General features: G+C 37.5%; 3 protein-coding genes and 1 pseudogene across 4 annotated transcripts in view; 3 read left to right on the forward strand and 1 right to left on the reverse strand.

Moving 5' to 3' along the window:
* Window positions 1-17, forward strand: part of LOC101607586 (olfactory receptor 5M10-like) — a 936-nt gene extending 919 nt beyond the window's left edge. The window contains exon 1 of the mRNA XM_004667615.2: window positions 1-17. This exon is cut by the window's left edge and continues 919 nt beyond it. Within this exon, the coding sequence (XP_004667672.2) occupies window positions 1-17 (17 nt within the window).
* An 18236-nt stretch (window positions 18-18253) lies between these two features.
* LOC105944709 lies at window positions 18254-19235 on the reverse strand (annotated as a pseudogene).
* Window positions 19236-34158: 14923 nt separating this feature from the next.
* Window positions 34159-36388, forward strand: LOC101607862 (olfactory receptor 1030-like). Of its 2 annotated transcripts, XM_012950965.2 has the most exons (2): window positions 34159-34170; window positions 35462-36388. In XM_012950965.2, exons 1-2 carry the CDS (start codon window positions 34159-34161, stop codon window positions 36386-36388), a joined length of 939 nt encoding a protein of 312 aa, XP_012806419.2. The 2 variants fall into 2 exon arrangements, with proteins under 2 accessions (XP_012806419.2, XP_004667673.2); XM_004667616.2 differs by lacking the exon at window positions 34159-34170 and having other exon boundaries at window positions 35453-36388.
* A 14394-nt stretch (window positions 36389-50782) lies between these two features.
* Window positions 50783-60011, forward strand: LOC105944710 (olfactory receptor 1030-like). The gene is made up of 2 exons (XM_012950956.2): window positions 50783-51730; window positions 59838-60011. The coding sequence occupies exons 1-2, from the start codon at window positions 50783-50785 to the stop codon at window positions 60009-60011; spliced, it is 1122 nt and encodes a 373-aa protein (XP_012806410.2).
* Window positions 60012-60948: the final 937 nt, after the last annotated feature.

The following is a 60948-nucleotide window of genomic DNA, read 5'->3' on the forward strand; positions in this document are numbered from 1 at the left end:
GGAATTTCTTCCGGTAAATTTAGTTTTAGGATGTGCTTATTTCCATAAACTCACAGTCAGGGATAATTTAGAATTTTCTTTAAAGGGAAAAACTTACTGCTTTTAATTTTTTTTTAACCAACCTGAACTCTTACTGGCTACTTTTGCTGATTTCTCCTTGAAATTAAAATGAATATATGTATTATTTTTTGAGGTAGGGTCTCACTCTAGCTCAGGCTGACCTGAAATTCACTATGTAGTATCAGGATGGCCTTGAATTCATGACAATCTGCCTACCTCTGCCTCCCGAGTACTGGGATTAAAGGAGTGCTCTACCACGCCCGGCTAAAATCAATACATATTTTAAAGTAAGAACTATGATGTAGAAATTGACAAACACTTAACACTTGCCAACAAATTCTAATTGTGTTTTATCTAGTGCCCTAGGATTCCACACAGTGAGTCAATGTTTTACCTGCATGGTAATCTATTTTACTGCTGGCTCCCTTTGATGGACAGACTGGCACTCTACCCCTCATTATTCAAACACATATTCTAGAGCTGCTTATTAGTACTGACATAATTTCTCACATGTTTTGTATCAGCACTTGCTTAGATACTGAAATGATCACCTTGCAGACAATTTAATGATTTGGATCCCATTTCCATTTAGGATTTTATATTTTGTAAAATTTTCCCAAACCTAGATGGCTGCTTTCTTATCCCTTAATCTATTCAGTAGCTTTGGTTGTTCTTCCTTTTTTAAAGTTGATAATATTTTATGATTGTGTTTCAAATCTATCACCACTACAACCTGAATGATTGTAGCATGAGCACACTGACTATGAACACAGCCATACAGAGTCAACGTAGTCTGTCCTGTCACTTGTGTCACCCAAGTTCACCCTGGGAAAATATCTATGACTGAACGTGGGCACATTCTTGTGGTGAAATCTCAGTGTCCATCTTGGGTCTTTACTCTGCCAGAAAAACATTATTTTAGGTTAAATGTATTTTATTAGTTACCAGAAATTCTAGGGATAAATCAATAGCACAGAATTCTGTGTAAACAGGCACATGTTATCTGCATTAAATTCCCTTAAATCTTTGGTATTTCAATATTTTCCATTTAAATTTCAATGACATCTATATAGGAAAATTTGAAGTGAGTTATCTTTTCCTTACTGTAAATTGTTTTTTCATTTTTTGAAGAAGATTTTCAGATCTGTAGTTTTGATAAATTGCACCATTCTGAATTCTTGGTTTAATAAATACGTCTAAGGCTCAAACCATGTTTCAGAAATAATGTTTGAAAAACAGTGGGTGCTACGTCTTGGTTATTACAATATACTGCTTAAAATTCAGAGACATGTGTTTGTTTTTTTTAATATAATGGCTAGTACTTTGGGAGACCTTGGGAAAATATGATATCTGGAAAAATTACTGAAGAACAAGAACTTAGGAGTGAATGACAGTGGATCTTCTTTTCCCTAATTGAAAGTTTTATTTACTTATTTTGATGAGAGAGGAAAAGAAGGGGAGAGAGAGAAAGAGAGAGAAATAGAGAGAGATAATGGGTGTGGCAAGGCCTCTCAGCACTGCAAATGAACACCAGATGCACGTACCTTCTTGTGCACCTTGCTTTACATGGGTACTAGGAATTGAACTTGGATTCCTCAGGCTGCACATGTAAGTACCATGACTAATGAGCCATCTCTCCAGGCAGTAGTGGGTATTCTTATAGCAGGGCCCCTTGTTCTGCTTCCTTTTCATGCCCCATGTATTCTGGGAAGCATTTCTTCATAACAAAATTTCCACTTATTTTCAAAGAGTTGTTTAGGAACAAATACAAAAATGGAGGGCGAGGAAAAGAACATAGAGTTGATTTTATGGCAACTAATTTTATTTGGCACCTAGATTATAATCCTTTTGGAAAAGCGTATTTGCTAGTCTTTGCAAACAATTCTAAATTTTTTGAATAATTGTCTTCTAGTGTCTACACATATTCTTTATGCACTTGAATGTGCGATTTCTTTGCTTTATTGTGTAGAGTAACTCTTGTAAAAGTCACTTCATTCATCCTTAGAAAGTAGTATAGATAATAAAACACCTGGCATAAAATTATCCCAACATTTCATCATAAGCTTATGCTTCTATATGACTAATTTATTTATAAAAAATAAAATAGAGCTGGGCATGGTGGTCCATACCTTTAATCCCAGGACTTGGGAGGCAGAGGTAGGTGGATCACCATGAGTTTGAGGCCACCCTGAGACTCCAAAGTGAATTCCAGGTCAGCATGAGCTAGAGTGAGACCCTACCTTGAAAAACAAATAAAAAAAAATTAATTAAAATAAAAATAAAATAGTGAAAGTGTTTCTGTTCACAGCATTTGAATTATTAGGAACAGAGATTAAATACTTTGCCCAGAGTTACTCCTGTGAAAGGTCACAAAGGCAAATTCTTCAGTACCAACTCTATCTTTGGAATATATACTCTACTTCTTGAATACAGTGAATATGTGGAAAAAACTAATAAAGTTTATTGCTACATGTGAAGTTGCAGTAAATACATGATAGTTGTATCCTAATAAAAGAGGATATCTGTTTATCATGACATTCCAAATTAGCATGATAAGTTATATGTTACAAACAGAATGGCTCTATTGTTCTGTGCAAAGAAAAGTTTTTGATATTTTAATTATCCATGTAGATTACATTTCATCAATATATTTTCAAAATTACAACAGTGTCTACATTCATAGTAAGGAACTAGACATAAAGATGCATATAGAGGGACACATTTATAAGAAATTGTCTAAAGCAATGATATCTAGAATTTAGTATTTATTTATGCATTTTTACCTCTGTTTTTTTTTTTTTATTTTTTGCTCTTTCGAGGTAGGATCTTGCTCTAGCAAAGACTGACTTGGAATTCACTATGTAGGCTAGCCTCAAACTCACAGAACTCCTTCTACCTCAATGTTCCAAGGGCTAGGATTAAAAGTATGTGCCACCATGCCTGGCTAGTATTTATTCTCGCAATATTTATATGTGTATGTGCTGTAAAAGAATTTAGAACATGTATATATTTTAACAGGACTTTTACTTTACAGTACACATTTTCTTTTTTTAAAATATATTTTTATTTATTTACTTGAGAGCAACAGATAGAGAAAGAGTCAGAGAGAGAGAGAGAGAATGGGTGCGCCAGGGCCTCCAGCCATTGCAGACGAATTCCAGATGTGTGCGCCCCCTTGTGCATCTGGCTAAAGTGGGTCGTGGGGAATTGAGCCTTGAACCGGGGTCCTTAGGCTTCACAGGAAAGTGCTTAACTGCTAAGCCATCTCTCCAGCCCCAGTACATATTTTCATTAGTACTCCAGGGATGGTGGTTCATGCCTGTAATTACAGGACTTGGGAAATTGAGACAGGAAAATTGCTCTGAGTTTAAGACCAGTTGAAGAAGAAAAATTGATCCAAGTTTGAGCTATATAGAGAGTTCTGGTCTAGCCTTGGCTACAAACTGAGACTCTGTTTAAAAAAATCATGCCAACCAAGCTTTTTAGAAGGAATTTTAATGTAGTTTAATACTTCATAATATACTCACTTATTTTTTAAATATAGTTAATATTGATTATAGAGAAATAATGACAATATAGAAAAATATTATTACTAAGAATGAAATTGTGTCATCATCATTTATGACCTGCAGAATTACTCTCAGGATTCTGGAGTACTTGATACAATTTTGTTTTATCATGAGCACTATTATACTCTCACATCAAGTACCTGATTATTTTATTATTGAGTCATATCTTTTTGTTCATGTCAGTCTGATTTTTCCATGGAATATTAATTCTTAAGAGCAGAATAGCTGAGGTAAATATTTTGAATCTTTTTAAACATGTGCTAAGTTTTTCTCTGGAGAAGTTATCTCTAGAAAGGTGTAATATTCTATATTTATGATTAATGTTTTGATGGAAAGTGTTTTAATGTATACTATGTCAATGTAAGGATATGCAATGTAAGATTGTATGCTACTTTTGTATCTTACCTTAAATTCATAGGGAATGATTATATTTGAACTAAAGAAAAATTAAAACATTGAATAAATAATATACACCAATTTTATTATTGTTTTACATTTTATTTCTGGTTACTCCTCATGTTAGTTGTATTTATATTATATTTGCAAAAGTATCAATTTTGTATGTTGGGACTCATAAATAATTAAATAAATTTTAAAAAGTTATATAGAAAGATATCTTTACCATATATTTGAATGCTGAATATAGCCATTTATTTCATAACTTCAACCAATTTCTAGCTGTCAGGTAGGAAGTAACCTTTGCTTTTCCACTGATTCATTATGTCATCTTTATTGTATATCAATTGAATCAATTTATGGGCCATGTCTTCTGTTTCTATGTCCTCATTATAATTATTTTGTCATTTATATAAGCTATCCAATATTATTTGCCTAGTTACAGAATTAATTATTTTACTATAAACACTTGATTTCAGATGTGGCATATGCAATGCATATATTATATTGTAAATTATCTGGGAATTTAAAAAGTAATAGTTGTACTATTTTTTACATTTATTTTGAGGTAAGGTCTCGCTCTAGCCCAGGCTGCCATGGGATTCAATATGCAGTCTCAGTCTTGCCTGGAACTTACAGCGATCCTCCTACCTCTGCCTCCCAAATGCTGAGGCTAAAGGAGTACACAACCACGCCTGATTTATTTTTATATTTTATTAAGTAGAAACTTCATATGAACACATCATGCTTTGATACAATCATTTTCTTCCTCCCTGCTCCCATCGCACTGAGGGCCCTCCTCAGGGGGATTGCTGGAGTTCCCCGTGGGGTTGTGGGTTACGTAAGTGAGAGCAACAGTAGGCACTGCGGGGAGGTAGCAGTGCCTCTGGATATTCCCGTCCACCCTGTGGTGCTTGCATCCCTTCTGCCCCTTCCACAGGAGTTCTGGGGCCTTGGAGGAGGGTGCGCAGCTCGCAGAAGCTTCTGGCTTTATGCTTTGGTGCATCTTGAGTGTCTGCCACCCTCACCCAAGTGCAGGTTGTTAGGTTCACCATGGAAGCAGAACTTCTGTTCATCTCATCGATGCCTCTATGATTTCCCCTGAGCACTAGCTGAGGTGCCAAGGGTGTTCATCTCCTGACAGATAGTCAGCTATCTTTCTATCTTTTTGTCTCATTGATAGATTCTTAGTTGTTTCCAGTTATTGCTGCCTTCTGAAAAAGTAAAACATACTCTCCAGCAGATAGTGCGGTTAGCATAGGTTAAAGTGGATAACCATTCTTAATTTAGAGAAATTCTGATGGGTGTAACATCTCTTTTGGCTGAGTGCCACTATTGCAAAGGTGTGTACATCTTGTCAGACTGGTTGCTTTCACATATCAAGGTATCCTGCTTGTTCACAACGTTGTTGGCCATTTTCCCCCAGCAGCTTATGTAGTATTTTACAGCACTATATGGGCTGACCATCTGGGAACTGACTTCCTTCCACATTTCAGCCAAATCACTTTATCATCGGTGTTGGCAGCATGTGATGCCTTCAACAATAGGGTCTTACCTTTGTTCTCAGGCAGGTAATTAAGTGCTTTGACACTCTTTCTAACCCACCTTCTGTAAAATGTGACAAGCCTGTCTTGTTTTGGGGACTGTAATTGTCTCTCCAATCAACAGCTCAATGTGGGTTATGACCAGGCTTTTGTATTGGCAGTTAGAAGCCATAGCCAAATGTTTTAGGGTCAGGCTTCAATTCACCATCTCTAGGACCCTTCTTACCAGACAGTCCAGGCATACTTCTATTAATGGTTACATGTTCTAGCCTGCTATCCAGGAGGAAGTTTTCTACCATATCAATTCATTTTGAATTTAGTTTTGTGTATACCTTCACCATCTTCCCATTCCGCTCCTCTCAAACCCCTCCATCCTCATTATCTGTTTCCTGTCAGGTTTGCCTGAAACTCAGCTACTCCAAGTTAGGAACCACATATGAAGGAGAGTATGTTGTGTTTATCTTTCTGTACTTGTGTGAATTCACTTAGTATAATCTGTTCCAAGTCCATCGATTTTCTACAAAATTCATTATATCATTTTCTCTTACTGCTAAGTAGAACTCCATTGTGTATATGTTCCACATATTCATTATACAGTCATCAAACAATGGGCATCTGGGTTTATTCTGATTCTTAGCTATTGTGTATTGAGCAACTATAAACATGGCTGAAGAAATATCTCTGCAGGGAAGTGTGGAACCTTTAGGGTAGATGCCGAGTAAGGAATAACTGGGTCAGTTGGTAGCTCTATTTTCATCTGTTTCAGGGTCTCCATACTGATTTCCATAGTGGTTTGTACAAGTTTGCACTCCCACTACCAATAAATGAGGGTTCTTCGTTTCTTACATCATCAACATTTATTGTTGTTGTTTCTTTTAATGATTAGCATCCTGACTGGAATATGGTCAAATCTCATGGTAGTTTTAATTCTCATTTCTCTGATGGTTAAGGATACTGAACATTTTCTTGGGTTAGTATTCATCATTTATATTTCTTCCTTTGAGAATTTCCTGTTAAGTTATGCCCCAATTTTTGAGTAGATTGTTTGATTTTTTTAAATTGCTTAGCTCTTTACAGATTCTAGATATTAGATCTCTGTCAGTGTTATAGTTGGTGAAGATTTTCTACTAATCTGTGGCTTTATTTATGGTATGTTTGTAAGTACAAAAGATTTTTAGCTTCATGAGATCCCACTGATAATATGATTACTTAATTTTCTGGTCCACTGGGATATTGCTCAGGAACTCTTTCCCCACTCCATTATCATGGAGAGTTCCCCTATTACTTCTTCTAATCATTTAGTAGTTTCAGGTCTTATATAATTGAGGTCTTTAATCCATTCAGAGGTGATATTTTGTGCATGGTGGGAGGAATGGGTCTAGTTTCATTTATCTACATGTGGTTATTCTATTTCTTCAGCATCACTTGTTGAAGATGTTGTCTCCAGTGTACATTGTTGGCTCATTTGTCAAAGATTAAGTAGCTAAAAACTGCATGGTACTTGCACAAAACCAGATATATAGGCCAGTTTGAACAGAATTGAAAACTCAGGCCTTAGTATCCATTTTAATGCAAGTACCATGCAGTTTTTGTTACTGTGCTATAGCTTTGTAGGATAGCTTTAAGTTGGGAATAGGGCTTTAGGTACTTTGTACATAGCCTTTACTAGCCTTCATGACTAGTCTTTATGCATTTTGATCATGAGGTGATGTTGTATTTTGTTAAAGGCCTTCTCTGCATCTGCATCTATTGAAAGAATCATGTGATTCTAGTCTTTATTTATTTTATATATTCTGTGTTTTATGTTTATGGAACCATCCCTGCATCTCTGAGATAAAGTCTGCTTGACTGAGGTGGATAATTATTTTGTTGTGTGGTTGAATTCAGTTTGCAAGGGTTTTGTTCAGGAGTTTTGCATCTAAGTTCATCAGGAATATATAGCTATACTTTTCTTGTATCTCTGTCTGAGTTTGGTTTTAGGGTGATGATAGTTTCATAGAAGGAACTGGAGAACATTCCTTATTCTCTGATTATGTGAAAGAAAAAAATAAACTTGAGAAAAAGTGGTTGTAGTTCTTTGATGAATTTTGGTACAATTTGGCTGAGAATCCATCAAGTCCTGCACTTTTCCATTTGGGTCGGTTTTTGATTCAATTGTCAATTTTTTAAAATTTTTTTTTGTTCATTTTTATTTATTTGAGAGTAACAGAGAAAGAGGTAGAGAGATAGAGAGAATGGGCGCGCCAGGGCTTCCAGCCACTGCAAACGAACTCCAGACGCATATGCCCCCTTGTGCATCTGGCTAATGTGGGTCCTGGAGAATTGATCCTCAAACCGGGGTCCTTAGGCTTCACAGGCAAGTGCTTAACCGCTCAGCCATCTCTTAAGCCCTCAATTGTCAATTTTGATGGACATAATATGTTTGTTTAGGAGATTTATCTGCTCTGGATTTAGTTTTGGTAAGTGGTTTGTGTTTAGAAATTCATCCAGTTTTTTCAGGTTATCCAATTTTATGAATTAGAGAATTTGGAAATATGTAATGATGATTCTTCAAATTACATTGAAGCCTTTTGTGACCTCTCCCTTTCCATTTCTTTTCTTTTTTTTTTTTTTTTTAATATGAGACTTACTGTTTGGCAAGGGGTTTAACAATGATTATTTGTTCAAAGAACCAGATCTCCATTTCATCACTTTTCTTAGTTCCTAATTCATTAATTTCTGATCTGATCTTTACTTTGTTCCTTTTGGAACTCTTGAGGTTGGATTGTTCTTCATTTTCCAATGCTTTTAGCTAGATGGTCATGTTATTAATTTGAGATCTCTCTGTCTTTGTTATGAAGGTATTTAGTGCTATAAAATCGCCTTCATTGTGTCCCATAAGTTTTGGTATGTTGTGTTTTCATTATAATTTAGTTCTAGAAATATTATAATTTCCTTTCATCCATGATCAATTCATTGTGTTGTTTAGACTCTCATAGCTGGTATAATTTCTGCTATTTCTCTTGCTGTTAATTTCTAGCTTTAAAGCATTGTGGTCAGATATGATGCAGAAAGTGACATTAGTTTTTCTGAATTTGTGGAGGCATGCTTTATGCCCTAATATTTGATCGATTTTAGAGTAGGTTCTGTGGGATGCTGATAAACATGTGTATTCTGTAGAACTAGGGTGGCTTACTATGTAGATATATGTCAGGTCTAATTGATCTATGCTGTTGTTAAGAGCTGTTATTTCCCTATTGATTTTATGTTTGGATAATCTGTCAATTGATGATAGTTGGGTATTGAAGTCCCCTACTGTCAATGTATTGGGATTTATTTCTTGTTTGTTGTCAAACAGGTTTTGCTTTATACAATGTGGTCTACTTGTGTTTGGTGTATATAGATTTATGATTGTTGGATCATTCCCTTGATGAGTAACAAGTGGCCTTGTTTGTCCCTTTTGATTATTTTTTTTATTTGAAGTATATTTTGTTAGATATTAGTATAACCACATCCACCTATTTCTTTTTTCCATTTGTTTGGAAAATCATTTTCTATCCTTTCACCCTGAGGAGGTGTCTGTCCTTAATGATAGGATGGGTTTCTTGAACACAGAAGATGTAAGGGTCCATATTTGTGATTTACCCTGTTAACTTGTGTCTTTTGATGGGTTAGTTAACACCATTAATATTTAAAGTTATAACTGCAATGTTGGATTTGATCCCTGACATGTTGAATGCCTGATGGGGTTTGTTTTATTCTTGGGCTTTGTACTTTTTCATGCCTGCTTTAATCTCAATTACCTTATTCTTCCTCTTTTAGGCACTTGGGGTTGCTTGTTTCACTCTTCTCCGTGAAGTATTCATTAAAGTAATCTCTGTATGTTTGGATTTGTGTTCATATAATATTAGATCTGGATTTTATCATGGCAAACTTTCCTTTCACCAGATGTTATAGGGTTACTTTCACTGAGTACAGTTGTTTGGGCTTGGAATCCACAGTTTTATAAACTTTGAAGTACTCCATTCCAAGCCCTTATGGCTTTCAAAAACTCTCTGATGCTCTTTCCTTTGTGTGTAATGAGCTGCTTCTCTCTTGCTTCTCTTAATACTCTCTATTTTTGTTATCTAGAGTTTTCACTATGTTATGCTTTAGAGTGTTTATTTTGTGATCCTACCTGGTGTTCTGTGAGCTTCTTGTACCTGGATTGGCTTTCTGTTCGCAAGAGTGGGAAACTTTTTTCAGTAATTTCATTGAACAGGTTATCCATACCTTCAGCCTGAATTTCTTCACCTTCTGGTATATTCTTTGTTTTAGCACATACCATAATACCTTATATTATATTTGCATGACTTTTCATCTTTTTCAAAGGTTTTGGCCTCCCAATAAATTTCTTCTGTCTTGGCTTCCAGATGTGAGGCTCTGTTAACTCTGTTAGTGAAGGATTTTTTTATAGAGGTTTTCACAAATTCTATTGATTTTGTTTTTTGATGCATTTTCTGTATCATATCCATCCCTTTGTTGAGTTCTAATTTCAGGTTGTGCTCTGGTTGTCTTCATGCTTCTTGAAATTTATTCCTACATTTAATCATGTCTTCCTTAAGTTCCTCTATTTTTTGACACACCTTCAATTCATTTATTGCTATTTTTGTGGTCTCTTTTATTTTTCTTCACTGAATTAAGCCAAGTGACAAAACTTTTGTGCTGTTGTAAGACATGATTTCTTTGCATTTCATTTATGTAATTGTTGGCTTTTGCTTTCAGATCAATGATATTTTTTTTCCAGATCAGTAATTTTCCTCTCCATGGTCTCATTAAATAAATAAACTAAATAAGCTTGTAATTTAATTCTGTTGTCTACTGTAGGTTTTCACTGCAAACTTTTATTATGAGACTAGGCAATCTTGGTAGAGATATCTCAGTTTGTTGTCTTGTGGGCTTTATGTGTGTGTGTGTGTGTGTGTGTGTGTGTGTGTGTGTGTGTGTGTGTGGTGTGTATTGTGGTTTACCCATCTCAGGGTAAAGATCTTTTTTATTAAGGAGGAAAAAAGCATTTTTCCTTGAAGGATCTTCAGTGAGTTTCTGTAGTGGTTTTGAACTGGGTTTTAGTGTGATGGCGAAGTATCCACAGACTCACAGGTTGTGGAGATAATAAGTTTTCCAGCAACTCTAGTCTGGTGGCTGATATGAGAGCTACAGCTGGAGGTCTGAGCCTGCTGTTTGGCAGGTGTGAGGCTTAGTGTGCAAAGGAAGCCGATGCATGACTTGGTGTGATCAGAAAGCTGGCCTAGGCCAGATTGAACTGCTCTGGCTGGTACCATGGGGTGGGCAACCCATTGAAATGGACATTGTGAGATGGGATGAGGGACCTGCTTGTGCCAGTGGTGCAGGGTGGGGAAGAAGTATGGGCCCTAGCTCCCATACTGTGTGTAGATGCTCAGTGGATGAATCTCCTACCTGAGTCAAGGAGGTTTGGGAAAGGCCAATCACCAGCCTACCTGACCTGCATGAAAGACAGTTGGTTAAACACCAGACTGCACCAGTATGAGAGGCTATTCAGGCGCCTGTGGTTGTTCCCTAGGTATGCTGGAAATTTTAAGAATTGGCAGATTCCCAAATGTACACCCACATGCCCACCCAGTGGAGGTGGGCTAGCATATATTAATAACAGCACCACAATTTTTGCCTAATTTTATCCCCAGGGCACTAGCATGGTTACTACTCTGCCATCTTGACCAGACTGCAATGATGAGTGCATGAAATAGGGGCAAAGAACATTGTACAGTGGAGGAAAACTAAATGAGTTCAATATTTTTCAAGGAAGAAAAAGGTAATATTGACCAAATATAGGATAAAATGGGGACATAGTAATTCTGAGCATTTTTTCACAGTATTGCAAAAATTATTTTTGCCCACCATAGTATCCATGATATAACACTTTAGTTATCCAGATTTAAAGGATAAGATCTTATAGCTTGATAAGATCCATATAGTGTATAATAATTATATCAGAGGAGTTGATATGTCAATTTCCTTAAACATTAAAAAATTGATTAATATAAATATATTTTCTTTTGCTTTGTGATAGTCTGAGTGGAACTCCAGACACTTACATACTAGACAAGTTGTTACTCTACTGAGCTACATACCCAGCCATTATTACTGGCTAGATGATTCTCTTTGCCAGCAACTGTTCCCAAGAAAAAAATAAAAGAAATATGAACATAAATTCCAAAACAGTAAATATACTAAGAAATATGCTGCATTAATAAGTATCAAAAAATAGAAGGGTTGGGAAAGAGGTGCCAATGCAGATACAGGAAGCCTTTAGAACCCCAGCCAGACAAAACCTGGAAAGAACCTCTCCTTGTCATATAATCAAACTACCAAACACACAAACCGAGAAAAAAATATTGAAAGCAGTTAGAGAGAAAAATCAAGTTACCTACAAAGGCAAGCCCATCAGGATTACAGCAGATTATTCAACACAAACTTTAAAAGCCAGAAGGGCTTGGAGTGATGTATTCCAAGTTCTGAAAGATAACAACTGTCAACCAAGGTTACTTTACCCTGTAAAGCTATCCATTCAAATAGATGGAGAAATAAGGACATTCCATGACAAAAGCAGGTTAAAGGAGTATTTGAAGACAAAACCAGCTCTACAGAAAATACTTGATAGGATCCTCTATGCTGAAGAAAAGGAAAAGCACACATATAAGGAACCTGGAAAAAACAAGCAATACTCAAATACTAGTTAACACAAGAAAGCAAAGGTAGAACCGGAACCACACACACAAAAAAATGGCAAACATAAATACACACCTTTCAATAATATCTCTTAATATCAATGGCCACAATGCCCCAACCAAAAAATAGAAGAGAATTATTCTGAGTTTAAATGGATATAAGAGAAATTCAGTCTTGAAGAGTCACTTGGCTATGAAAAAATAACTATGTAAAATTAAGAGGCATCCCTAAATTCGTTAGAGAATTTATCAGACACAGATGAAATGGAGTGAAAAATTCCTGAAAAATATCTGAAGCTCCTGAACAGCAGCAACACATAAATATATATAGCTGGATATAAGTAGAAGCATGAGAGAATGCTAAATTTTAAAGATATAACATTAGTAATAAAAATATAAGAAAACATACATATGACAATACATCTATAAACAAGAAAGTTCAAAATGATGGGTGCTTTTACACATTGACATTGCCAAGAAAAATTAATATAAAAGTTAAGAATGTCATTGGACATGTTGTAAGGGGCTCTTCCAATATTTAGACTCTTTATTCAGCTATCTTAATTAGATGAACCTACTGAGTGCTATATAGGAGGCTTTTATGAATATTTTCATAAAAATATGTTTCATATTTGATTTTAAAAAATACTTTATTCATTTTTTTTGCAAGGAATGAAAGACAGACAGAAAGGGACTGGATGTACCCCAGCCTCTTTCTACTGAAAACGAATTCCAGATGAATGTGCCACTTTGTACATCTGCATGTGCCACTTTGTACATCTGCCTTTATGTGGGTATTTGTGAATCAAACTCAGGCTTCTAGGCTTTGCAAGCAAGTATCTTAACAGCTGAACCATCTCTTTATTCCCCATAATTCAATTTTTAAAAGTACATAATATGTAGGTTAAAGGAAGCCCTTACTCTATAGGGTACTTTGTTACCTGAAATCTGTGTATCCTGGAAATGTTCTTCTTTCTCTGGTTCTCAGTTACTAGAAAATTACACAAGGTGAAGGGTGCTGGCATTTAATAACTGATCAGGCATAGGGGTTGTTGCAGTCAGGCTTGCATTGTTGGCAGAAATCACCCGACCAGGAGAAGCTTTGGAATAAAAGGGGGAGTTATTTTGGCTTATTGACACAAGGGGAAGCTCCATGATGGCAGGGGAAAATGATGGCATGAGCATGAGCAAAGGATGGACATCATCCCCTGGCCAACATAAGGTGGACAACAGGAACAGGAGAGTGTGCCAAACACTGGTGTGGGAAACTGGCTATAACACCCATAAGCCTGCCCCCAACAATACATTCTCTCCAGGAGGTTTTAATTTCCAATTGTCATCAGCTGGGGAACCTAACATTCTACACATCTGAGTTTATGGGGACACCTGAATCAAGCTACCACATTCTGTCCATGTTCCCCATAAACTGATAACCATGCATTATATAAAATGCAATGCATTCAGTCCAACTTTAAAGGTCCTCATAGTTTTTATCAATCCCAGTGATGTTCAAACATTCTCACAATCCAAGAGTCACACAACTGAGCCATTCAACAACAAAAAAAAAAAAAATAGTACCCATAATGGCACAAAATAAACATTCATACTGCAAAAGATGGCATTGAGCTGGTGTGATGGCTCATTCCTTTAACCCTAGCACTTGGGAGCAGAGGTAAGGACGATCACCAGGAGTTCAACACCACCCTGACACTACATAGTGAATTCCAGATCAGCCTGGGCTACAGGGAGACCCTACCTCAGAAAAAAAAAAAAAAAAAAAAGATGGCATTGAGTATAGCAAAGAAATATTCAACCAATACACAATTTAAAACAACCAGGGCAAGCATCAAACACTGTATCTCCAACTCCAACAACTCTAGTCAATGACAAGTCTAAAGTCTGATGGTTCTAACCATCAACAAGTCACTGGAGTTCCAATTCTGCCTCTCCAGCTAGGCTACAGACAGTCCTAGAAAACTTCTCCCAGAGCTAGCAGCTTTACTTAGCAGCCATCTCATGGTCCCAGCATCTCCACTGGGTCACCACTACAACCTATGGTTTAACCTCACAGCTCCAGCAGGTTTCTATGAAGGTATTCAACAAAACTGCTTCATTGCCCATAGCTATTTCTAAAACACAAGACCACATTGCAAATTCAATGACCCTCTCTTTCCTGTATTTCTTTTTAAATTATTTATTTATTTATTTATTTGAGAGCAACAGACACAGAGAGAAAGACAGGTAGAGGGAGAGAGAGAGAATGGGCACGCCAGGGCTTCCAGCCTCTGCAAACGAACTCCAGATGCGTGCGCCCCCTTGTGCATCTGGCTAACATGGGACCTGGGGAACTGAGCCTCGAACCAGGGTCCTTAGGCTTCACAGGCAAGCGCTTAACCGCTAAGCCATCTCTCCAGCCCTCTTTCCTGTATTTCTTCTACACCACAATACCAGGTAGAGTGCTAATTTATTAATCCAGCAGGGAGTAAAGCAGACTTTGAAGAACAGGACAGTCTCTGAGCACTCAGGCCCTTTCAAAAGAGTCTACATTTTTCTTGTTCCTCCAGTGCAGGTCAGATGGCCCAATCTCAAAGGTTGTAATCTCTTATATAATTGCAGAATAATGGTCACAAGTTTCAGCCCAAAGATTTCATTTCTGTGCTATATCCTTCTGCTCACACAAGTCTGTTTCTATGCAAAGCAACCCTGTACATGTTCTCAGGACACAAGCTGTATAACAGCAAGCCTCTCACACAAACTGCTTCAAGCCCAGTCCAGGCACAGCTCTTTCTCACCCTCATAAACCAAACCTCACAGTCCGTAGTTCTTACTACATTCAGGTCTTTCAGCTCTGACCAGAATAGTCCATCAAGCTGTACTTACAGCACTGCAAGGCATCTCTTAGGCCAAGGTTTCAAATCCTCCCACATTCCTCTTGAAAATCAGTTCCAAAAGGCCAGAGCCACACAGTCAGGTGTCTAACAACAATCCCACTCCTCAGTACCACTTTACTTTTGCAGTCAGGTTTGCATTGCTGGCAGAAATCACATGACTAAGAGCAGCTTTTGGGAAAAAAAGGTTTATTTTGACTTACAGACTCAAGGGGAAGCTCCATGATGGCAGGGGAAAACGATGGCATGAGCAGAGGGTGGAAATCACCCTCTGGCCAACATAAGGTGGATAATAGCAATAGGAGAGTATGCCAAACACTGGCTGTAACACCAATAAGCCCATACCCAACAATAAACTGCATCCAGTAGGCTTTAATTTTCAATTGCTATCAGCTGGAGAACCTAGCATTCTGATCACCTAAGTTTACAGGGGACACCTGAATCAAACAACCCCAGAGGTTATATCAGATAGCTGCAGGTTCACTGAGATGAACTCCCAGACCAGGAACAGTTATGTAGGAAGGGATACTTATTGAAGCCTACAGATCCAGAGGAAGATCCATAAATGGCAGAAGAAGCTGGCCTGCCTTCCCAGGCCCAGGCAGAGAGAGAGAGAAAGAGAGAGAGAGAGAGAAGCACAGCCTAAAAGCCAAAAAGCCACACAGCAGAGTACACTTCCGAAACTCCTGCTAGGCACACTTTGACACTTTGCATATCTTTATATTGAAACCTGAAACCCACCACCACACCTTAAGATCCACTCAGTGATACTGCCTCCAGCCAGGTGGCTACAGATACAAACTGCAAACAAACAACTGAATATGTTGGGGGCCATCTATTCTATTCAAACCACCACAGAGGTCTACTATACAGAATAGAAGTTGGCTTAAATGACTGAAATGCCTAGAACTTGTGATATTTGTAATATTAAAGAACAGTAATATCCAATGATCAACTTTTACTAGAGTGCTCTATGATGTTCCCAATGAAGGACATGGCTAATTACTTTATATATTATTTTTTTAAGGGCACAATGTTATGTTTACTAGGTATATTATGTAACTAGTAAAGGACCAGGATTTTAAAAAGTGAAAATTATTTGTGCCTATGTGTATGTTTTCCATGACTAGTAATTATTACATTGTAAGCAATAAAACATTAAAAATTTGCATTATTTCCAATATAGTCCAGATTTCAAGTTACAAACTTAAAGGATCTTTATTTAAATGTGGAATTTAAATAAGGGAGTAGTAAAATGCAGTGCATTAGACACTTGATTGAGGGCAGTGAGGATACCTCAGTCAGTAAGTGTTTGCCTTGCATTATTGTGGATCTCAGTTTGATCACAAGTACTTGAATAAAAATCTGAGCCTGGGGACATGTGCCTGTAATCCCAGCACCAGGGAGCAGAGACATGCATATCCATGGGTGTTGCTGGTTAGCTAGTCTAACCTACCTGGCAAGCTATCATGTGATGAAACACTGTCTCAAGGGAGGTGGATGGTTTTCCTAAGGATGAGAGCTCAGGTTTTCCTCTGGGGTCCACATACATGCACACACATGCACCAGCACACACACACATGATAAAAATGCACATACAGACAACAAAAACTTGAGCTATATCACTGATTTAACTATATATTCATCTATATTCTTTTTATTCCAAGTTCCTAACATTTAGAATACTCTTTTCTTGAAAGTTTGGAATTTGTCAAGGTTTCCTTCTCTGGAGTTCTAGGATAGAAATTTGTCATTCTAATGCCATCACTGGCCCATCTTTCAGCATGGAAAACACTTTCACATTCATTATAGATAATAGTTTTCTAGAGAAAGTTCTTAGATTTTGTTCTCCTTTCCTTCACTGCAACCATACTACCACAATTGCTACCATCTTATGGCACTGGGAATTAGTGCACACAATGAAAGATGTCCCAATAGATTGTTTCTAACTTGTGCATGTTGTCTATTTGGATTTTACCTGTGGTACAATAGGACACACACTACAAGAGGTTATATTCTCTGTGCTAGGGAGGAACATGGATATCCATTTATTGCTGGTGATTTTACACATTAATATTTCTAAAATTAAAAAAGAAACATAAAAGGTTATAAGAACAAATAATAGAAATCTATTTTAATAGAATAACTGATCAGAAGCAGTGTCTTGTATTTATAAAAGCCATTTTAAAGATGGATGAATGGTTGCTTAAGTAATAAAAGGAAGTTATGTAATAAATATGTTACATAAATATCAGGTTAAATCATGCACTATTAAAATGCTAACTTCAAAGAGTGTCAGGTAATTTGGAATATAGCTATGTTGAAATTCAATTGTAAAACATGTAAACCAGATTCTCATTCATATTACAGAAGACATTTGTAAAGATTTTGGTTGACATATGTTTAAAATTATATTAAATTAAATAAATTTTTAAAAAGTTATTAGTAAAGTTTTAGGGATAAAATGATATGAATAACCTGTATTTTATAATAATTCTAAATCAGAAATTGGTGTTTCTTGTTAAGAAGTAATTGGTTTTAACTAAAGGAAATTAATGAGACATTTTAGGCTCAAAATATATTTTTTTATTTTGCTGAAATAACACATGTATGATTTTAAATTCATAAGTGGACATAAATTTCTACAAGAATGAAGTCAAAAAGCATCTCAGATTAGAAATATTACTTAGGGATGACAATGAGATTATATTAAAGAAAATGATATAACATATCAAATAAATGGAGAAAATTTCCTATCAGGAGATATGCTATAAACTAGCTTGATCACAGGGAAGCTCAATTCTGCAATACTGATCTTTGATGTGAAAGGAAGAAGTGATCTGTTGGGGAGTCAAACAAAGGAACTATTAAGATGAACACATGACTATGTTCAGCCATGAGCATTGTATGTCAGCTGCCCCATTTCCTTTTGACCATTACTTCCAACAGCTTTCACCACCAATATTTACATTGATAGTCTCTTGATCCCAAGCTATGTATATACAAAACTGTATTATTTTTATTCCAGAGAATTGCATTCAAGTAGAACAATTGAAAGAATTTTAAATATTTCATTGTGAGATTGTAGAGATAGAACTTTTCTCCATTTTACCAAGATTTCTTATAAACACTCTCCTCAATGCCTGTTTCATCTTTGTTCTTCAGGCTGTAGATAGATAGATGGGACATGGGACTCACAAGAATACAAAACACTGCCACAATCTTGCCTTGCTCAACAGACCTCTTGTTGGCTGGTCTCAAGTACATCCAGAAGAGGGACCCATAGAACATAGTTAATGCTGTCAGGTGAGAAGTCCGGGTGGAGAAAGCTTACCTCTGCCCTTCACTGGAACCTGTCTTCATGATGGTAGTGAAGATGGAACTGTAGGAGATGAGGATGATGAGAAGGGAGCTTGTGAGTTTAATCCCAGCTGACACAAACAAGACCATGTGTTTTATGTAAGTGTCAGAACATGTTAACATTAAGAGGGATGGGTCAGCACAGTAGAAATGGTTGATGGTGTTGGGTCCACAGAAGGACAAATGTGGGGTCAATATAATCTGAATGGTGCCCACCATATAGCCCCAGAAATAGGGAAAAGAGACCAGGAAAATACAAGCTGGCTGGGAAATTTTTCTGCTGTAATGTAGATGATTGCAAATTGCCAAATACCTGTAATATGCCATGGCACTAAGCATGTAATACTCAGTAAGGAGTGGAGTCATAAACACAAAACATTAAATCAGGCACCCTGTGTAGAAAAATGTCTTTTTCTCAGACAAGAAGTTAATAAGTATCAGAGGAGAAACATTAGTAAAATAACATATATCCACACATGCTAAATAGGAGAGGAAAAACCACATGGGAGTTTGCATCCGGGGAGTAAATCTGATTAATAAAATCATCCCAATGTTCCGAGTCAGGGTGATGAGGTAAATCAAGAGAAATACCATAAAAAGATTGGGCTGCAGCTCTGTCCGGCTGGTTGGTCCCAGCAGAATAAACTCAGTGGCTCCAGCTCCATTGTGTTTTAGATGTATGTTCCTCTTCATATTCTGTAACAGGAAAGTGTAGAATACACACACACACACACACACACACACACACATATAAAATTTCTCAACCTAATCAATGAGTTTTGAAACAAAATAACTTTACAAAGAGTTTGAACTCAGGATAATTTCCTCAGTAATGTAAAAGCTGCCTTTTGTGGTGCCTATGTAAGCATCAACTTGGGGAATTTGAGGTCCTTGCCCCATGCTGTGCTGGCTATCATGCAGCTTTCCCCTGAACTCTGCTAATCCACATGGAATTTAACTTCACTCCCCTAGTGTTCTTTATTAGGAATCAAGATACTTGTTCCTCAGACATGGTCACTGTTACACTTGGGTGAATGGCTGGGCCTCATGGATGATTATGTATAGACATGCTTTAATCACTGCTAGCAAGTGCAAGTCTGTGCAAATTGGACGTTATATATTTCTTGAGAGTTTCCTAAATCCCTTTCTATTGGGTATGTGAGTGGGGTGCATGTATGTGTGTGTATGCATGTCTTGATATGTGTGAGTACACATGGTGTGGATGCACATGTCTGTAGAGAACAGAGGTTGATGGGCATTTCCTCAATCACTCACCATGGTATTTATTGAGGTATAGTCCTTCATTAAACACAGAACTCAACATTCAACTAGTCTAGCTTTTCCCCTTGCCCTGGGGACCCACCTGTTTCTTCTTCCCAAACTCTGGGCTTACAGATGCACACCACCACACCTGACACTTCTGTGAATGCTGGGGATCTGAACTCAGACCCTCACCCTTACATGAGTATTGCTGTACCACAGGAGTCATCTCCTTTCAGTTTTTATTTACTCCCAGCAGCAAGGAATATCTCGTGGATCCATGGTGTTCTGCACCTTCTCTGCTCCAAATCAACAACAGGTAATATGGGCTCACTAAAATAATTGCTTTTGTTTCATAAGTCTATTTCTCTCCAAATATCCCAATTAATTTCATAGTTCATGTTTATCCTGGTATTTATCTCACATGCTTGACTTTATACCTTATGTATGATACATCAGGGAGACTTGTCAAGTTTTCTTTTCAAACATTGTATAGTTAGTCTTTTCCTATGTCACTTGTTAAGTCTAATATGAAATCTTGTATTTGCACCTGAAGTCCTCTGATCTGTATTCTGGATCAGTGATTCATTATAAAACGGATGGAGGAAACATAGCATGCTTCTGATTTGGTAATGTGGTGCAAGGCTTACTCTCATAACTGGGCTGAACTATAGACATTTTGTGGTGCCTGTGAGAGGCGCCTTCCCACCGATCTCTAAACCCCCTGACATTTTTCCACCAGATTCTCCCTGGGCACGTTGATCTTCATGTGAACATGTTGAACATGCTGAGTACATTCTCACCCCAGACTCTTCACAAAGGCTGCTTGCTCAGCCCAGAATGTTTCCACTCCAGGCTTTTCAGTGACTTGTCAGCTTTACAGAACCAATAAATGAATTACTGTGAGCCAAATATGAAATACCAGGGCTGCAGCAAAAAAGACGGCTGGAAAGACAGCTTGGTGGTTAAGTCATTTGCCTGCAAATTAAAGGACCTTATTTCAATTCTCCATGACCCATGCATGCCAGTTGCACAAGGTGGCACACGTGTCTGGAGTTTGTTTACAGTGGCTGGAGGCCCTTTTGTGCTCCTTTCCCCCCCCCCCTCTCTGCCTCATTCTCTATCAAATAAATAAAAATAAAATATTTAGAAAGAAGATTCAACTTACTGTTAGAAAGAGTTCTACCATGAAAGAGGTTATATGAATTTTTATAACCACTTAACAAAGAAGCTTGAAAATGAATAAATTTTAAAAGACAGATAGGCTGCAGAAACTAGGAAAATCTTTTCCACAGATTTAAGATGTTTTGGCTTTTAATGTGATTGAGGTTCAGAGGTTATTGCATTTTTATTGCTTAACAATACAATCTGTCCAAGTAATGGCAAATAGCAAAATAATTGTCAATAGCTGCTTTTTTCAAGGTCCAAGAGAATTTCATGTCTTTATGTACTACATTCCATCCCTACATGATCATGCTACTCTACTCAAAGTCAGTCCATAAGATCTTTCATGCAGTTATACGAGACCTATCTGTCAAACTTCATATTCAGACTCATTTGGTATCTTTAAGTAAATCTCTCTTAAGATAACACCTATTGCCATTTAAGTTACTTCCCTTCTAAATACCTTTTTCGTCAAGAACCATGCCATTTTTTTCATACTACTTATTGCTTCTGAAATTTTTAGTTGGTTATTTTTGTCTGTCATTCTGTATTACACTGTTAGATAAGAACTTTTACTATATCACCAAAGATGAGTACAAGCCTGAATCATAGTACAGTTATATAAACCCATGAACAAATGAAGGAATCAATAAGGTAATTTGCCAAATCATAGCAGCTGATGTGTCATGCTCCATAGATTTTTTGCATCTCTAATATTACTAATGGAGTCTGGTTTATTACACAAAGCTCTGGCCTGCATTGTACAGAAGGAAACAGAAATTAGAGACAAAATGGCAACTAATAGCTTTATTTAAATAGTAAAGCTACTGCTAATGGTCATTATTTAATAGATAGTTAAAACTTTCAGGTTAGACTACAGGAAAAAAGATAAAAGGTGAATCTGGGCTGAAAAAAATTAAGTTACATTTAATCTCTATCACACTTTACAAGTCCACTTACAGATAAAACTTACATCTTTTAAAGAATACTTACTATATTGTTTTATCAAGTTCATATTTACATTTAGAGAAGTGGTTATCTACCTAGAATCAGGTGAGGAGGTTTAAACATAGTGACAGCTGACTCTTGGCCCAAACTAGTGAGGGTATGCACATTTATGTGAGATCTTTAACAAATTTCTTATGCTTGTGGTATACAATTAAGGATCAAAGTATTAACTACAGAAATTATATAATTGGATTAAATAAATATGATTTTAATTGATATGTCAGGTACCTTTATCTTCTCACAGTTTCTATTTTCACCTTAAAATGGATTATAAGATACTGTCATTGCTTTGTCATGAAGTCCTCCCTGCTGACTGAATATAAACTTTGCTGTCATTAATGGACCTGAAAAATTTTCTATAAATAAATAGGAAAAATCAAGACACATTCTGACTTTGGTCCGTATAGTAGCCTATTGCTCCTAGAATGACTGAAAGACAGAATTGTTCTGTAAACCTTCACAATCCCACCTCAAGTCTTCTTATTTATTACTCGTGCATTAGAAGGAAAAGAGATAAAAATCTTATCAAACATCATGCCACCCTACTGTTTATTACTTACAGGTCAAGGTTGATTTATGAGGTACACAAAAACACTAAATATAACAACATAATTTACATAATTATGATTCAGGATATGAACTGAAATGAGGAGTAGAAGAGAAATGTTTGCCACCATTTTCACTAATACACTCATAGTTTCAACAAGAATATTGCAGGTATTTTGTGGTGAATTACATCTAAGAGTTTTTCTGTTATGCATTATATTTCATAAGCCAAAATGACATAGGCCTCAAGTTCATGTATATATTGTGTATTGTTAAGACACTTTCTTCTTCAGCCAGTGGTATTCTGTCATTGTGCATGGATGATGGTTGCAAAAATGAAAATGTGAAAAATAACTATATCCCAATCAAAGCTAAGAAGTAAACATATAAAACAATTCTAGTTTAAATAAGTGAGCCATTGGAAAGAAACCTGATTATGTTTCTGTAGTTCTGATAGGAAAACTTTAAGCATTATGTGTGATACAGAGCTGATAGAACTGCAGAGAATTCTGGTCTCTGAGGGTGTTTTCTGAGATGAGTCAGCTTGAAAGGTCAACAACTTCAGCAATGGTATAAAGAAAGGTGACACCACACGCTGGCTGTGGTGAATCACTCATACAGTTTCAACACTTGGGAGTCTGAGGCAGAAGGATTGCCAATAGGTCAAGGACAATCTAATCTAAACAATGATTACCAGACCAGTTTGGAATATAGAATGAGACCCTACCTTAAAATGTCAAAAATATTATTGATGATTATTTATCAATAGTCACTTCTGTCTCTATCTAGGAAAATATGAGTCTCTCTCTTATTGTAGAAAATCTTTTTATTTCCTTTTTAATGTTTAGAGGGATTTTAGACTATAGATAGAACTTAAAGTACTTAAGAGAAGAAAAGAGAGGTAATACAGAGAGCTTCTGTCTATCAGACAGCAGGAATGGCATAAATCCCCTGTACAAACTTTTTTTTTTTCAAGATAGGGTCTTGCTCTAGCCCAGGCTGAACTGAAATTCACCATGTAGACTCATGGTGGCCTCAAACTCTGCCTGGAGAGTGCTGGGATTAGAGGTGTGCACTACCACGCTGGGTTCCTCTAGCAACACTTACATCACTACTCATTCCATTTATTTTAAAGGAAAAAAATCCTGAAATACTATCTCTGTGAGTTATTGTTTGGACTATCAGACTTAACTGTGAAGGAACATTACTTTCTGAGTCTCTTTAAGGTTCTCAAAGTGGGAGGATTTATATCATTCTGGAAGACTCATCCCTGAAGTATTAGTCAAGAATCATCATCATGGGAGATCATCAAGGGATCCCTCTGGGAGTATTTACAAAACTACACTTCCATAGGTGAATCTCAACTTAGGAGTTGATAACTGGCTATGGATAGTATCTGTTAATAAATTTAAAAGTATTTGGTGTTGTTTTTGACATTGTGATTATTTTAAGGGCTATTTAAAATGCAGTGCATTCATTATAACCAGAAGACCTTTCCATGACTGGTTCATCAAATTCTCATCTATCATAATATTTGTGTAATATGAATATCCTTAGTTTTATAGTATTAAACTCATTCTATGATTTCCTACTTATTTTAGTGATATTAAATGATTTTAAAATTGGATTATTGACTTCCGGTTAAGATGGCAGCGTAGGTACCACACCAAAGCAGCCTGGGGGGGGGGGGTGGAAGACCAAAAAATCTCAGAAAAATACACACTTTTACTAAAAAGTGAGGTGTATAGGAAATTGAAGCAGCAGCGGAGAAGTAGGAGAGATCCAGAGCATCCAGAGCCCACACAGGCTGGCAAAAGCGGCCCTGGCAGCTCTGCCAACCATGGCGGCGGCAGGGCGCACCAGAAAGCCACCAGGCTCGGCTTCAGCCGCAGGAAAAGCCAGGCGCGGGAGCTTCCCCTCACACCGGAGCTCTCCGCAACTCAGAAAATGTGAAGGGAGAGTGGCAGTGAGCAGCGGAGGAGCAGTCCGCAAGGTAGAAGAACACGTGTAACAGCGAGAGAACCAGAGCAGGTGCGGCTCCCTCCCCTCCCCCACTGCCTGAGCCCAGCTCTGGTGAACAGAGCAGCGGTCTGGGACCTGGCCAGGCCAACTTGAGCCGACAGCAGGACCCAATCAGGAGCAGAGTTCGGCAGCAACATCAGCAGCTCCGGAACTGGTACCAGAGGCCCCAGCAGCAGCAGACCCAGAAGTGGCAGCAACAGCAGACCCAGCAGCAGCAGCTTCAGCAATAGCAGTGGCTCCAGAAGTGGCAGCTACAGCAGCAGCAGCAGCGGAGGCAACAGCAGCAGTGGGCCCAGCAGCAGCAGCTTGAGCTGATGACTGACCCAGCAGAGGCAGCTTTCGCAGCAGCAGTTCCAGCAGTGGGGGTGCTGATCTGCAGGGCTACAGTTGGCCAGGCTTGGTTTGCCCCACAGGAAAAGCCAGTGCCCAGCTCCAGAAATCAGAACAGCAGCCCGACGACCCAGGCAGCAACTTGACTGAAACCAAACTCATCCAAGGTAACTGGGTTTGTACCAGGGAAGGGTCTCACTTAAGTCACAAGCTGACTGCGATCCCTCAACAGACCAGAAATCTTAACGTCTATGTTGATAGAGGATCTGGTTGTTATAATAACTACTCTGGCATACATACTTGGGGCTGTTTTTGACTGAATGGGTGCAGTGTTTAGTTAACTTTTAGAATCTACTTGTGTTTTATTCTGCTCAGCCTACTTGAATACCCCCATAGCAGGGAAACTCAACCCCTAGGAGCACCTTGGTAGATACTCTCAGAGTCTTAAGAGCCACATCTAACACCTTAAGCTCCTACCCTGAAAATATATAACATCAAATCAATTGATACAGCTAAGAATACCCAGCTAGCTAGAAAATCCAAGCATTAACTTAATCCAAGATGCAAAAATATATACATTATAACACAAGAAACACTAAAAAGCAAGATGATATAAATCCACCTAAAAGTATTAATGCATCAGAAATGACCCCCAGTGAGAATGAGTTAGAGGAAATGCCTGAAAAAGATTTCAAAAGAATGATTGTAAATATGTTCAAAGAAGTCAGAGAACAAATCAAAGAAGTCAAAGTGGAACTTAAAGAGGAAATCAAAGGAATCAAAGAAGATGCAGGACACCAATTTCATGAAATAAAGAAGGCAATACAAGACATAAATAAGGAAATAGAAATAATAAAGAAAAACCAGTCAGAATTACTAGCAATGAAGAACACAGTTAATGAAATAAAAAACTCTGTAGAAAATCTCACCGGTAGAATGGATGAAGGAGAGGACAGAATATCTAAGCTAGAAGACCAGGTGGCAGATCTAATACAGGACAACAAAGAGAAAGACAAACTTATAGAAAAGTATGAGTGGGAATTTCAAGATATTCGGGACACTATGAAAAGATCAAATATTAGAATTCAGGGCATAGTAGAAGGAGAAGAATTTCACTCAAAAGGAATAGTAGGTGTCTTCAAAAAAATCATAGAAGAAAATTTCCCCCAAATTGGGAAAGAGGTGCCAATACAGATACAGGAAGCCTTTAGAACCCCAGCCAGACAAAACCTGGAAAGAACCTCTCCTCGCCATATTATAATCAAACTTCCAAACACACACACACCAAAGAAAAAATATTGAAAGCAGTTAGAGAAAAAAATCAAGTTACCTACAAAAGTAAGCCCATCAGGATTACAGCAGATTATTCAACACAAACTTTTAAAGCCAGAAGGGCTTGGAGTGATATATTCCAAGTTCTGAAAGGTAACAACTGTCAACCAAGGTTACTTTATCCTGCAAAGTTATCCATTCAAGTAGACGGAGAAATTAGGACATTCCATGAAAAAAGCAGGTTAAAGGAGTATTTGAAGACAAAACCAGCTCTACAGAAAATACTTGATAGAATCCTCCATGCTGAAGAAAAGGAAAAGCACACATATAAGGAACCTAGAAAAAACAAGCTATACTCAAATACTAGTTAACAGAAGAGAGCACAGGTAGAACCAGAACCACACAAAAAAAAAAAAATGGCAAACATAAAAATGGGATTATTATCCCTTTAGAGGATATCATTATTATTATCATGACATCCTCTAAAGGGATATACATAAGAATCCAAATACATGGTTTATATTTACTGAATGGACACCTAATTAATTAATATCCAAATGGTGATGACTAGTATAAGTGAAATTAGTTCACCAAGCATGCCAGTATTTAGTTCATAGGCATGGACTCTTTGACATGGACTCCTAATCTAAAGATGTATTTATAATTTCAGAAAAAAAAGTTGATTCATTTAGTATTTCCTTTACATGCATCAGAGTAAAGCCTAGTATTTCTTGGCCAAGTTCACATTAATTGTAATATGTATAGTAAAAGTTAATAATTAACAATAGAGTACAATTTTCCTATGTCTAACACAATCTTCCTTACTTGAAATTAATTCACCACTGTTGCAGTCAGGTTTGCATTGCTGATAGAAAACACCCAACCAAAACAGCTTCTGGGAAAAAGAGGTTTATTTTGGCTTATAGGCTCGATGGGGAAGCTCCATGGTGGCAGGGGAAAACAATGGCATGAGAAAAGGGTGGACATCACTTCTTGGCCAACATAAGGTGGACAATAGGAATAAGAGAGTGTGCCAAACACTGGCAAGGGGAAACTGGATATAACCCCCATAAGCATTCTCCCCCAACAATACACTCCCTCCAGGAGGTGTTAATTCCAAATCTCCATCAGCTTGGAATCTAGCAGTCAGAACACCTAAGTTTATGGGGGACACCTAACATCACATTCCATCCCTGGCCCCCATAAACTGATATCTATATATGATATAAAATACAATGCATTTAGTCCAACTTTCAAAGTCCCCACAGTTTTCATCAATTCCAATGATGTTCATACATCCCCCATAATCCAAGGTCTTTTAACTGAGCCATAATACCAAAAAAATACCACCCCAAAACCCATAATGGCACAGAATAAACATTCACACTGCAAAAGATGGCATTGAGCATAGCAAAGAAACATTCAGCCAATACAAGATTTAAAACAACCAGGGCAAACATCAAACTCTGTAGCTTCAAGTCCAACAACTCTAGCCAGTGACAAATCTCTGTGTCTGATAATTCTAACGAGCAATAAGTCTCTGGCATTCCAATTCCACCCTTCCAGCTAGACTACTCACAGTCCTGGAAAACTTCATTTGGGGCTGGCAGCTCCTCAGCAGCCATCTCATGGTCCCAGCATCTTCACTGGATCTCCATTGCAATCCATGGTTCATCTTCATGGCCTCATAGGATCTCCATGCAGGCAACCCGCAAACCTGCTTCACACTGCCCATGGCCATTTTCAAAACACAAGACTGTGTTGCAAACGCAATGACCCTCTCTTTCCTGTACTTCTAATACTCCACAATACCAGGTAGGGTGCAAATTTGTTAATCCAAGAGGGAATAAAGCAGACTTTTAAGAACAGGGACCTTCTTGACCACTCAGTCTTCTTGTTGCCCCAGTTCAGGGCAGCTGGCCCAATCTCAAAGGTTGTAATCTCTCAAACAGTTGCAGCTTAATGGGCCGCAGTTCACCCAAAGATTTTTCTTTCTGTGCCATATCCCTCTGCTCACACCAGTTCATTTCTATGCAAAGCAACCCTGCACAACTTCTCAGGCCAAAGGCATAATAGCAAGCTTCTCACAAAAACTGCTAGCCAAGTGCAAACAAAGCTTTTACCTTCATAAGCCAAACCTCACAGTCCATAGTTCTTATTGCATCCAGGACTTTCAACTCTGACCAGAATAGTCTAACAAGCTGTACTTACAGCACTGCAAGGCATCTCTTAGGCCAAAGTTTAAAATCCTTCCACATTCCTCTTGAAAATCAGCTCCAAAAGGTCAAAGCCACACAGTCAGGTGTCTATCAGCAACCCCACTCCTCAGTACTACTTTATATTGCAGTCAGGTTCTCATTGCTGATAGAAATCACCCATCCAAGAGCAGCTTGTGGGAAAAAAAGAGGTTTACTTTGGCTTACAGGCTCAATGGGGAAGCTCCATGATGGCAGAGAAAACAATGCCATGAGCAGAGGGTGGACATCACCCCCTGGCCAACATAAGGTGTACCATACCAGCAGGAGAGTGTGCCAAACACTGGCAAGGGAAAAACTGACTATAACAGCCATAAGCCTGACCCCGACAATACACTCCCTCCAGGAGGCTTTAAATTCTAAATGTATATCAGCTGGGAATCTAGTATCCAGAACAGCTAAGTTTATGGGGGACACCTGAATCAAACCACCACAACTAGTTTGATGTTTTAAAATGCATGTCATAACAGAGGGGAAATTTTCGAAACCTCAAACTAGTCCTTTTGTGTAAGCATAATCATGGGTGAGGAGGAAAGAGAAAAGTGCAGTTTAGGATTGGAGGATATTTCAAAGATCAGCTCTTCTAATTTCTTCCACTTTATACTTTGGCCCTGAATCAAATTACTGGGGAGCTAGAGCAAAGTGATTGCTAATTTAGTTTAAACAGTTCCTATGTAAGCTTGTGTCATGGATATACTCATGTGCACAAATTCCCATAATAGTTCTAAAGTTCATATGATTAAGCAATTAGCTAAGAGTTTATGGCTGAGAAGTTTATACTATGAAATTTACTCCCACATAGAAGACTTCCTAAGCCTGTATTCCCTGTTAAGACACAAACAGGAAAGCAGCATAAAAGGTTGAAAAACCATAACCCTAAAACCATGGGTTCAGGCTGGTATCTCCCAAGGCCAGAATTGCCCTTCCCCCCACAGTGACCTATTGCTCAGGGAGACACAAGTTCCTCAAAATGATATAGGCTATTGCCAGAATACTTGGTTATATCTGCAAGTGCTAAAAAAGATAACTTCCTATTGCTGAAGACACCATAGCCTGCGACTACAGGATATCAAATGAGCATGATAGAACTGAGAGGGAATCCAGTTCCCTTCCAGGTGGCCCTCACAGTGCTGGAAAGTGCTGTGAGAACAGCTGGAAAATAATGGTTGCCAACCGATTGAATAAGCAGGAAATCCTTTCAGATACGGAATCAACCAGTCAAGCAAGAAGTGGCCCACAGCCAATGCAGATAAACAGCTGCTCACAGATTAGGGATGAGACCAACAGAGTGGGGGTGACTCATGTCTGGCCCTGGGAACCAAGCCAGATTCCCTAGAAGAAGAAAACTATAGACTCCAGAGAGAACCTCCACTGGTCTTTAATCAAGAAAAGTGGACATGCACACTAGTAAGTCTCTCTAATAACTAGGCTTATCCTCTTTAATTCAAACTTCTCTCTCCATTGGTTGGAGAATCTGTTCTGTCTTACAGATGGAGGAGAATACTCTGGAGAATCAAGATACATCAAGCCATCAAGAACATAGAGCTGAGTGCCTACCACAACAAGGTAGTCTCTTCCACCTCATCTGCCTAGAGCCCAGAAGTCACTACAGAGGAAGCAGTGACGCAAATACTTCTCTTATGGCTATCCTGAAAACCAGCTCCAGGGAGATGGCAGCAAGCACTGTTGTCACTCAAACCTCATCAAAACAGAGATCCAGACTCTACTGAGAAAGAAACACTAAATCAGATCCCCATCTTGCTCACCAAGGCTCAGGGAGTATTGTGGAAGAAGGAGCAGAAAAATTGTAAGAGTTTCAGGGTGCATGGGAATACCCTGAGGCATTGTATACCAACCCCCAGACTGACTGAGGCTCCTTCGATCCCACAATGAACACCAATAACCCCTATGAAGAAGAACTTCTGCAGAACTGGGTGGGGGGAAAGGGTTCTAAGAGTAGAGCCTTTTTATAAAAAAAAAAAAAAGTTTTTTTTTTAATACTAGATTAAGGGTAGTTCAGAAGTTAATAGGAGGACAAAATAATGATTTGCTTTCATTTTGTTAGCACTTCCATGCACAGCTCTAAAAAAAGCTTCAATTTTATTGAGGAGAATATTTAATAATTAATAAGAAATATGGTTCAATTTTAAAGAGTATCTTTCAATGTCTTTAAAGACATCACTGACATTTGCTTTGATGTCTCATGGCATTTAGCAATTTATTTTTACTTCAGTTAATTGTAGGAATATTTTAATCTTGAAGCATTTAAGTTATGGATGTGATATATATCTAAGGGAGAGATCAGGAAAAAGGAGAAGGAAACTGTTAGGTCAAGATGGGCTTCCCAAAATGGAGTCACCAAAGACAGCAGGATGGCAGCACACACAAGGAAGGAGGGCATCCACATCCCTCAAGAAACCACCCAGCTATTATCCCTTCCTTGTCTCACAGTGCCCCAGGTCTAGGTTCCTGCCTCGTTATCTCCCATCTGGTCACTCTTCTGGTCTCACACCTTAGCTATGTGAAATGGCTAATGTAAAGAACAAAGGAGTTCCTCACCTTCCCCCAACTGAAGAGCTCCCACCCACTATCTGTAACCTCAAAGTTGGCTGTGCTTCATTTTTCACAGTCAGTCATGGCAACTTGTGCTTTTCCCAAATAAAAGCTTCCATCTTTGCCTCAAAGTGGTCTCCATGGTCTTGGTCACTCCCAAACCTTTCAGAAACCAGCATGACTCAGAAATTTCTAGTGACATGTAGAGTCACAAGGGAATGGAAATCATGGCAAAGGGATAAAGACTGTGTTGCTTTTGAGATAATGGCTTATAGGAACTTTTGGAATCTTCTCTATATACTTTTCAGGTGTTTGCCATAACAGTGTGGATAGATTTTGATAAGATGTTGAAATGAGTTAATGAGGCTGCTTGACTGTTAATCAAAAGCCCCCCTTTTCTTGTATATGATAAATATGGACATTATGATTGGTCATAACCCTAAACAGGGAAGTAGGGATCTAGAACTACCCTGTTTCTCTTGTATATCATAGTGACATCACCTGAGGGGAGAGGAGCAGAAAGCCTTACCTAGCAGCATACCTAAATCTAAAGTTGCCTGCAACAACTGAGTTAGGATCCAGAGAGAGGCTGGTTCAGATTACTGTCTAAAAACCAGTTCCAGGGAAAGCAACAGACACTGTGGTCATTCAGACCTCATCAAATCTGAGATCCAGCGGATACGGAGAACTCAACACTAAATCAGTTCTCTAATTTGGCTGCCAAGGCTCAGGGAACATTTATGAAGGGCGGGGAGATTGTAAGAGATTCAGAGTGAGTGGAGATAGACTGAGGCACCCCCTCACAGAAAGACTGAGGCCATTAGCACCCTATAATGAATACCAATAACCCTGTAGAAGAGGTCCCTCAGTAGAATAGGGAGTGAGGGAGAGGGAATATAAAAGTACAACATTTTTGTAAAAAATAAGTAAATTAAACAAAACAACCAAAGAGAGAGGGAGAGAGAGGGGTTCAATAGTATTCATAAGCACCCAAAATGATGAACCCAGAAATATCCTAAACAACAACAAAAACAACAAAAATCTTTAGTATAGCTATTATTATCTCTATTACAATCATTTATAAGCAACCACTGAGTTCCAGTATGATCTGTAAGGAAAACAACATAAAAAGAAATTCTGCTCAATTGCCTTAGCTTGGGTAAATCTCATGAAAAAATGAGAAAAGAAACAAGATTAACAATATCAAACTATGGCCTCTGAGAGAACAAGGGTGGTAGCTACTGCACTAGAGCCCGGTGAGATCTGGATCCAGAAAGAAAATGCTTGGTTACTTCTTCCCCCAGAAAACATCCAGGAAGTTGTTAGCCTTGGATTAGTGTGACCACACTTACTTGTTCATGTTAGTTCAGGAACAAAATGAAAAAGAAATGGAGGTTCTTTTCTTTCCTCCTGTCTCCAACCTCTGCATGTTCCTTCCATTGTCCCAAAGTCAGCTTTACACACCAAAAGAGCTTTACTGGTGCAAGTCCATAACTCTGGGTGGAAACAAGAAGTGACAAGGTGAGAGCTAGAGAAAGAAAGGCGAGAGAAAAAGATTGTGAATGAGAGATAGAGAAGAAAATGCATTTGGACTGGAACAGAAGTGCAAAATGAGAACTTCTACCACCTCTTTATCATCTGTAAAGACATCATGTTCCTAGAACTCAGTTTCTATTAAAAAGACAGACAAACATCTATATTTTCAACTATTCTAGAAAAATTAATTGATGTTCCAGTTTTATTAGACTCTAACACTTGTTTCTTATGTCATGTACTATTGCTGCTTTTAGAGTTTTGTAAATTAGTGAAATTAGTTTTTTCACAGTGAAAAATATAAAGTCCTTCTCAATAAACTAAAATAAGTTGTATGTCCCTTGCTTCATTATTTTCAAGAGATATGATTGCCCAATGACTTGAGTAGATGAAACTCAAGTCATCAATGAATTTATCATGTTAAGAACAGGGAAAAGGGCCTGTTTATAACATAGCTACTTCTGTAAGAAAAATAATGGATCCATAGGGATTTGGTCCCTGTGAGACAGCTTGGCTATAAAATATTCAGGTCCTTCATATTGCTGATGCTGTCCTCACTCTACTTTCTCAGGTAGGATTGTACATACTTCATTTAACCTCAGAATCCATAAATGGGCATTTTAATTTTTAAAAATAAATTATTCTAAATCCCAATATGGCACATTGGACACTGTCTCAAGTTAAATGTAACTATTTATCTCAGAGGAAGTTACCCATGAATAAATGTCCACAGGAATAATTTTTGCATAATGGAAAGGGAGAGGGACCAAAGAGCACATTATCAGTATGACTGACGATTTCTAATTAGGAAAGAACTGACCTAGTTACTGTTGTGTCTGCAATCATAGGCAGGTTGTAATCCTCTACCTTGAGAAGCTCCTTCATTCTCTGACATTTAACTTGTTGTAGATTTGATTTTCATGTTCCACTGTAATAGTAGCTATAACTATCTGCCAAGAAATTTAAAAAGATTTGTTTGAATTCATCAGGTGATGGCATACACTTTTAATCCCAGAACTCGGGAGGCTAAAATGGGAAGATTGCTGTGAGTCTGAGACAAGCCTGGGCTACAGAGTAAGTAGCCTGTGCTAGAGAGAGACCCTGCTTCAAAAACACCAACAAAAAGTTTCTTGAATTAACTTCTTCACATGGAATCAGTTATGCATGTAGAAATTAGATGAAGAGAAAGTGAAGCCACAGAGAATTAATAATGCATCCAGCTCACAACTGGGAACAAGAGGAACTCCAAGTTCCATTCCAGAAGTGGGAGTGTAGACATTCAGAAATTACTGTACTTTGCTCCGTCATGTTGTGCTTACTCTCACTGGTTTCATAAGACCTAAAGGAAATCAGGTGTGGTAGTAATGGTGATCTTTGTAATTCCCTTTGAGTTCACAATCCTACTTTATAATTATAAACACTGTGCCATAATTTTTGTACTCTTTTTACTGACAAAAATGACCACATCTAGATTTATTATGCATCTGGTTTAATTCTTTACACTTTCATGAAAGTGCTTTCTGTAAATGAGTTTCTTGGCTTGACAAACTGATGAAAATAAGCGAAGGAGATATCATGTTTGTTAAATCCAAAGACCAACAGTGCAGACACGTGAAAGGCAGGGGCATGAAGCAGTTACATGAGAGCTTTTCAGGATGTGGTGGGTTTCAGGTATGTCAAGCCTTGCTTGTCTTCAGAGACTCAATTTGCTTATCCCTTGCAAATACTCTGTGATTTCTAGTATTAAACCATGTTGGATGTAGCATTTTATTTCTTAAAAGAAAGTCACTTACCATAAAGTAGAGTTATATGACCTGGCATTCTCATTGCCTGCATTACCTCATTTCCTTCTAATAAAAAAGAAAACAAAACATGATGACATTGAGTATTTTGCCTCAATTGATATTTCAATAAATTAAAACACTAATGACCTTTCAGCACTCATATATTTGTCTATTTATCAATTATTGTAAGAAAATTCAGTGGGAATTATATGTTGAAAAAAAGAAATAGATAAAATAGTAAGAATTCCACTCACTTAGGTGATTTGTTTTATGTTTTATTACCCTGGTAATAATTTCAAAGTCCTTATGTGGAGAATGGGACAAAGTAATGAATGGAACCTCTCAATATAGAATTCATGGAGTGCCTTACAGGGAATATTATTTCTGATGGCATTATACATATCAGAAAAGAGCCAGCAACATAAAACATAGTCAGCATATATATGTCACTGAAAGAAGAGATTACTTTTCCATAATAGTCTTTATGGTCATTTTTAATCTAATTTTTAAAAATGCCTAAATTTTGGAAAGTGTACCTCATGATATCTTAAACACTTTTCAGTTCTATAATTAATATGATTATCAGTTTGAAGTTTATAAAAAAACTATAAATTTATTTCTTAATATTTTTAACAAGTTTTAGCATGGTAGAATTACTATAGACTGAAGATTATTTCTAATAATTTTTCAGTACAGCTCCCCTGCTGCTTCACCAGAGATTTTTGGGACATTATATTTTCACTTAAAGAATCCATCATGAACGTTTTTCCACAATTGGTCCAAAAGTGTATCATAAAGCATAAGATTACAATTTTAAATAAAATATTTATATCCATATATTCTTGGAAACTCTAATAAACAAATATGATAAAAGCTGTAATGGAAAAGCTCCTCAAGTTTGAAAATATCAGTAGTAAATTTTTCAAAAACTAGTTGAAATACAAATGTTGTTTATATACATGCATGTGTGAATATATGTAACTACCTATCAATTTTCATGTTTATAAGAGTAATCTCAGGATTAATAGTAAATAGCATAAGTAACATTTATTTCATTATACTACATATAATTTATAATTTTAGAGACAAAAAAACTTAGATGACTAGGTAATGAATAAATGACAAAAGTCAGGCTCGTCTTCATTTTTCTTCTTCAGGATTCATTTGATGTCAGTGAAACACAATGTTAAAGAACTACACAACAGTGACTGAGTTCATTCTCCTGGGACTGACTGACCGAGCAGACCTCCAGCCCGTGCTCTTTGTGGTGTTCTTAGTGATCTACCTCGTCACGGTAACTGGCAACGTGAGCATGATTTTCTTAATCAGAAGTGACTCGAAGCTTCACACACCAATGTACTTCTTCCTTAGCCATCTCTCCTTTGTAGATCTCTGTTACGCCACCAATGTTACACCACAGATGCTTGTTAATTTCTTGTCCAAGAGAAAAACCATTTCCTTTATTGGCTGTTTCATTCAATTCCACTTTTTTATTGCTTTGGTCATTACAGATTACTATATGCTCACAGTAATGGCTTATGACCGCTACATGGCCATCTGCAAGCCCTTGTTATACACTAGCAAGATGTCCAGAGGTGTCTGCCTCTCTCTTGTGGCTGCTCCTTATGTTTATGGCTTTGCTAATGGTTTGGCACAGACCATCCTGATGCTTCGTTTGTCCTTCTGTGGCCCCAATGAGATCAATCATTTCTATTGTGCAGACCCACCTCTCATGGTGCTTGCCTGCTCTGATACCTATGTCAAAGAAACTGCCATGTTTGTGGTGGCTGGGTCCAACCTCACCTGCTCTCTGTCCATCATCCTCATCTCCTACATCTTCATCTTCACAGCCATTCTACGCATCCGCTCTGCAGAAGGCAGGCGCAAGGCCTTCTCTACTTGTGGGTCCCACCTGGTGGCTGTCATTGTTTTTTATGGGACATTGTTTTGCATGTACTTGAGGCCTCCTTCTGAGACATCTGTAGAACAGGGTAAAATTGTGGCCGTTTTTTATATCTTTGTGAGTCCCATGTTAAACCCTCTAATCTACAGTCTGAGAAACAAGGATGTTAAAAGAGCCATAAGAAAAGTTGTCCTAAAAGAATTGTTTATTAAATAAGGTGAAAGGTATTCAAGACAGACTTATTATCTGATTATACATTAGCATATTACTATCTGCCACTGATAATTTTTTTCTTTTAGAAAATGGCTCTACTAAAAACAGAGACTAGGCATAATTGAAAATATTCAAGACATAGTAAATGCACAAATGTGACTCCAAATTGCCATTTAGTATGTTTTGTATTGTAGGATATAAAACTAACCCCCCACCTATGGAATGTTAAGCTGACACTCAAGACAGTCAAAACCTCCCATAATTCAATATTCCACTATTTTTTTGTTGTACCAAAAAAATAAAATAAACAACCAGCAAATGATTTTACCTCTTAAAAAAAATCACTTACACCGGGAAAGTATTTCTTAGAGTAATTTTTATTTTATTTAATTTATTTATTTGAGAGCAACAGACAGAGAGTGAAAGAGGTAGATAGAGAGAGAGAGAATGGGCATGTCAGGGCCTCCAGCCACTACAAATGAACTCCAGATGCATGTGCCACCTTGTGCATCTGGCTTATATGGGTCCTAGGGAAGCAAGCCTCAAACCAGAGTCCTTAGGCTTCACAGGCAAGCAATTAATCATTAAGCCATCTCTCCAGCCCCTTATATTAAAATTTCAATCTTTATATTTTTTCTCATTCTTAGATTCCTTAATCATGTAAGCCAGTTTTTCATCATATATAGATATATGTATACTTGCATTTGTAAACATGTTTTCCATTTTACTCTTTCTTTTATCTTTGAAATGCTGTCACATATTATTTTATGTAGGTGAGTTGATTTGTATTTCACTTTGTTGTTCCATTGTTTTTTCATAGAAAATTGAATTATATTCCACATATGATTAAGGTTATATTTACCTGTGTTACTCAAGAAATTTTAGTGTTTATAAAGTTTGTAGCATATTAGCAGATTATTTCCAGCCTAAAGATAAAATTATAAAATAACATGAAGGCACTTTTTGTAAGCATAAGTAATCATTATGTTTTCAAACAATGTCATTTTTTATCAGGTAATTGAATTAATTATGTATTATAAATTAGTCTCTTCCCTGCTTGTTTCCTTTCACAGTTCATGAAGTCAATATTAATAATATGAATATATTGCTTCTCTTTTGTTAGCCTGCTGTGATGTTACATCAATTGTTAGGTAATTCTACATTTATTAAAATATGTGGATCTTCTAGATATCAAGTTTAAAGAAAGGAAATCCATCTGTTTATCTTTCTGCAGTTATTTTATTTTTCTCTATCTTGGTTGTAATTTTCCACATTAATACATTTAACAGCAACGTCACTGATATAGTCTCTGATTATATGTAAATATGTATCTATTCACAATATTTACCTACATTCTACTCTTGAGGACAATATCTTTCTATTTTCCTGTAACACACACACACACACACACACACACACACACACACACACATACTGTATAAATTATACATAATTATGTATCTATTCTAATTTTCTCATAGTACAAAAGCCTGATAAAATACTCCACTGTATAACTCTAGAGATGTACCACTGAGAAAACATCACTTATTTTGGGCTGGTAATTTCTATATCATACATATGAGCTTCTTTAATCTTATTCAATATCAATTGTTTTATTGTTTGGAAGCCCCATCAATAGTGTGTGCTTTTGAATCCTACATTCTTGCTCACACCATGCATTTGTAGACTTCTTATGAGATGTTCTTTATCCTATATATTCCAAATGCATTGTTAATCCTTATTTGTGTTTGGATTAGCATTAAATGTGAACTTAAATTTTAATATAGTCACATTAATTCACATTTTTTTGTTTTTCAGTTGTATGTCCATTTATGTGTATATATTCTAACTGGGTTATTTCATCCATTTATACTAGTTTATATGTATGCTGTATAAATTTTTAGATCTAACATGTAGGTTAGATATATTAAACCTGGTTATAGCTTGTTTCTAATTATTTATTTGTGTGTTTATTAATCCTTGTAGTACTTAAGTAAATACTCTGTCAATGACTTATATCTGTAGCCCCAAATAGTTTCAATTTATCTCACTTTTAGCTTGCAATTTTTTAAGACAGGCTAGCCAATCCACTATCGTACCTGAGGATGACCTTGAACTTCTGTACCTTCTGCTACTATGTACCAAGAGCAGGAATTACAGATGTGTGATGCCACACCTTGTTTATGTGGTACTTGAGAATGAACTAAGGACTTTGCACATGACTATGCCATCACTCTACTACCAGAGCCATATCCCAGCCCCTTATCATTTGCTAGTTTTTTTTTTAATATGATTTATTAGTCTTCTTTTGATCAAATACAGGCTGTTTGGTACCATTGTTTAGGCTCATCTATGATTTACCCCCTCCCATTGGACCCTCCTTGTTGATGTAAATGGGTCGTGCATTGTGGAGTTAGCCCCCAGGTATTGGTATGATAAATGTCTCTGGAAATCATGACCCAACATGTGACTCTGACATTCTTTCCGCCCCCTCTTCCGCAAAATTTCCCTGAGCCATGTTGGGTTCATTTTTGGTCTGCTTCAGTGCTGAGGTGTTGGGGGCCTCTGAGGCTCAGGCTCTCTGATTTGGTTGGAGTTGATATTTCTCTGCGTTGGTCTTCTTCCCCTTTGAGATGGTATCCGGTTCACAGGAAAACATCACCCTTGCTTGTTTCACCAATTGTCCTTAGTTTCAGTTGGGCCCCTTTTGAGGTATGTTGGGGCAGCTCTCTCCATAGGCTCTGCATCTATCTGAAAAAGAGAAGCAGATTCTCCAATGGAGAGTAAATTAGCACCTAAAAAATTGAAATAACACTTACTTTTTGATAGACAGTTTGATAGGTGTAGGCCCTCTTGTACCCCATGATTGATGATAGCTTGATATTGTAGCGTGGGCTTGTGTTTGGGTATGGTTCTGACTTGTTTCCCAGCTCCAGCTAAGGGTCTAGTACCACTGAGTGGATCAGATAGCCAAATCAAGAGTAGTTGGTTCCTCACCATGGCTGTGTGCCACTATTGCACTTATGTGGGCATCACATCAGGTTAGTTGTTGCTAATTAGATTAGACAATGAGTTGCTTGGACAGATATTGGTCATTTCCCCCAGTCGCCTATGTAGCACCTTCTGGCACTAGACATGCTGACTGTCTGGGGACTGACTCTCTCCTGGGTTCCAGCCATGCCGTTAGATTTTGCGTATCAGGTGCGTATGGCGTCTTCAGCAATAGGGTCTTACCACTGGCATTTGGTGGGTCATAGTTTTCTTCTTTGTCTTCATATTTTGGTGTACATGTGTAGTTTGGTGTATGCATAGTGTATGCAGATGTGTGTGTCCTGTGTACCTGTGTGGGGAAGTCAGGTGTCCTTGATTGTACTTCCATATTTTTTTTTCCTTCAAATGGATTCTAGGCTCTAGGTTAAACCTAGAGCTTTAATTTTTAGTCTGACTGACCAACAAGCCCTATTCATCCTTTGCTGTCTTATCCCAGCAGTATGGGGTAAATGGACAAGTGTGGCAATGTCCCAAACTTTTACATGGTTTAGGGGATCAGACTCATCCAGGCTCCAACCCTCAGGCTTGCTAGGCAAGCACTTTTATCTGCTCAGCTAGCTCCTGACCCCAGGTTTATAAAGATAGTTCCTCTTTTTATTTTTCACATTTTTCAATTTTGATTTTTCTCACATGAGGTCAAATATTGTAGAGCAGAACAAAATTTATGCACCTAATAGAAATCATAATACATGGTATTGATGGAAGACATCAGTATTTCTAGGAAAGTTGGAGGTGAAGGCAAGAGCATCATAAGTAGAAGGCTAGCCCCAGCAATATAGGGCATTCAAATTCAGCCTGGGTTATGTATAGAGACCTAATTCAAATGAAAAGTAATATGGTTAGTAAATTAAAAAAGAAAAGAAAACTCCTTAATTTCCATTTTGTCTACTTTTTTTCCTTATTAGTCTTTTAGTTTAGACCCTATCATGTGTCCAATTTTCATACAAATATCATGTTTGTAAAATCTCTATTCTTGGGTCAATTTGTTAATTCGTTCATTGACAACAGTGATCTTAATACAATGCCTTCATACTCTCTATTTGATACCTTAAATAAGAATAGTCTCTTGAAAGAGCTATAAGAAAAAAAAAAATGACTTTAAGAGTCCATTGATGCCATTTCCTCAGAAGATTGATGTCTACTTCATTCACCCAATTGTGATGTGTAAGAAAATGATACAGGAAAAGAAGGAGTTACAATCTATATTTGCTCCTTTATATCCCCACTAATTTTTGGTAACCACCATTATAGAATTCTGTGGACTTGGTTTGAGATAGTAGGTAGCCACTTTCCATCCTGACTTGGTCATCCTCATTTCTTATCTAAATAGGTTCAGTTCCCAAATAAGAAGATATGTGTGCTTCACGTGGACATTAGTGTTTGGGGAATGATAAAGCAGGCATTGCATAGATGGTTGGAGGAGTCAAAGTAGACAATCAGTGGAAATGAAATTTTAGCAAGTGCTGCATAGGGGCATTATCACATGAGTATTCATGGAATAAGTTTAAGGCATGCACATTAACAGAGCACTCTGAGGCAAGGTTCAGCTTGCTTGTGTCTTAATATACAATAGATGATCCCATTTTTTCCATTGATATATGCATTAGCAGGATATATCTCATGACTCAGAGTAATGGAAAAGTTGCATTTCTCTAAAATACTCGAATAAAATAAAATTTGAAAGTATATACAAGTTCTTTCAGTGGATAGATTCTGAGATTTGTTTATAAAATAATGTTTTCTATGAAAAGGCCATGTGGGATGAATATGTGCTCATGATCTTTTGCATTATGTGGCATTTTTTCAGCTGCATAAACAGTTGTTGAAAGTAAATATCAGTTATATGCTTTATGGAAAATAGTATATAAACTGCATTCTTTACACAGACAAACATGCATCCAATAAAAGCATATGTAATATATAGAATAAGATTGCACTTATGCCACTTTGATAGCTATTATCTAGCTTCCTTTCATTTTAAAATATTTTTTATTTTAATTTATTTATTTCAAAGAGAGAGAGGCAGATAGAGAGACAATAAGCATGCCAGGGGCTCCAGCTGCTGCAAACAAACTCCAAACACATGTGTCACCTTGTGTTGCAGTCCAGTTCACATTGCTGGTATAAATCACCCAACCAAGAGCAGCTTCTGGGAAAAAGAGATTTATTTTGGTTTACAGGCTCAAGGGGAAGCTCCACAATGGCAGGGGAAAACGATGGCATGAGCAGAGGGTGTACACCCTCCCCGGCCAACATAAGGTGGACAATAGCAACAGGAGAGTGTGCCAAACACTGACAAGGGGAAACTGGATATAATACCCATAAGCCCACCCCCAATAATACCTCCCTTTGGGAGGCATTATTTCCCAAATATCCATCAGCTGGGAACCTAGCATTCAGAACACCTAAGTCTATGGGGGACACCTAAATCAAACCACCACATTCTGCCCTGACCCCCATAATCTGATATCCATATCATACATGATGTAACATGCAATGCACCCATCTAACTTTAAAAGTCCCCATAGTTTTTTATCAATACCACTGATGTTCAAACATCCCCATAATCCAAGGTCTTTTAACTGAGCCATAATACCAAAAAATAACCTCAAAAAAACCATAATGGCACAGGATAAATATTCACACTGCAAAAGATGCCAGTGAGCATAGCAAAGAAATATTCAACCAATACAATATTTAAAACAACCAGGGCAAACATCAAACTCTGTAGCTTTAATTCCAACAACTCTAGCCAGTGACAAATCTCAAAGTCCAGTAACTCTAACCAGAAACAAGCCTCTGGCATTCCAATTCCTCCCCTCCAGCTAGGCTACTCCCAGTCATGGAAAACCTCACAGGGTCCAGTAGCTCTCCTTGGCAGCCATCTCCTTGTCTTGGCATTTCCACAGGTCTCCACGGCAATCCACGGTTCATACTCATGGCTCCATGGGGTCTCCATGCAGACAAACAGCAAAACCTGCTTCACACTCACTGCCATTGGCCAATTCCAAAACACAATCTTGTGTTTTGTTGCAAACTCAATAACCCTCTTTCTTGCATTTGTTATATTCCACAATACCAGGTAGGGTGCCATTTTGTTAATACAGGGGAGGAATAAAGCAAACTTTGAAGACAGGATACTCCTTGAGCACTCAGATCCCTTGAAAAGAGTCTACATTCTTCCTGTTGCCTCAGTGCAGGTCAGCTGGCCCAATCTCAGAGGTTGTAATCTCTCACTTGCAGCTGAATGGGCAACAATTCACCCAAAGATTTTTTTTTCTTTCTATGTCATCTCCCTCTGTTCACACCAGTTCATTTCTATGCAAAGCAACCCCACACACCTTCTCAGAACATGGGCATAAGAGCAAGCTTCTCATACAAACTGTTAGTCCAGTTGAAGCAAAGCTCTTCCTCACCCTCAGAAGCCTAACTTCACAGTCCATAGTTCTTACTGCATTCAGGTCTTTCAACTTTGATCAGGATAGTTCATCAAGCTGTACTTATAGCACTGCAAGGCATCTCTTAGTCCAAAGTTTCAAATCCTTTCACATTCCTCTTGAAAATCAGCTCCAAAGTGCCAAAACCACGCAGTCAGGTGTCTATCAGCAACCCCACTCCTGGTACCACTTTACTGTTGCAGTCCAGTTCACATTGCTGGTAGAAATCACCCAACCAAGAGCAGCTTCTGGGACAAAGAGATTTATTTTGGCTTACAGGCTTTAGGGGAAACTCTACGATTGCAGGGGAAAATGATGGCATGAGCTGAGGGTGGACATCACCCCCTGGCCAACATAAGGTAGACAATAGCAACAGGAGAGTGTGCCAAACACTGGCAAGGGGAAAGTGGATATAATAACCATAAGTCTGCCCCCAACAATGCCCTCCCTCCAGGATGCATTAATTCCCAAATATCCATCAGCTGGGAACCTACCATTCAGAACACCTAAGTTTATGGGCGACACCTGAATCAAACCACCATAACTTGTGTATCTGGTTTATATGGATCCTTTGGCTTTGCAGGGAAGTACTTTAACCACTAAGTCATCTCTCTAGCCCCTCTGTATTCAAAATATGTGTATATTTATATGTATTTTCAGGAGCAAGAAATGATGTGTGCAATTTGTTAACAGTAAAATTCTTCTAACAGCAAACATTTTCTCTAAGTATAAATAGACTCTGGGGACTGACAACAATTATATCAGAGTGAACACATAAGCATAGCTGTTTATTATCATAGTGAAGTATTATTCAGTGTGCTGCATTCTTAAGTGACTGGCAGCAAATGGAGTTTGTTTCCACAAACCTCATCATAGTCACAATAATAAAGAGTTGTGATCATCTTAACAACTGTGACATCAGATTGGTGATAGGACTTTTCAGCTCTACCTCAGTCATGGGGCCACAATATATGTGAACTATTGTAGAATAAAACAATTATTCAGTTCATAGTTTTACTTTACATATATCTCTGTTTCTTTAAAATGCTACAGCTATTGGTTGCACATTTATATAAGGGTCAGCTGTGCCACTATTGCACCAGTGGGACATATTACCTGACAACTAAGTTGAGTTGCTTGCAGGGACCACTTCTGGGAAAGACTGTTGATGACACTTCTCCAACAGCCTGCATAGAAACTTCCAGAACTAATTTCTAGTCAGGAGAGAGAAAGCTCCTAGTTCAATTCCAGCTTGATTTAAAATGGTTATTTATTTTTTAAATTGTTTTCGTTAGTTTTGTATTCAGCAAATACAGGAAGTTTGGTATCATTATTAGGCTCATCTACCTACCCCCTCCCCATTGGACCCTCCTTGTTGAGGTATATGGGTTGTGCATTGTGGAGTTAGCCCAGTTTTTGGTACCGTAAATATCTCTGCATATCATGACCCAACATGTGGCTCTGATATTCTTTCCGTCCCCTCTTCTTCAAAATTTCCCTGAGCCATGTTGGGTTCATTTTTGTTCTGCTTCAGTGATGAGGTGTTGGGGGCCTCTGAGGTTCTGGCTCTCTGATTTGGTAGGAGTTGATTTTTCTCTGTGTTGATCTCCTTCCCCCTTGTGCTGGTATCCGGTTTATCAGGAAAACAGCACCCTTGCTAGTTTCACCAATTTTCCTTAGTTTCAGCTGGGGCCCTTTTGAGGTATGATGGGTTGGCTCTCTTCTTAGGAACTACATCTATCTGAAAAAGAGAAGCAGATTCTCCAACAGAGAGAATACGTTAGCACCAGGACAAATGAAATAACCCTTACTTTTTTTTATATAGAGAGAATTTAATAGGTGTAGGCCCTCTTGTAGCCCACAATTGGTGGTAGCTTGATATTGGAAAGTGGGCTTATGTTTGGATATGGTTATGACTTGTTTCCCAGCTCCAGCTATGGGTCCCTAACCACTGAGGTTAGCCAAATCAAGAGCAGTTGGTTCCCTACTATGGCTGTGTGCCACTATTGCACTTGTGTGGGCATCACAACAGGTTATTTGCTGCTAAGTAGGTTAGACCATGAGTTGCTTGGAAAATGGAATGTCATGGCTGGAAGCTAGGAGAGTGTCAGTCCCCAGGTAGTCAGGGTGTCTAGTGCCAGAAGGTGCTACATGGGCGACTGGGGGAAATGACCAGTATCTGTCCAAGCAACTCATGGTCTAAAATGATTATTTTTAAAGGACGATTTTACCTAATTTTAAAGATAAGTATAACTTTATAACACTATTTAATAATCAAATTGGAAGATATTTTCTTGGGACTGGTCATTGGATAGAGAGGTGTCAAGTTTTTAACTTACTGATGTATTCTGTAATTAGAATTAAAAAAAATCTGAAGGACATGTTTTAGAATATGTGAGAAAAAGAAGATATAATAATTATCAAGTATGTACTGGATTCCCAAATACCCACATAAAGCCAGATGCACAAGGTGGTTCATGTGTTTGAAGTTTATTTGAAGTGGCAAGAGGCCCTGACACACCCATTTTTTTAATCTCTCTCTCTCTCTATCGCTCTCAAATAAAATTTAAAATAAAATTTAAAATAAAATTTAAAAATATCTTATTCTCCCTTGTAATTTATATGAATACTTAGGCAAGGCAGAGCAATGGAAAGAGGAGGAGCCAATACTTATTACAATGCTCTCTGTATCTAAGGTAATATCATTTCAGAGACAAAAATAGTAAAGTACGTCTCAGCTGTACACAGCCATACAAATCTGACCATCATAAGGCCAGCAATGACAGCATTAGACCCTTACATGTAGACCCCAGTTGAGTCAGGACCCAGAAGGAGAGTGATTCAGTGGTTCTTATAAGCTCTAAAAATAGGTAAACCAAGAATATCCTCAACCTTATCAAAGTAAAAATTTCTAGGACAATTGTTATCGCCACTGTAATAACTATTAATAAAACATATCATGGTGGTCCAGGCTGGATACACAGCATATTGCAAAATTCTGCAAAGATATATGACCTTAAATGAGTCATTTAAAAATGTTTAGGATGAGCTGGGCATGGTGGCACACACCTTTAATCCCAGCACTTGGGAGGCAGAGGTAGGAGGATCACTGTGAGTTCGAGGCAATCCTGAGACTGCATAGTGAATTCCAGGTCAGCCTGGGCTAGAGTGAGACCCTACCTCAACCCCCCCCCCAAAAAAAAAAAAAACCAGAAGAAATAAAAAGGTTTAGGCATGGTTAAACTATCATTCAAAGAAGCTGGAGCCACAGTGGCTCATGGCCTATGGGACCAAGAGCAGTGGCTACAGTTTCTAGAGTCCAGTGACAACAGAAGCTAGAGAGCAAGCCTCTTGCCACCTTCTTCAAGGAACACCTCAAATGGAATTCTCTGATGGATTTGCCCACTTTAACATGTTTATTTTGGGACAGAAATAGACAGAGTAATGAATGGAGCTGTTTCTTTCTCCTCACCTCCAACCTCTTCTAGTTCCTCTAATTGGCTAACATAGCCTTCAAATGAATATTAGTTATATTATTCTTCCTTCTCTTCATGGGCACCGACCTGTAACTCCCAATACCAGCATGTGGCTATCATACACAATGAGCTTTTGATCAGAGAGACCTACAAGATTTCCTAAAAGAAAAGATTTCTGTCAGAGTACTTGATGACCCATCAAAGGTTAGTGGTAATACCCTACTTCTGAAGACACCATATGCTGTTGACACTTAAAATGGAATGAAATGGCTGGAATAGAGTCAGTCTCCAGACAGTCAGTGTGTCTAATTCCAGAAGGTGCTAGATGGGTGACTGGGGACAAATGACCAATATCAATCCAAGCAACTCATGGTCTAGCAGCAAATAACCTGTTGTGATGCTCACACAAGTGCAATAGTGGTGCACAGCCATGGTGGGAAACCAACTGCTCTTGATTTGGCTAACTGATTTGCTCAGTGGAATGTGACCCATAGCTGGAGCTGGGAAACAAGTCAGAACTACATGCAAACATGAGCCCTCTCTGCATTATAAAGCTCCCACCAATCATGGGCTACGAGAGGGCCTACACTTATTAAATTCTCTATTTAAAAAATAAGCGTTATCCCATTTGTCTGGTGCTAACTTTACTCTCCATTGGAGAATATGCTTCTCTTTTTCAGATAGACACAGGTCCTAAGGAGAGAACTACCCCATCATACCTCAAAATGGCTCTAGCCAAAACTAAGAATAATTGGCAAAACAATTGCTGTTTTCTTGGTGAACCTGGTACCAACACAAGGGTGAAGGAGATTGACACAGAGAACAATAAACTCCTACCAAATCAGATATCCAGAGATATAGAGGATCCCAAGACCTCATCACTGAAGCTGACCTAAAGTGAACTCAACATGGCTCAGGAAAATTTTGCTGAAGAGGGGGAAGAAAGAATGTCAGAGCCACACATTGGGTCATGATATGCAGAGACATTTCTCCTACCTATAACTGTAGGCTAACTCCACAATGCACGACACATATACATCAACAAGGAGGGGCCATTGGGGAGGAGGTCAGTCATGGATGAGCCTAATAATGGTACCAAACTGCCTGTATTTGATGAATAGAAAACTAATTTAAAAAATTTTAATAAAAAAGAAAAAAAAATAAATACAAAGTAGTTGGACTGGTACAGCTTATTAATTGGGGACAGGGGGCGGGATTAAAGTCTGAGAAAAAAGACATGGCATTTGGATGTCAGTGGCAAAGGAGAATGCCTGTGCTTTTTATTAATTGCACAAACTGCCTTGAGTATGAGCTATCATTTCTGTTAAAAATTTAGGTTGTAAGACTTAAAATAAGTAACTTGACACTTCAAGTCAAGTTAATTGATCTACAAATGTTCTTAAGACTCTAAAATGTTCAGTCATTATTATGAGATATTCCATGTCACAGAATGCAACCTCCATTTTATGACATCAGGCATAAAACAAAAGCAAAAATGACAAGATTGGCATTGAATACAGCCTAAGCAAGGAATAAGTATTATTACTGTTCACAGGAGATTCAAATCCCTGATGGAGAGTGAGAAAAACTCATGCCTTTGGTGGGATGTAGGTTTTCAAAGAAGGAAGACAGCATATGGTCATAATCTAAATAATTTGCTGAAAGTAACAATTGAACCATAGGGAATAATCCTCGTGAGAGCATTCTGTTATAAACTCTTCAGCTTTTCCATATGAATACTACCGTTGGAAAATTGCTGTTTTCTCTTCTCAGGTAGAATTAACCATACTTCTTTCAATTTTGTAATTCATGTATTTCTATTTAGTGGATAAATTTTATTTTATTTTTTAAAAACATATTTAGTTATTTACTTATTTGAGAGAGAGAGAGAGAGAAATGGGCATAACTGAGCCTCTAGTCACTGCAAACAAACTCCAAATATGTGTGGTACCCTGTGTATCTGGCATTTGTGGTTGCTGAGGAGTTGATCCTGGGACCTTAGGCTTCACAGGCAAGTGCGTTAACTGCTTAGCCATCTTTCCAGCCCCATAACTTTCATTTTAATAGATAAATGTTGATCTTAATTCTAACTTGCTGACTTTCTATCAAAATGCTTATATTCTTCTCAGAGTAAGTATTCCTTAATAAATATATACAAGGGAGTTGTTTTGAATTGATGGAAGGGTAACTAGACCAATGTTGGGTTCTGCTGAAAAAGCACTCACTCATATATCTATGTTACTCCATCAGTTAAACACAATCCTTATCCATAAGGAGCTCATCTTTGAATTTTGAATCTTGTTGTCAAGTAAAACTTTATATTTACCATAATGTCAGATGTTAGTTGTAAAAAATTTTTAGGTGAGGGGTATGTGTGTGTGTGTGTGTGTGTGTGTGTGTGCATGCTCACACATGAAAGGTGTCTTTTTCTTTTTATTACCCTCCACCTTATATTTTGGGACAATACAATCTTACTGAACCTGAAGTTCATCTATTAAGCTAGACTGGTGACCAGTGAGCTGCCAGGATATTCCTGTCTCAACCCCCCATGTCTGAGCTAGAGGTGGACCCCACCGGGCCTTGCATTATTAGTGTGAGCACTGGGGAACCTACCTTAGGACCACATACTTGTTTAGCAGACATTTAACATTTAAGACATCCCTTTAGCCCCAGTGTAATTTTTCAGTAACTTGCTATGTTTCAGACATATTGAAAAAGATTGCCATGAATCAAATTACTCATATGGAAGTAGTCACAATTACTAAATAAATTTCAAGTTTGAGAAAGTTCAGATATCATGAGAGCTATATATTTCTCTGAAAAATGTCTCTTTGTGAGATTTTTTTTCAATCTTAAATCATGTGGGATTCTGTGGGCATATATTTTGTGTTTTTTTCTTTCTTAAGAGGAAAGGTATTGTCATGAAACAGTTAATTTATCTGTGATTGTAATTATTTAAATTGTTTTATTCCCCACAGTAAAAAAGTGATGATGCCAATTATTTTGAATCTTTTTGGCCTTTTTTGTAAACCATTAAAATGCTATTCAAAGACAAAATAAAAATTTAATATTTGTATATGTTATGTTGATTTAGTTAGAATTAATAAGCAGTAAAAGAAAATTATAAACTAATTAATATTTCATTGAGTTATAGGACTATTTTGTCTTTCATGACCATAGCCAATAAATACAAAGTCTTTGCAGAATGGAATAATATAATGAACAAGAACTCTTGCATTAAGAATTTATAAGGTATCGTTTAAAGTGACCCAGTTCTGTCATTGGTGCTGAAACTATCTTAGCATAGTGAATGTAACAACCTGGAAATATGTCATGAAGGTAGAATTCAATGTGGCCTGATATAATTTTTAATTACTTTTATCCTACACAAACATGAATGATTCACTAGGTTTCCTAGCTACTGTCTCAGTGGCAACTTTCATGATACAATTTATACTTCAAGGGACCTACATTGAATAGATGTTTTAGCATTGCTGAAATATCTTACAAGTGTTAGAGTGAGGAAGAGATAAAGCAAATCACTACAGTGTGAGGACTTGTTTCTCCATTCTTTTTCATTACTGCCCATTTCCCTAGCAGAATTTTTACATATATTTTTACCCCTTAAGCATTACCCTCTTATAAGTATTTAAAACAATCAATATACCTATATGTGTACAGCTTTCTTTATAAGAATATCTACCTACTGGGCATATGTGATAAATATTTTATATACAAGTAATCAAGATCTATTTTTATTCTCCCCAAACCAATTATTTCTCTCCCTGGAATAAAAACAAAAATCACAAGTGAAATAATGGAGTAATTCTTAAAAATTAAAAAAAAAATGGGCTGAAAAGATTGCTTAGTGATTAAGGTGCTTGCCTGCAAAGCCAAATGACCCAGGTTTGATTCCCCAGAATCCTCGTAAGACAGATGTACAAGGTGGCACATGTATCTTGAGTTAATTTGCAGAACCTAGAGGGCCTGTTGGGCCCATTCTCTTTGACGCAGCATCTCTCTCTCAAAAATTAAACATAAAATACATAAAATTTTAAAATAATGTTAGAATAAGGGAGCCTTGGGATAACAAATTTTTATTAATGAATGTGGGAGCATCTTGAAACCATGGAAAACATAAATGAGTTAATATGAAATCTTATAGGAACCCTGGCAGAACATCACTTTCAGAAGGGGCACATGTATGTATAAATACATGCACACATACACACATATAACACATGGAGCTCCATAGAAATTCAGATATTTAAAAAATTAAACACATACTTCCAAGGCCATTTTTCTATGTCATATGTATTTGCAAGCTTGAAAGAGGAAAAAGAGATATCACCTGAAGATATGGGATGTTGAATGTATAACAATATTCATATACATTTTAATTTATTTTCTTTAGGTCTTAATTGAAGCCAAGAATGACGTTAAAGAACTACACAACAGTGACTGAGTTCATTCTCCTGGGACTGACTGGCCGAGCAGACCTCCAGCCCGTGCTCTTTGTGGTCTTCTTAGTGATCTACCTCGTCACGGTAACTGGCAACGTGAGCATGATGTTCTTAATCAGAAGTGACTCGAAGCTTCACACACCAATGTACTTCTTCCTTAGCCATCTCTCCTTTGTAGATCTCTGTTACGTCACCACTGTAGCCCCTCAGATGCTTGCTAATTTCTTGTCCAAGAGAAAAAGTATTTCTTTTACTGGTTGCATTATACAATTCCACTGTTTCATTGCTTTGATCATCACAGATTACTATATGCTTGCAGTGATGGCCTATGATCGCTACATGGCTATCTGTAAGCCCTTGTTATACACTAGCAAAATGTCCAGAGGGGTCTGCCTCTGTCTTGTTGTCACTCCTTACACTTATGGCTTTGTAAATGGTCTAATTCAGACCATCCTGATGCTTCGTCTGTCCTTCTGTGGCCCCAATGAGATCAATCATTTCTATTGTGCAGACCCACCTCTCATGGTGCTTGCCTGCTCTGATACCTATGTGAAAAAAACTGCCATGTTTGTGGTGGCCGGGTCCAACCTCACCTGCTCTCTGACCATCATACTCATCTCCTACATCTTCATCTTCACAGCCATTCTGCGCATCCACTCTGCAGAGGGCAGACACAAGGCCTTCTCTACCTGTGGGTCTCATCTGACAGCTGTTACGATCTTTTTTGGGACATTGTTCTGCATGCATCTGAGGCCTCCTTCTGAGACATCTGTAGAACAGGGTAAAATTGTGGCCGTTTTTTATATCTTTGTGAGTCCCATGTTAAACCCTTTTATCTATAGTCTGAGGAACAAAGATGTTAAAAATGCAATAAAGAGAATTTTCCAGAAGCAATTGCTAAGTAAAGTGTGCTCACAGGTATGTCAAATACCCTTATCGTCTCATAAATGAATACATTTAAAGTAATAAGTTACCATCTCTTCTCAATTTTTTTTTGTTTTCTTAATACACATATGGAACTTTCTGTTGTGTTAATTTGATAAGTAGAGATTACACTACAACCTTACAAACGTTTTAAATCATAAGAACTCAGAAACTTGCCTACAAGTGATGTCATTACTCTTTAAAAATCAACATAGAGGGGTTGCAAAGATGGCTCAGTGGATAAGATACTCAATCTTCAAACCTAATTACCCAGGTTTCTATCCCCAGTCCCCACATAAAAGATAGAAGCTGTAGTTGACTTCTGTAGTCCTAGAATACTGATGACAAGTGTCAAGCAGAAACCGGACAATTTTCCACAAGCAGGAAGACCAGAGAGTCTGGCCAATGCAGCAATGAACAACAATGACAACAGTAATAAGAAACACTGCCTCAAATGAGGTGGATAGAAAATAAAGACATTCTTAACTTCACACATGCACTGTGGCATAGTTGCACTCATACTTACACACATGGACATGGTCATTAGTACACATGCATCATGCACACACACAGGCACACATCAAAAAAATCAACAAAGAACACATGATTACCTAAATAGTGCTCACTGCTACAAAGTTACAAAATACAGAATTATCCAATGCTATGAAAATAAGTATTCATTAGATTCATTAGGCATCCAAATATTTTACTGATTCTCGTCATCCATAAAATGATTTTTTTTTTACTTTATACAAGTTATAGCTCAAAGAAAATCTTTGGACATATTTTTTTCATTTGGATATCATATTCTTTTTATATATATTATATATGATTTTTACTTGTTTTTGATATTTCTATACTTATATTTTATATTTTGATCATTTTCACACTATATTTCCTCCCTTACCCCCATCAGCCTCACTGTTTCCCTTTTTCATGTTTAACTAGTGGCTGTTAGTAGCTTTGCCTCAGAGAGTAACTCCTCCTTCTTGAAAATCTGTAACTCTCACCAGCACCTAGGGACAGGAAGTAGCCTCCAAATTCCTTCCTAAATATTTATTCATTTATTCACCTATCAGCTCTGCTCTCAGCCTGATTATAAAAGGATTTTTTTTTTTTTTCCCCCTGTGGAAGGGATACTTTTCAGAGAATCATAACTGGTCAAGTATAAGTGACTAGATATCTATTTTTTCCTTCTCTATTATTTTATCCTGGTGCCATTTATTCCTAATAGCTACTTAATATACTGCACTTGTTATCAATATTTTGATGTTATATCCAGTGCAAATAACTGCACAGTGTTTACGGCTTGTATTTCATTTTATGCATTATGTCTAGGTATGTGAAAAATGTTTATCTTAACTATATTTATTTAGGCCTTTTTTATGCAGGAGAGAGTAATGGGGTGTGCCAGGGCCTCCTATCACTTCAAATAAACTCCAGACACATGTATCACTTTTTTTGTTTTGCTATTCATAGGTACTGGAGAATTGAACACAAGAAGTCAGGTTTTATACATAAGCAAGCTCTTTAGCCACTGAGCTTTCCATTTCAAAATATTCATTTTTGTATCATTTGAATTTATTAATGTTTTGTTGAGCTTTACTTTGTGAATGTTGTTTAAATAATGTGCTCTCTAGTGAAGGTATTTCCCCAGTGTTCTAGATATTTGATTTCACCTACTTAGGACTTTCATCCTTTCCATATTGCATTTCTTGCAGAAAAGAATGAGATTCAAACACTTAATAAAAACAATGTTAGCAGTTTTGAATTTTTTATATTTCCCATTGAATTTTAAAATCCTGTCTTTTGGGCTGGAGAGATGGCTTAGCGGTTAAGCGCTTGCCTGTGAAGCCTAAGGACCCCGGTTCGAGGCTTGGTTCCCCAGGTTCCACGTTAGCCAGATGCACAAGGGGGCGCACGCGTCTGGAGTTTGTTTGCAGAGGCTGGAGGCCCTGGCGCGCCCATTCTCTCTCTCTCCCTCTACCTGTCTTTCTCTCTGTGTCTGTCACTCTCAGATAAATAAATAAAAAAATGAACAAAAAAAAAAAATTTAAAAAAATCCTGTCTTTTCATGTATATTTCAGTCTGCTTATAGAATCTTTATGCTAGTAGCAATATGTCAACCCATTTATTGCTAAAAGTTATCTTTATAGAAATACAAGTCTTTCCTTAACCACAAGCTTACATGATATTTTCTTGAAGTATCAATGATAGAATATATATTTAAAATATATGAAAATACCTGGATTCTCTCTACAGCTCATGCCTATCACTACTTTAAAGGGCTCACAAAACTTATTTTATGTATGTGGTGGTGACATTAAAACAATGAGAGAGAAAAAAATTGAATTGTACCTTAAGTTTAGTCCCATATATGTATTTACTTATATGATTACCCACTGTTCAAGATTTCCTTTACTATGGATTAATATGTTCAGTAGTTAGTGCCCATCAGTTTTGAATGCTGAGATCATTATCTCTTTCTTTTTTTAAAATTTATTTATTTGAGAGCGACAGACACAGAGAGAAAGACAGATAGAGGGAGAGAGAGAGAATGGGCGCGCCAGGGCCTCCAGCCACTGCAAACGAACTCCAGACACATGAGCCCCCTTGTGCATCTGGCTAACGTGGGACCTGGGGAACCGAGCCTCGAACCGGGGTCCTTAGGCTTCACAGGCAAGTGCTTAACCTCTAAGCCATCTCTCCAGCCCCATTATCTCTTTCCTACAGGGAGTTCATAAACCTGAAGACATGTGCCTTTCACATGGGTGTTAATTAATACCAGTGCAGAAAGATAAAGTAGGTGGTGGTGGATGGAGAGATGCAGTTTGAGTAAACAACTCAGTGGAAATAAGATTTGAGCAAAACTAAAATAGTGACATTATCACTTGAGTACTGCAGTAAAGCTTAAAGACATGCACCAAGGAAATACACAGACCCAAGCCAAAATCCTCTTGGATTATTTTTAAGGGAATATAGAAGACATAAATATATGCGGACCATAAAGAAAAGTTAAAGGAAGGAAAGCATTTCAATTAGGAAGTTGTAATAGTCAGTTGAAGATTATATAGGCCATTACAGATTCATCCAACTTTGTAATAGATGGTTTGCTCAACCTTCATACCATATGCATGAAAAATGAATAGACAAACATGATTTTTGACACTCTTATAGGTACCAAGAATAATGTCTTCTCCATAAATTAAGCTAGTCAAATATTTATTGGATGAGTACATACATTAATGAATGAAATGAGACTTGTATTTTAATAGAAATGTAGAACTTATATTTCAAGTGGAATTCTAAAATTGGAGGCAGGAACATGACATTTCTGTCTCTTAATATCTACAATATATTCAATAGAGACTCAGAAATATGATTTTTTAAGTTCCTCCATTACTCTCCCAAGTAATGGTGGTTCAGTAGAGAACATATATTTTGATATCTTCAGGAATAAATTAATGTATCTTTTGATTATAGATTAGAATATTCCAGATTTAGACTTCTGAGTGTTTTGCTGAGACTAAATCTTGAGAGAATTAGCCCAGCTTAAATAAGATTGATGTGTTTTTTTTTAATTCAGAAGATACTCTTTCCTCATTTATGCATATTAATATGTCTTAACTCTACCATAGCCGATCATATTATTCCAATTGTATAATCATCAAAGCTACAAATCTCACCTCTGGAAAACACAACCATTACTTTTTCCCCAAAAAATGAGATGAACAAAATTAAGCAATAAATGTCTCTTCTTTAAATGGGTATTTCTTAATGACATAAGACAATATTTACTATCTGTAAGTTAAAAACTTCCCTTACATAAAGATAATTCTACCTCTATTAAGTTTCTTAGAGTGGTAAGTATAGAGATCTGATACTCTGTGAGTAGTTCTCATACTGTAACTCTGAATTATGTAATACAGATACTAAAGCAAAATAGACACTCTCCTCTTTCTGTCCTCCTCTCCCCAGTGATTCACTCCATTTTTTCCTCTCAATCCCTTCTTCCTCTTTTCCTTCTCTTAATTACCTCTTCTCCCATCTCTTCTTTTCACTCCTCACTTTTACTATCCTAGTCCCTATTCTCCAATGAGATGGCAGGTCACACAAGAGGCCAGCGATGCACGAAGGTTATGCCATTAGCACACTTACAGGACACACATGACTTGTAGGCCAAAAAGGACACAGAACTGCACAGTGCTCAAAGTTGCTGAGTCATAGCTGCGTGAGACCTTGCCCAGGTGATAGGGTATAGAATGAGATGACTACTCCCCCAGCAAGCAGCTTTCCTATGAATAAGGAACAGAAGAAACATATTATTGAACATGCAGAGATAAACCAAGTGTTTCCAAAACCAATGTCATTTCAGTGGATGCTTATTTTGTTATAGAAAAACATTGAATATGCCAGAACCTCCAGAGATGGCATGAGAGACTTTTAAAGACTTGATAAAGACACATTCAACTCTCTCATATTAATACAGTTACTAGATGAATTATCCAGGAAACAAAACATATTGACAGAAACATTTCATGATGGTTTGAAATAAAAGTTCCCCACAGACTCGTGTGTTCTGAATGCATGGTCCTCAGCTGATTGTAATTTGGGAGGTAGAGCCTTACTGGAAGAAATTTGTTGCTGTGGCAGCCTTTGAGGTATTATAGCCCCTTCACTCTTGCCATAATCAAGCTCACTTTTGCTGGTATCGTTCACCAGCTGTGGCAAGTAATGATGCCCTGACTCTGCTAGAGCTATGCTAGGGACATTCACCTTGAGCATGAGTAGTGTTGCAATTCATAATCCTCGTCAAACATTGAATCACCTTCCTAGATTAAAAAAATAAAATTCCTTTTTTACACAAATATAAACAGTCACACTTTCAAGCACACATAGGACCATATATGTTATATCAGGCTTTGTATGATTTATGTCATTTTTTTTTGCTCAATACATATGTGGATATGTTATCATGTATGTGTGTGTAAGCATGAAAGTGAGATGAGCATCCTTAGCTTAATTCTGTGACACAGATCTCTAGATATGTACCATAAAATAAATGCAATTGTTTGGAATGAACATAACAATGTCAGTGGATTTGACTGATTCTTTTCTTGAGGCAAACCCAACAGACCAGCCTTTTCTTATGAGATAGAGTGAATGTGTGTGTGTGTGTGTGTGTGTGTGTATCTATGTATGTGTGAGAAATTGCTAGGAAATGCTAGGGTCTCCAACCACTGTAATTGAACCCCAGACATGTGCACCATCTTGTGTGCATGTGTGACACTGAACATATGTCACCTTGCATGTTTGGCTTATGTGGAATCTGGGGAGTCAAACATGAGTCCTTAGGCTATGCATTAAGGTGCCTTAAAAACTAAAATATTTCTCTAGCCCAAAACATATTTTTATATTGGGTATTCTCCCAGTAGTGAATTTCTACATAGTGACTGCTATTGTAAGCATAACATTTAGGGAAGATTTAGAAAAATTGCAACCCTTACACATGATTGGTGGAAATAAAAAGAATTTTAGTGGTTATGAAAAATGCATAGAGATGATTCAAAAATTTAAAACCACATATAATTACCATATAATCCTGCAATACTTCTCTCTCTCTCTCTCTCTCTCTCTCTCTCTCTCTCTCTCTCCATATATATATATATATATATATATTAAACTCAGGATTTTGACTTTCACATTCTGTGTAACATTAGTAACAATCAGTCAGATATGGGAAGAACTCAGATGCCTGTTGAAAGATACCTGTTGCAATGGAAAAGAAATAATTTATACAGCCAGTGGTGTGCAACTTTAATACCAGCACTTAGGAGACATAGGTAGGAGATGTCACTGTGAGTTTGAGGCCAGTCTGGGACTACAGAATGAGTTCCAAGTCAGCCTGATCCAGAATGAGACCCTGCCTTGAATCTCCTTCCCTTCCAAAAATAAAAAGAAATATAGCATATAAATGGGTTGCTATTCAATCTAATAAAATGGTGATCCTGCTATATGTGACATGGATGAAGATATATATTAGCATAAAGGAATAATCCAGTCACAAAATGGCAAATACTACAGGTCCCAACTGATTATATAAAGTGTCTGTGATAGTCAAACTCATACCACAGTAGATCAGAAAGATGAAAGTGAAAAAAACAGGAGTTTTCTATTCAAGATACACAAATTTCAGTTGTGGAAAATAATTAGTTTTATCAATCCACTGTGAAACCTTGTCTCTGGAGTTGTCAGTACTCTGTTGGACACGAAAACTTGGTAAGAAAGTTGATAGATTTCATATTAAGTATTATGAGAAAAACAAAAAGAATATCAAGAAGAACTCAGTTTATCCTCTACAGAGCTCATAGGACAAATAATTTTAAGTATAAAATTATAGAAAATATGAATAAAGTGGCTAATTAGCTTCAGATGCCAAAATATTACAATTAAAAGCAAGAAGGGTAATTCCCACTGAGACACATATTATCACTACTCCAAAGTTCCTCTGCAACCTGCTTAAGAATGTCTCTATCTCCCTCATACTGGTATAAAAAGGGTACATTATACAGTTTAGAGAAGCATCAAGAAGCTTCTACATAGGCTGAGAAAAGATATGTGTAAGAATTAGAACTCCTTGAGTTTTTATCTCTCTTTTTACAGCCAAGTGGAAATTATACTATAGTAGCATTATGAGGCCAAATATATGTTCTAATTCTTGATTCTACAAATTGAGGAGCAACCCTTCTTGATCATTAGCAGTGAAGGAAGATAGGACTTTCAGTGACTGTGTGAAGTAAGGGCAGAAGGATGTCCAGCCATGCAGCCTATCAATTGCATGGTGAAATGACAATTTATTTTCAGATTTTGTCACCTTGAAGACTACTTGCTTAAAAGCAACTACTTTATATATATTTTTTTACAGTTTATATTAAGGTTATTGGTTATTTCTAACTTTACAGGCACAGACTGACAAAATTACAAAATGTAATTGTCCCACAGATATCTAGAACAATTGTAGAGAAAATTTCACTTTGGAATATTTCCCAACTTTCACTTAGGAATCCCCTAAAATCATATATTTATATATACAGTTTTCTCCTGCTAGCAGCAGACTAGGAGCTTAAGTGGTCAGACACTGGGTTTATTTGTGTTTGGTTTGATCTTGGTTGATACTGTGTATATCCCACACTGGTGAAAAACCACCAGAAGAGAGGAAAGTATGCTCACCACAAGAAAGTCTAAGGCTATCTTCAGATGAGGAATGGGGCTTATTCTCACAGAGAGCTTGTAGACATAGCTCCACCTGATCTATGAGTTCCTTATTGTTGGGGTGGTAAGACACTGAGTGAACGTCTTCACTTTGTAAGGACTCAGTTTCACTGGAGTTTCCAATGGGCTAATGTAAACAAATGAAGAAACAAACAAATGAGGGCAAAATTAAGAACCATTGCCACTGTGGATCCTTGCTGTTTTCCTTACCTCTTCTCATTTTCTCTGATCCTTTCTCCTTCACTCATCATTGAATAGCCTACAAAATTTTGGAAGTAGTTACCCTCTGGTACATCCTCATTTGGCCCAAAGATTGCTGCTTTTTTGGCTGCAACCTCATTATTTGCTTACTTATTTTGGATTCGAGGAAAGCAACCAAACTCTTAACTGCATTGTCACTTATCACATTCTGCGTGTTTCACACTGCCTGTGCTTTGAGATTCTGAGAACAATGAAACCTTTGCTGGCCCTTGGTTTGGCTTTTACCTCAGATGTTAGGGGATAGAATGCTCATGTTCACATAGAATTTCCACTGAGTTAGTGGCCTCCATGTTCTTGCCTTTAAATTCAAATAATGATATCTATAGACCATAGGGGTGAGGGTTAGAAGGATTTTAACACAAAACTTAACAGAAGGAAAGAAGACAAAGCTTCTGTAACCAAGGGTCTCTTGAAGTAGGGTATGTTTAATGATAACTGCCTCGGACTTAATAAGGTTTTACTGGATGGGAGGATGGGAGGATGGGAGGATGGGCTGGTCAGTCCAGTGCCCATACCAAGTGTACAGGCGCCTTACAGTCTTATTCACATCTTCACATCTGGTTTTTAGGAAAGGAGAACTGCATTAGGGAAAAAGAAACTAGGAAAGACCAGATTTCTTGTGGCATTAATGGCCTTCAGCAAACTGCAGACTGCCAGGGACTTTTTTAGGGGAGAAGAGATGAGGAAAACTAAACTTGACCCCATTCATGCTCAAAGTAAAAATAAAACCTGTTCACTGTAAAAGCCCTGTTCCCCTAAAGTGCTCTCCACTTTCTACTTCCTGTTCTTCCTAATTCAGCTGGTTCACAGGTGGACAGTTTGTGTTTTACAAGGCTTGAAAAGCCCCAGCTATAATTTAATGGTCTGCATCCATGGCTTGAAATTTCTGTTCTGAATAAGGATCTTCAAATCTTTTAACTTGAAATGGACAGAGATCAGTTATGTATTTTGTCCAGATGCACATTTTACATATTTTTCTTCTTTATTTCCATGAGCTGACACAATCTTGTTTCTTCTCTTATTGATAACCTCTGAAGGCTTCATCTCCTTTTTTTTTAATAAAAGAAAAGCTATCATTTTTTAAATTTATAGATTTTTCAGTAAAATGGTTGCACACATAGACTCTCACCTTCCCCTGACCCATTTCTGCTGAAGGTTATTTACGGGGTAATTGGTATTTATTGTACCAATTTTTGTACCAAGATGCCTCAGTCAGACTCTTCAGGGATGGGGAAGCATGGTGTCTCAGGCTATTACCACCCATCCTGAGGCTCTTACAATCTTTCTGCCCCCTCCTCCATGATGTTTTCTGAGCTTTGGTAGGCAAGATAGAGATTTGATTTAGTATTGCTCTCTCTGTGGCCTCTGGATGTCTATTTTTAATTATTTTAAATTAGATATGGACATATGTAATATGTAGACAACACATATTGGTACCATTGATTCCCTCTTCCCTGCCTCTTTTCTGAAGAGGCCTTCCTTGTTGGGGATGCAAGTCAACCCAATAGGGATTATGAGTCATGCATTATAGGGGAGGGAGAGATAATTTCTCTGTGCAAAATGTCCCAACTTGTGGCTCTAACAATCTTTCTGCCCCTTCTGCAAAATTGCCTAAGCCATGCTGGGAGCATGTTAAGTCTACTTCAGTGATGGGCTCTTAGGTGCATCTGCATCTCTGG

This window comes from Jaculus jaculus, chromosome 1, assembly GCF_020740685.1.
Source record: "Jaculus jaculus isolate mJacJac1 chromosome 1, mJacJac1.mat.Y.cur, whole genome shotgun sequence".
NCBI lineage: Eukaryota > Metazoa > Chordata > Mammalia > Rodentia > Dipodidae > Jaculus > Jaculus jaculus.

Bases quoted from the DNA above. Each gene is read 5' to 3' on its own strand.
- LOC105944710 (XM_012950956.2), top strand. From the start codon at position 50,783: ATGACGTTAAAGAACTACACAACAGTGACTGAGTTCATTCTCCTGGGA. The intron at 51,731-59,837 runs GTATGTCAAATA...TCTGGTTTTTAG, and splicing joins TAAGTAAAGTGTGCTCACAG to GAAAGGAGAACTGCATTAGG.